The sequence below is a fragment of the Adiantum capillus-veneris genome, chromosome 12 (assembly GCF_014529385.1).
Source record: "Adiantum capillus-veneris isolate H3 chromosome 12, ASM1452938v2, whole genome shotgun sequence".
Lineage (NCBI taxonomy): Eukaryota > Viridiplantae > Streptophyta > Polypodiopsida > Polypodiales > Pteridaceae > Adiantum > Adiantum capillus-veneris.
This window is the reverse complement of record NC_140942.1, coordinates 72491579-72563667: the sequence shown is the minus strand read 5'-3', so window position 1 is coordinate 72563667 and position 72089 is coordinate 72491579. Positions and strand designations below refer to the sequence as shown.

The 72089-nt window shown below is 40.8% G+C and overlaps 3 protein-coding genes and 1 pseudogene across 3 annotated transcripts; 2 read left to right on the top strand and 2 right to left on the bottom strand.

Moving 5' to 3' along the window:
• Positions 1-18514: 18514 nt before the first annotated feature.
• LOC147445937 (uncharacterized) lies at positions 18515-38196 on the bottom strand. The gene is made up of 8 exons (XM_086525257.1): positions 38065-38196; positions 37925-37954; positions 22507-22661; positions 19468-19732; positions 19262-19401; positions 19113-19190; positions 18957-19028; positions 18515-18886 (listed from the first exon to the last, which is right to left on the bottom strand). The coding sequence occupies exons 1-8, from the start codon at positions 38108-38110 to the stop codon at positions 18515-18517; spliced, it is 1158 nt and encodes a 385-aa protein (XP_086381383.1). The 5' UTR covers positions 38111-38196.
• Positions 32199-34885, top strand: LOC147445938 (uncharacterized; annotated as a pseudogene).
• Positions 38197-42730: 4534 nt separating the features above from the next.
• Positions 42731-48164, bottom strand: LOC147445936 (pentatricopeptide repeat-containing protein At3g09040, mitochondrial-like). The gene has a single exon (XM_086525256.1). It carries the CDS (start codon positions 47932-47934, stop codon positions 43444-43446), a length of 4491 nt encoding a protein of 1496 aa, XP_086381382.1. The 5' UTR covers positions 47935-48164; the 3' UTR covers positions 42731-43443.
• A 5978-nt stretch (positions 48165-54142) lies between these two features.
• Positions 54143-56811, top strand: LOC147445935 (uncharacterized). The gene is made up of 10 exons (XM_086526133.1): positions 54143-54268; positions 54385-54557; positions 54637-54900; positions 54976-55027; positions 55312-55390; positions 55472-55546; positions 56012-56041; positions 56152-56273; positions 56354-56405; positions 56666-56811. Exons 1-10 carry the CDS (start codon positions 54143-54145, stop codon positions 56809-56811), a joined length of 1119 nt encoding a protein of 372 aa, XP_086382259.1.
• The last annotated feature ends 15278 nt before the right edge of the window (positions 56812-72089 follow it).

Below are 72089 nucleotides of genomic sequence, written 5' to 3'. Positions count from 1 at the left end.
TTGGGATTTGAGAGATACCTGGGATTATCTTGTGTACAGGCTATCCCTCTGTATGATCCCTTCCCAGTTTTGATGTGTTTTGGTCTACTGAAAGTCAATTTCTAAGCCAGTTTAGCAATTTTTGACTTGGATCTGTATTCAGATGGTTTGACAGGTATTTTGAGGTTTCTGGCTCTAGATCCTTTAGACTTTTATGTTTTTATACACCTGAGGATCCCACATATGAAATCTGGTCAAAATCTGGCACTTAGGTACACCGATCGCGATCGTACTTCTGAGCCCAAATCAGACCAAATTTGGCATGCTTGTAGACACTGATGCTTTAAGGCTATCCCCAAAGTCTTTTTGCATTTGGATCACCAAAAGCCAAGATTTTGCACTTTCTGGGTCTGTCAGGCTAGTTTTACCCAAGTGGCCTGCTTTCCTTGATTTTTGATGTTCTTGGGTGTGGTTGCTTTAGACAAAGTTGTTTAGAATCTTATCTGGAAGGCACATGTCAAATCTTGTACAAATCTGACACTAAGGTACACCGATCGCGATCGTAGTACCTGGGCCAAATCTGATGAAATTTTGTCTACTCCCTCTGACAAGTGTTCCTAGTGTTTTGTGCTACCGCTTTGTGATTTGAATCAATATCGATCTTGTTTGGTAAGATTTTCAGAATTTCAGAGTCTTATGGCTTTTTTGGTCAAAGTTATGGTTTTCTGGTTTCTCGGCTCTGACTTTTGCCCCCAGTCTGACTGGAATGTGATTTACTTATCCTATTCCTAAGTACAGAAATGAAAAAACATAAGAAAATGAATCAAACAAAACAAACACGACAGATTTCAGGTGAGATTTTAGTACTCAATCGAATTAGAGAAATTGAAGAGCAAAAATGCTTTAACACACTCACTCACAGCTCCCTAAATCTCCTAAGAGAGGATCTAGCCTGTCCACTGGCTGTAGACTCCACTAAGCTCTAAACCCTTGTCTAGCAGCCTAACTGAGGTGTAAAATGGATTTTTGGATTGATCTTTTTTAAGGAGTCTAATTGCACACTCGGTCACTCATCACCTAAGGTGCATTCCCCGGTAGCGGCGCCAATGTTTGCGGGTCCCCGCGACGGATGTCCATAGCATATCTCTCAAGCATCAACATATTTATCAATATAGGGGAAGCGACTCGGATGAGGCATGGAAACTCACTAGGGTGTCATTCCTAATGAAGTGAACTCGCAGAGATGCAACTACTAACTCTACAAGCGAATCAAACGCATTACCGCCAAGTAATCTGCCTACGTCCTCCTACACAGCTCTCCAGCCATCACGCTCGTTTACCATGCGAATCATATCTGAATCGCACGAAACTTGAAGGGAAGCTACAGGGGATTATCAGGAACATGTCCTATCATTGTCATAGTATTCTGAAGAGGTACAACGATCGCGATCGTTCGTCCCAAAGTCAGCAAAAACAACGAACAGGTGATCCTAATGGATCGTTTTAGGGTCCCTAAAGCCCCTCCGAGGGTCAAAACAACATAAAACACGCATATAGACACTCAAAACAGCGATTTAAGGCCTCAAACTCGTAGTTGAAAACCTACACCGAATCTTGAATGATTACACTGGAATGAAAGAGCAAGATGAGAGGAACACAATGCAATAATCAAATCTGAATTTGGATTACCGTAGCCGCAATGGCGAAGATTACAAGTTTGAACAAGAAGGAGCTCTCAAACGTACGTTGTCTTCTCAGTTCTCCATTAAATATCATCCCCAAACTTACAAAAAATGACCTTTATAGATTAGGTCTTTACAAAATGGCTTGTCCGCCCATAAGCTCCCAAACTTCTAACTGGCTCTCTAATATACAATTGCTCCCATAAGAATAATCATACATCCTTTGACAAATTCCCGGCTTAGAGATGCTTCTTTACAAAATAATTTTACAATGGTTTCTCAGAAAGATATGATCCTTCTCTGGAAATGGCCGCTTGTTGCTTCGTCAGTCAAACATTGGTGTCTTTAAGCGAGTTGATAAAAGGATATGACCATTGGTTTGTGGCTTTGTGCACCAACATTTTGTGTAAGGCTTGTGTCTTTGTGCATTGAAATTTTATTTAATTTTGGAGCATGTTACTAGCAAGATGTTGTGAGCATGTATATGGCAAGGAAAGGTTTGGGTTTCTTGTACCACATGTGATCATGTAACGTGAAGTTTGCATCGTGCAAGACACTAGTGTGGGTGTGAGAATTCTTAATGAGATTATTTTTCTCATCAATTGCTGGAAAAACATGATGTGATGTTTATGCCAAACCTGTCACCCTCAACAAACCACAAAAAGCCCTTAATTAACTTTTGACTATACATGTAATCTATTTGAGCAAAAGAAAAATATTGCTCAAGAGTGTTCAACTTTACATGTGGTTTCTTTTGACTGTGAAAAAAATAAAAATTATTGTTAAAATTGTTGTTTTTTGAAGCACACCAATTGCAAGCTATGGACATGCTTTATGTTTAAATTTGTTAGTGAAAACATTGGGATGGTACTCAAGACCTATTGAAGAAACATGTGCTTTGTGGTAAATTGGTTGATGTGTATGGCCAGTTGTGGCTCACTCTTATATGGAAAACTGATGTGGTTTACTGAAGTGTGTTGATTGCAAGATATGCCCACAACATGGTTGTGATAATGTGGTTTCTTAGAGTGTGTTTATGGCATACGTGGGGAGGTGCAAACACCTCACATGCTAATTGTGCACCTAGATCGATTTTAAATTTGAGACAATTTTTGGCTAGAAAGTTATGCACAACATTCAATCACATATAGATAGGAAAAGTTTGAAGGTGGTCTCTCTTAGTGGGTTGATGCATAGAAAAATCAAGATTGCACACTCGTGGGATGAAAGGCAAAAGAAATTTATAAGTTGTGGGTAGATTGTTACATTGTTAGGTGTTCATGTTCATGCTTCAAACCTTGCTGTTTGCATACGAGAATCTGTGGAAAAACAAACTCGGTTTGATTACTTGTAATGATTGGTCATTGGTGTGCAATAGAACTTGGATGAATTTTGGGAAAGTTTTTTATCAGGTCACACATCAAATTTTGCATCAAGCCGGTCATAAATAAGGGTTGATTTTGAGCAGGTCAAGGGTTGATTTACACTAGCTTTGGATGGGTCGGAATTGGACAAGTATCCATAGTGCACGTTGATTAGGAACATAGTTTGAAATTCAAACTAAGACACATTGAGGATACACCCTAGTCGGTTCCTTAGTATGTTGTCAGTCACTATGCTACACACTCTTTGACTAGTTTTACTCAGCTAGATCATGTGAGACCTAAATTTTATATGTAAGAAAGGGGTATCATAGTTTTCTTTATTGGTTGTCGTATAAGCGTAGAAAGGGGGGGCATATTTCCTAATATGAGTCGTATATAGGGGTTTTATCAAAGTTGTCCGCTCGCAGGTGGCGTCCCATTTTGTATATAGAGCGAATCCCCCAGGGCAACTGGATTGTAAAAGAGATATCAAAAATCAAAAGTTGAATACCTGTCAGCTGACAGCATCTCTTCGGTCTTTATTATATGTTTCTCACCGCATTATCAAGTAATAATGTTCTAAATTGCAATCCTTTCTCTTAAAATATCTCTAATCACCAATGATGCTTGTATTAAACCTTAATTAACTCTATCTGCACTCATTTATCCTAGTTTGAATGTCTCCTAAGCTCCTATCTACGACCAGAAGCTGGGTGCTTTCTCAACCAACCTAGAGAACCGCGCTCTCCGACAACGTTGCTCAATAGCATATCACAGTGCTTTAATATTATTATGAACCTACTTTTAATCATTCCAAAATCTCGTTCCACAGGCATCCAAGAGCTTGATTGAATGAAGTCCAATGCGCTTGCTCTCAAGTAAACCCCCTCTTTATTGCCTTTAAAAGGAGGAAGCATCCAAAACCTTGCCAAGTGAGTGTAATCCCTAAGCAAGCAATCATTCCCAAGGTCCCCATTTTTGTATGGTTGTCCCAAGTATGACATTCCAACCATGCATTGACCCTGTCCAACCAATGTAATAGTCCCAAACTATGCATTTTGTTGTGACAACCATTTGCAAGATTATAATGTGAAAACCTTTGTGGTTGAAGTAATCTTTGTGATGGCGTTGTGGAGAAATAAGAGGGATGTGTTTTCCACCAACAATTCCAATAACATTTGGAATGTCATCTAAACTTCGAAACTCATCTATGGCCATTTGACATAAAGATCATGCAATCTAGACTTGTAGATGGCATAGCAAAAGTCGAGAATTAATTTTTGTGTTGCCCCTACTAAGATGCTATATCATGCAATCTAGACTTGTGGATGGCATTGCAAAAGTCGAGAATTAATTTTTGTGTTCGCTCCAAGTCTGCAACAACTTGCAGCCACTGCAACTTGTTGTTCCACTAGTATAGACTTTCTAAAGCTCGTGTCCTTCCTTTGCAAATGGGGTCCCAACTTGGCTACAAGCTTGAAGCAGCTTGTAGGTGCTTTTACTAATGCATAATCTTCTCTCTTGAACATACGGCTAAAAGCACACTTTGGTGGTGCAAAAAGGATTGTCCTTGACAACACCTTTGACAATTCTTTGAGTTGCAATTTCTACAAGTCACATGAAAAATTACCTATCATAATATATATCAGTGGATTGATCTTCAAAAGAAGAATTCAAAAATACAAGGTCCAAAAGGTTTTGACCTAAACTATAATATTTTACCACTCCCCACTTTTTCATTGGTAGAAGTAAAAAAGATACTTTTTTTGTACCACCAAACCATGCTTTTACCCATACGGTCTGAGTAGGATGACATGAGCGATCCTTCCAAGGACTTCTGTAGCTTGGGGTATGCCAACATGATCTACGCTCATATCATAGCCGACCAATATGCTCCCATCAAGCTAGGATGTCTCGCGTAGCTCCCTCATGGATGGCTGATTCAACTTGCACCACACTATGATTGCACCAATGATCTGCATCATCAACCATAAAGGTCTCCAACACTATGATCGAGGCAAGGGTAGCTGAGACAACACCAATAACACAAAATGACAGCATCATGAAATGATCCTTATCTGCATGGCGAAGAGAAAGGAAACATTCATAAACTGAGGCACACAATGAAGAAAGGAAACGGATACACTAACAAACATGAAACGTAGTTCAATTGAAGCTGCAAGAGTCCAAGAATACTTTGAGGGTGATGAATCCAATGCGACCATACCAATCACTACTAAGAGATTAAGTGTGAAGGGAATCCTTGATGGTGGCGCTGGGGTTAGCATTGTGACTAAAAATTGCTGAGAAACTATGGGAAGACCTCACCTTGCGACCACAACCATAGTAGTGAAGATGGACAATGGGTCTATTGTTAAACCTATTGGGATGCTAGAAGATCTTAAGATCAAGGTCTTTGGACATAAAATAAGTATTACCTTCATTGTTATGGATTTCTCCAAACACACTATGGCATCGGAGATGATCTTAGGATGTCCTTTCATGAGGGAAGCAAAAATGGTACATGATTGGTCTAAAAACCATGTCTACTTGCAGTTCCAAGATTCTGTCATTCGAGTGGATCTTGTGATGGGTCGAGCACATCCTCTAGGAAACAGGTTTATAATTGATCATAGATCTGACACCACAGTTCACTCGGCCCGGTTGCAATATTGTTACACGTGTAAAGCGGACACTGATGTTGGGGAAGATTCTCCTTATATGGATGTACTACCTGGGATGACTGAGTCTGACAATATGGATTGGGTCCACCTAGCAGCAACCATAGACACTTGGGGAAATAGGGGGACGACCTGGGTAACACATGAGGGGGATGAAATGCCCGTACCCTTAAATATGCTACAAGCAATGCATATAGCTTCTGACAAGACTCATCCTAATATAACAAAGAAAACATACAAGTGGGTCCCTAAAGCTTCTTTAGCGACCATAGCTAGTGCTAAAAAACAGAAGCCTTGTAAAAAACGTCCCACTCGCCCCAAAATATGTAAGAAAACGTGGTGATATATTCCTAAACGACTATTGGAAGCCCAAGGCTACTATCAAGGAAATGATCAAATCTGGGTGCCAAAACGTAGATTGTGTTCTTACCTATCACCTAACCCATGTCCGCCAATCCTGTAGCCCCAAAACAAATTGACGATCATGGAAAGAAATAAATCACAGAATGTACACCCGCTCTAGAGCTAGTTTGGGTATCGAAGAAAGAACGATTTGCTCCACCTAGCTCAGGAAGGGGGGAGTCCCATGAAGCTTCTAGCTCCTCATGTAATGGATCCATAGAGGTAAAAGCTTCTCCACAGACTCCACCTACAATAGTGGACCTCCATAAAGCTCCAAAGGAATCCACACCTCCCAGTGTTCAAAAATCACCTGTTGAACCACTTCAAGTTCGATCTTGGGAGAGTACCTTGCAACTCGATCAGGCACCTAAGGTAATAGAAAACTACTAGAAAAAATCCTCACCTATTACCAACTGGAACAATTGGTTTCAAAGGGTGACGAGCACATTTCAAACGGTATGATCTACCCAAGGAAGGGAGGAGTGTTTGCTGACATTCATCATTCACTTGCTCCCCTCTCAACCTTCCTCCCTGACCTCTCAATCTCCCAATCTTAGGGAATGTATATATATATATAGCCTTATACTCACAAAAAAAAAAAAGAGCAAGAGCAATTAGCAAATGAGTATGCACAATAAAAGTCAAAACATTGACCCAGACCTACACATTCACATCCGGTACACTGAAACAGAAACCTATGTCATCAAACACCTTTGATCCTCAGCACTCAAGTGATGGAGGGTAGGTAAGATTATTACGATAGGAGTGTTTCTTCTTTAGAGAAGAGTGATTACCAAAGTTCTTTTTCCCACTGATGTGCCTCCTGGAGGTATTCTTTGTGTTTCTTAGTGTGTACAAGAACGTGTTGCTGTTGTTAGGATTTGGACCTTCATGGGATCTTTCTCTCATCCACTTTTCAAATCAAGCGCGACCATCAACACAAACATGTGTTTCTTGTCCATTAACATTGCCCCTTATCTTTTTGCATCCTAATTGTCTGCTTTAATTGTGATTGGTAGCATAATATTCAGTGCAGTTGCTTAGTACCAAACATTAAATTCAATGTAATTTTTTGTCATAATCACTTGTCGAGATTTCAAAATCAAGCAGTCCGACTAAGCTAGTTTGACCAAGCTAGGTGTTAGAGATCTTCTCTTAATACCATGGGGAATGCCTTCCTAATAATTAATGGTTACTTCGGTTCTTAATCCGATTTAGGCAGCATTGTGTGAAATGTACTAGGGCTTTCTAGTGCACTTAGTCTCTATTGACCTTTAGCTTAAGTATTATAAAGGGAGTTTACTAGTGTGATGAGCTTGGGGAGGGTAACAGTGTCATATGACCCCCCATAGTTACAAAATTAAAATGTTGAAAACGAACAAACAAAAAATTCAAAGTGCCACAATGTAAAATCTTAAGCTGGAAGAGAAATCTCAGCTTGATTTGGTACTTCACTCACATGTATCGCCTATGGTACTTGAGCCTTAGAGGTTCCTAGTGTGGGCGCTTTTCCTTGAAAAACAAAAAACCCAAGGCATACAAAATAAGCACACACTTCAAAATTGAATCACTGTGAAAAGACTTTGGGGGGTCAAAGAAAAGGTAATCAGTCAGGCGATGATTTCATGAGAAATTCCTTTTATCGTAGCTTAACTACAAGGTCTTCTAGGTATAGCCTCTAGTCAGCCCTCGAACATGAAATACTTGGCTCTCGCGATTAAACAACTTAATTGACCAGAGAAAATTAAGAAGCTTACCCATGGTATTAATAGTCGATCTTTAGTACCTTTCGACTGTTAAATTAGCAACCTCAGACTTGTTTAATTTTTTACCTTTACAATTGTTTATGCGTTTGATTATATTGCAATTTAATGTTTATTGTTGACAAATGGTTTAAAATTCTGTTACCAATCAAATTGTCTGCCTACAACTGCATATGCTTTTTAATTGCTTATGAGAATACAATTACTGTGCCAATGTTGTTTGATTTTGCAGTGACTGAAGGAGGCTAAGGACATCCATCTCCAAAGCTCTTCCACATCGACGAACGAGCTTCAACTCAATAGCTTCCAAGGACGGAATCTACATCAGGAAGGGGGGTATGTTAACCCTCACGGCTCACGGAAACCCTATCACCTACAATGGACGTTGTATTATTTACTTGGTAGAGTCAGGTACCGGGCTTGTCAGTCCAATAGGAAAAGGGTAAGAGTGATCGTCAATGAGCGGCGCACTCTAACTCGAACATTCAAGGGATTAGTCGAAAAGCTTGTATGTACCATAATTGTTTAGCACATAACCCTCGATTGCAAATCTAGGAGTGATGCCAGATCGGTTTGTTATATGAAAAAAAGGCACATTATGTTCTTCATCAGGTGGTTTTTGTTGCGAAAAAGGGTTAACTTTCACTTCATCGTCTTCAGTGTCAATTACAGCATCTACAAAATAGTATATAAGAACACGGCAGCTCATTCACATCAAAAGATAGAGGTAGACAGTCAATGTTTTTGGTTTTATATATACCATGCCTCTCGATCTTAACGATAGCCATCTTTGCTTTTTTCACTTTCGAGCATTTAACTTGTACACCTATTAAAAAAGATGGGACATTTCAAAGCACAAAAGATGAACCGGTTTGTAGAAGCTTTCTTTAGAAGGTAGAAATCAACGTACTACAAGCTTTCCCTTTGCATTTTGAGAGAGATGGTTGGATATTGAAGTTCGGTTCACTGTATACACTACACTTGCGAGAAGTTGTGGGAGTGCTTGTAGATGAGTCATTCTAGATCTATCAAGCACCAATTAAACCTACATGCACACACAAGCAAAAGAGGGCAATCACACAAGATTAGAGAGGGATTAACCACTAATTAGTTACGATCTAGCTAATCAAAGCATTACTAGAAATCACAAGAAGCATAAGAGAGGCAAAGTGAAAGAGAATTAAGCATTGATTAGTGTTAATCAAGTCACATGAGCAAGGAGAAGCTCAAGGACTCCATAGCCACACACCCCAAGAGCTCTCACCAAAGAGTGCTCTCAACAAATGAGATTGAAAACCCTAATTTACACACTGCCTTATATACTTAAGGTAAAAATATGCAATGTCCGGATGCCCAAAGCCTTTAGGGCTCCACCACTTACTGAATTTGCAACTTAGGCACACTAACTGACCTGTTCTTTACAACTTGGAACTCCCATTGAGCCCGTAACACATTAAAATATTACAATGGCTTGAAATAAATGGGAAATTTACAATATGTGACCATTTTGAAAAAATGTAAAAAATGTGTAACTCCAATCTTCACCGCTTCTTTGTATTCATCATCAATGTGCATCCGTACGTCTTCGGTCTTCAACAACTTCTGTTGACTGACGTTGACTCAGTTAACACCAGTAGACATGGAACAATGGGAGGAGAGGCAGTTTCATCTAACACCATTCATCACGTTCCACATCGCAAGCCAAAAACCTGAGATCATGCTCGCACAGGGAAAAGTGCCTGTATGCGTCCAAAAAAACCATCTCTGTTAAAAAGCAAGCCTGCTCCCAGCATGCCCACCACCATTAGGTTCCTCTCAAACAATGTCCTACAACATGCACATACACACGCATGGAAGAAGCGCACACGATCTCTCCCAAACAATACTTCCAAGTTCGGAGACTTCTTGTGGGTCGGGGCTCCCAGGGCCCATCATCATCGTCAACAACATTCTCATGCGGGCAGTGTGCGTGTTTGTGCGTGTCTATGTGAGCGAGCTCAAAAAAGTGCTTCTAAACTCGAGAGAGATGGAGTAGCACACAATAAACACAGGAAATCAAAGATTAAACAACACGAGACCTGCTACACCCACCCTTAAAACACAATCAAAGAAGGGATATTGTAAATATGTCTAATCGTGAAGCGCATGTGAATGTTTTCATTCCTTGCATACAAGATGGACGACCTTACCACCTCAAATTCAAATGCAGACAACCTACTATCGAGTCTACGTGGCAATTATCGTGTACATGCATGCAATCCATTTAACAGGGGGCTTAGGTGCTCCGTATTCGCCTCCTTGACTAAATTAATAGGAAGAAATAATTTTTTTCACCATATGGGGGGGCCAAACAAGGATAACAAAAAACCTGTGGGGCAGAGGATCTTGTACAAGTGATGCCTTATAAAGCCACAAGTTTGGTGTGGTCTACATTACTCAGTGGATGAAAACTGCATAAGGATCTTGAGTGGGTGAAGCGTGTGGCAGAGAAGTTGTCTGAAGTTGAACAAATGGCAGAGGCTTGCGTGCTACTCTAGTTTGCTCATGATTCTAGTGAAGATGTGGTAGGGAAGAACGAAATAATTTTTGCAGTAGCTAAATTTTGAGTTCATACATTTGATCACTCTAGTTTTCTCATGAGTGATCCAACGCCTACACACATCTCTCCTCCATCACCACAACCGGCAGGATCTCCCAAACCTCCGCAGGAAGGATGCTCTCTGTGCAGATCGAGCGGCACCGTAAATATTCACACATTATAGTCTGAGAGAGAGATTAGAAGAGACAATAGAACGGTGTGAAGAACGAAACACAACTGCCATTTGCAGGTCATATACATCCCATAAGACAACAACACATTTCATACATAAACATACCCAAACACATGCTCAAGAAGAAGAGAAGTACCTGATACACAAGCCTCAAAGGCACCCCACAGTCCCGACCTCAAAACCCACCTATTTAAGCCCGCCACAGACCATAGCCGAAAATGGGAACTCCATACGGAACCATCCCGCAATGATGAGCGAGATCCAAAGTTGATCAAGGAGCATGGGCACAGCATGGCACGCCTGGCAAAGATTGGAGCCTTTGTCGAAGGTGGACATCAACGCAGACGCAAGCAAATGCAGAGCCGTCCTCCAATCCGGACATGCACACGCGTGGAGCAAAGAAAGCGAGGGCATAGGGGCTGCTAGCGCGTGACTTGCGCACATCAGGAAGGGACTCACCACGTAGATTCCAAAAGGGGGGAGGTAAGGTGTCTCCTCCTGACCAATGGGGGGGGACACATAGATGCCCCCGACTTTGAGCCAAACACTAAGGCTGCCAGTATGGCAGGCTAAAAAGCACCCCTTGACGAGATGTAGGCGCCTACAATACTCCAGCACAGAGAGAGAGAGAGAGAGAGAGAGAGAGAGAGAGAGCTCATGCACTTGTCTACCCTATGCGCGCCCCCCACGTGCAAGAGAGAGAGAAACGACCAGTGGCCACCTCGGAAGCGGTTCGACTGCAAAGGGTGCATCAACCACGTGTTTCTCCTCCCACCAACCTCTACTCGAAATGGAGCACCACAAGATTCCCCTTTTTAAACTGTTTTTGTGAACCATCCAGACATAAAATAAATTCCTCTGCTAATTTAAAGAAAATCCAACACTTTCTAAGATTCTTTCCCAAGATTCTCTCATATCCATCCCGTCTGCCCTCTTCTACTGGCTTCCCTCGACCACCTCCTACGTGTCTGCAGCTTTGCCCTCACGCAACCAAGAGATCTCTCTTGAGGACACCATCACCCTCACCAATGCAGCCTACACCGCCCTGCATCTCCGACTCATAGGCCGCAGCCATTCCGGCCTGAGGCTCTACCTCAGCGGCTAAGAGGGAGGGAGGGAGGGAGGGAGGGCCAAAAAGCGACCGAAGCGATCAATCGCGCCCCCTTCTGCATCCTCACGCTTTCCCCTGCAGCTCAGTACCGCCCCATCTTCCAACTCCATCTGCCCTGTCTCCTTCCCCTGAATGCTCTGCAGGCAACATTGCACCTACGTGGAGCAGAGGCATCGCAGACACCTGTAAGACTGCACGAGACACTGGAGCCTACAGGACTGCACCACACACACACACACACACACACACACACAGAGAGAAGAATACTTTAACATGGTAGGAAATTATCCGAAGAGACCTGAAAGATCTATCCGACGAGGACAGTTGAACTCAAGACATGTTATTCAAGAGGGCTCTCCTGCAGCCACCGCTCGACCAAGCTCTGTGTTTCCATGCACACACCCAGAGAGAGAGAGAGAGAGAGAGAGAGAGAGAGACATCAAACCGCCCAACTGCCATTCTACAGGTCGGCAAGCTTCGACACCCGTCAGCCCACCTTCATCTGCATCGGCAACTTTCTAGACAGAAAGATCGAGAATGACCCCTTTCCTTTCTCCTCTCGGCGGCGTATCTTCGCTTATTCCCTTCAATTGGGAATAAATCAAATTGAGCACGCATACATTCTTGTACAACACAAGAATGCTTGATTGTTTGGGATGATTTGCATTGCATTTAGAACAAACCGAGAAGTGAAGGCACGCTTCACCGAGGCCTGCCATAAATCAGGTGAAGATAGCAAAAATTCTTTTTATGATAGTGTTGATTCGTAACATAAATTTGAAGTTGTTATGGAGCTTCATCAATTTATCTTTTTAATCTTCTCTTCAAGATAGATATCTGAAATTTCATTTCTTTAATAAGCTCTTTTTATGGACATGGATTTTCATCATTTCAGTTTCTTTTTTATGTTTTCGGTAGAGTTATGTAAGTTATGGAATGATCTGACCAATAACAATAGTTTGTTCCATATGTAAATCTTGTAATATTTCTTGTAATCCAAATATGGTCTAATATTGAATGGTGTATCGTTGTTTGTTGTGTGATTATTTGTGTTAAGTTGTTAGTATTCATGAAATTGGTGAGATATGCGTAATGAGTATTTTCTAGATTGGCGTTCACGTTGAAGTCTCCTGCAAAAACAGTCGGTATATTTTTTTCAAAGTCATTAAAAATTGTATCCAATTTTTGCTTTAGTGATGATAAGGGCGAGGAAGGATACCGATATAAAGAAATTATATTCATTGTGTGATGAGGAAAAAGTGTTAAGGTCATTACAATAAGCTCAATACCGTCTGCCACTATTATTTTTTTATTGTTCAAGTGGTGATTTTTCTTGTACATCATCATGATCCCAGAATTACCTTGTGATGAAATACAAAAAAAACTGGAAGCATGCATGTATTATTTTCGAAATGTGTTTCTTGGATACATAAAATATCTGATGATATAAAATTTGAATCTTTTTTTATGTTCAAGTAATGTGCATTAAGCGACACTCTGTTAAATGATTGTATAATAATGCTATCATTGTTCAAGTCACGTAGGTTGTGGTTTATTGTTATCCACTTTGCTTCTTTTTTAAGGCGTTGGATTTCTGTCAGTACTATCGTGTCTGTTTTAATTTGTTTGTGTTTAATATTTTGGAGGAGATATAAATTATTTGGGTTTTTTATTCTTGAAAGTGCAGTGTATATTAATCCATGGCTTCTAATATTCGAGGGATCAAAAGCCAATGCGTGAAGCGTTAATCCTTGTGATCTATGACTTGTACGTGCCGATGCATGTTGAATAGGAAATTGTGTTCTAGATATCGTATTAAGCACATTTTTACCAACTTGAAACTCTCCTGTAATTTTATGGATGGGTGTCCAATCTTTTGAGACAGAATTTGTAAGTAAATGTTTGTTTTCATATCTTGTTCGTTTTCCTATTTCTTTATTGTAAAATCGTATCCAAAGAATGATATCTTCAAAATAATGTGAGAAATATTTATAGATTCCGTCTGCCCCATTGACAAGGCTGTCTATTATGTTCAAATTGCCCGCGCAAAGTTCTATGACAAGGTTTGGTTTCAAGCATAAAATTTTGTGTAAGCCTCCACATTGTTTTGGGTTTTCAGGAATTCTTATGATCTTACTACAATTTTTTGATTTCTTGTCGGTGGCTATAAAAGTTTCTAGTTTTCCGTCCATGGAGTCGTACATATGCTTGTTATATTTATCTTTGGTTTTATTGTCATAAAACAAATAAGAAATTTTCATTTCTTTTGGCACAGAACGACAGTAGTTTTGATTTAAGAAAGCTATATCTTCATCTGTATGTTTGCTCTCTCGAATTCGTTCAGAATATCGATATATGTTTTGTTATATTGGCGCATTGCTTGTCGTAATTCATAGCATTTTATACTTTCATGCCAAAACGAAGGATTTATGGTTTCTAATATATTTGTTTTTTTAGAAAAAATCCATTTATCTCGAACAGGACTTGCTTGACAGAGATCACCGCAAACTATAATGTCTAATCCACCAAACGGTTTATCATGTATATGTTTTATGGCACGTAATCGTGCGTCAATTTGTTCAAAAACACTTCGGCCGACAAGAGATATTTCGTCAATGACAATCAATTGTAGATCTCTGTAATGTAATGATAACTCGTCAAGTTTTTTAGCACTCAAAGAAGTCATATTAGTGGTAATTAAAGGAAGATGTAATGCAGAGTGTAAAGTTATTCCACCGATATTAAATGCTGCTTTTCCTATATATGCCGTCAATAAGATTTTTAATATTTCCCGAGAATTGGAAGCTGTAAAAGCATAATAGAGCTTGAACCAACAACATCAATAAAAACGTCTTTCCTGTTCCAGCACCTCCTGTTAAGAACAAGTGCAATGGTTCGTGTGGAGAAATATGTTTTCTGAGCATGATGTCATCAAGTAAGCATTTTTGTTCATCATTAAGCATATGTAATCGTTGATAATATTCATTATTTGGAATTGCAATAGTTTGTGTATTAGTTGTAGCTTGTCTGGTGGTTTTTATGAATGAGAGATTAGAGGTTATATTCTCATGATCATTTTTTAGTGATGACAACGTAGATCTCGATGTTTCTGTGACTGTAATTAAATTGTCCGTTTTATCGATAATATTCTTATTGAATTTTTGTTCATTGTATGTTATCAAGTCTTTAAAATGTGAATGCACATTCTCCCAAGTTTCAAAATTTTGTATATGCTGATTTTCAATATTGCACCATGGAAAAAATAAGAGACATTGTTCACGATAAAAGTTATCAGGATCTTTATGCTTATTATATCGTGCATAACGTATGATTCTTGGAGTTGGTATTGTAGAAAATTTATTTCCACATTGTTTGTAATGAGAAGCAAATTCTGCCAAGCATATATTATAGAATTCGGGAGGTCTTTTTCTGTATTTATCGATAATATTATCAAAAAATATGTATGTGCTATATGGTTCTAGATGTTCAAGTGTTTCTTTTCTTTTAAGCAGGAGAGCTCGAGTTTTTGGAGGGCTTGTATTGATAAATATAAAATTTCTCGTTGCACTGTGTAATGGTAAAGAGAGTGCGATGTAGATAGCTTGTTGAGCACTCAGTTGTTGCATATTTAAAATTGTGTTCCCGATACGTTGCAATCTTTCGACGGTGCTTCCATTAGTTGCAATGCAGCAATCTGTTTCTGCGTTTACTGCTGAGATGAGTGTATTGTCCATTTTTTTTATATACGATATACAATATGAAGCTGCACCATATGCATTTATTATGTATTGAATATCTGTATTTGCATTCCATAGATTTGTTATATGTGTGTTAAAGTTATTCATGTAAATATCACATGGTTTTCTTTGAATCATCACTGTTGGTGATGTAATTTTTAATCTGATAGCATCGATATATTGTGTAAGCAAAATATCAAGAGTCATTAACCATTTAGTAAAATTTTTAGGTAAGTCAGCCACGTCTATTGATTCGAGTGAAAGTTTGATTTTTTTTAGATTTCTTTTTTTTCTTCGGAACGACGCTCATTATCATGAATTGGTTGGAGTATCAAAGTATGTGGCATTGGATATCGAGGGAAACCAAAGCGACATTCTTTATTTTTCTTGAAACAAGTTTTTTGGTGTGCGTGTCGTTGGAGTTCTTGTAAGCTTTCATTCAACAAAGCGCTATTTGTAGTGATGCATTTATCGATAAAATTTATTATCCTTTCATTATTTGTATCATTTGTTTGTAAAGAGTTTTCAATCCAAATAAGACCATGATCATGTTGACTACCACGGCTTTGAAATTCCGTGACAAAAAAATAGTCTATTACTCTATCTCCCAAGATATCATGGTCTTTACGCAATAAATTTTTAAAAGCTTGAAATCGATGAAGATAATACCTAGAGCATGTAATTGGATCAGAACGAATAAATCGTTGAAGGTAAACACTCTCTGTTTCATTATATTCTCTTTGTATGTTGGAAAGTTGGATCAGACTTCGATTAATTCTTTCCATCGCTTTTCGGCTGCAGAGAGCGTGACAAAAAAAGTAGGAGGGCCTAATTGTCTGATCATACCAAATACATTTTTCTTTAATTTTTCTTTGTAATCTGGAGATGTACGCAAAGATTCATAATCTCTATAACCTATTCTCGAATTAAGTATTTTCTCGATATTGGTCTCTTTGATTATATCTCTAGCGTAAAGTGAGCGATTCTCTAATTTTCCTTTTCTCAAACGAACCCAATGGAGGAAACAATCTTTTGTGTCATTAGTTTGACAGTTTTGAAAAAAAAGTTCTCGATATTAAGAGAAAAACGTCTATCATTATGTAGCAACTCCCATTTTGCAATTTTTTGATATTTTTTTAATGCTAAATTATGATATTTGCGTGGTTCTCCGTAGAAAAGAGTAGGAAAACTTAGCTCGTCACAATGTTCATCTTTTAATAATCCTAAGGGATGATTTCCTTCACACGGTGCAATATAAGTAATTATGTCGTTGTAATCAATAACTTGTTCTGCAGTCGTGAACTGATGTAACAAGATATCAGTATATTTTTCTTCGTCATCATTTTCTTCTATACAGTATTGTATTTCTTGAGAATGATGTTTTTGATTGAGCAGTTTTATATGGGTAATTGTGACAAGATATGTAGACCTATATTATTGAGAAGTTCTGTCGGAGAGCGCGAGGAATCTAGTAAGAATTGTAGAGCGATGAAAATATTGTCATTTGTTGGATATCTTTCAAGAAATTTCTCGTCGATGTTATATTTATGTTCTATGAATGCCATATATTTGAAGCAGTAGATTTCAAACAGCTTTATCTTAGTAGATTCGATGAACTTTTGTGACCAATTTGTGAATAGTGCAATTTATGATGTCAGAAAACCACTGCAGTAGTGAGAAACAACCAAGTTTATTTTATCTGCAGATGAAGGAAAGGAAGGTTAGCGATATCATTTGGAAACTAAAAGGTAAGAGTTTGACACAAGGATAGAAATAAAAATATATAGAAAGAAGGGAAGAGAGGGAGGGAGGGAGAGAGTGGTCGCATGTAGTTGTCAGAATGTAGATTTTGCTTTAAAGAACATGGAAGACACGTCATTGTTTATAACGTCAAAGATTCAAGTGTTACTTACATGGTCGGGTATAATATAGAGATTATTTAAAATATCATACAATTCACAAAATCTAAAAATCACACATAACGATGACCATGTTAACTACTTTTTAAGTTAGCATTGTCGTCTTCGGTGTCATTCTCATATGAATCCTCATCCCAACTTTCAAAAAGTTGCATATAGATATATGCAAGCTCATCTGCAATGACTGTTGCTTTTGGTTCTATTCCCTCAAGCCTTCTCCAATCTAATTCATAAGATAACAGTAAGTCAAGGCCCATTTCATAATCCATTCCATTTTCTATTCCATAATTCTTGAAATCCAAAAGATCTTTTATATCAAGTTCTGGGAGTCTATCTATGTAGTATTCAACGTTGAAATGCGGCTTGTATTCACTTTCAGCTTCTTCTGACACGTTGTTTTTGTTGCTGTTTTCTACTTCGGTTTTTTGCCTCTATATCTCTGTCTTTGCTGTTACTGTTTTGACGATATTCTCTAAAGAGTCTTCTTTCATGTTGTTGTTTGTCTTGTTCTTGGCCATTCTCAGTTTTTTGTTTCAAATCAATCTCTCTCTCTCTCTCTCTCTGTCTCTCTCTCTCTCTCAAAGTTAGAACAAACCGAGGAAATAACATTCGGAAATAAACGGTGAACTCAATAGTAATGATCATATATGTTGTCTTTTTTTGCTTGTGTTATCTTAATGACAAGAATTTTCTTTCATGTTGTTGTTTGTCTTGTCTTTGTTTATTCTCTCTCTCTCTCTCTCTCTCTCTCTCTCTCTCTCTCTCTCTCTCTCTCGTGAGCAGTCAGAACATGTTAAAGAAATAGCAGTTGAAAATATATAGTAAACTCGACAATATCGGACGCATATTTTTTTTTTAAGACTAACTTTTCTACGAAACAACAAAGTGATCAGAGAAAAGCAGTAACATCGTAGCATGTGGTTGTTTTGAGCGTTCTATGTACACACATAGTTGTTCTGAGTGTTCTATGTACATTCTTTTATTATAGAAGACAGTCTTTGTCATCTTTATTTATTTACAATGTATATCTTTTTCTTGTCATAAACATTCTGTCCGCTTTTATCAATGTGGCAAGTGAAGGCACTCTGTCTCTCTCTCCCTTCTTCTAGTTCTTCAATTGTTCAGTGAAAGCCACTATCACGCCTGCAAGGTTGACCTTAAATTTTTTAGTTCGAGAGGCTAAAGAAAGTATCTCTCTCGCAGTGATGACACTTTTAGAGGAGACACTGCAAAAAGACTTTCTTAAGTGCAACACATCATCAACTAAACTGCTGGTAAGCTGCGCATGCACAGTTTTCTTTTCTGACATTCTGATCTTCACCTGGAGCTTTGGAATTTGAACTATTTCTATAAATCTTTCGCATGTGACACAGTACAAACTCTCTGCAGTCTTTTGTATTTTATTGGAATGGAAATTTTTACAAGCAGGCTCGACGAGAACACTGTTTATGTTCGTAAATTGCAAGACGTCAAAAATCTGCAAGTAGTGCGTCATGTCAAAGCAATTGTATTATTTTCCTTATATATTATTGTAAGCTTGCACTCACCTCTTGACCGTATCCAAGGTCTTCTGTTTGCTTATTGTAAGTCTGAAGCAATTCACGACGAAGCCGGTTGCTCTAAACTGGCAGCAGTAAGATAGTCAGATCTAGAATAGATAGAGCATCTCCTTTTCCATAGAAAAATCCAATATTTCTTGCGACACGCATAACTGTTGTTCCATTCTCAATCTCTCTCACAATGTTTCTGCAGACTTCTTTTCGGTCATTTACAAAAGACAACTGCAAAAATCAGAGTCTGTGAGTTACAATATAGAAGATTGATTTCAATTTAACGTTTCAATGAGGCTTACGTTCGCACGATCGTTGTCATCGGATCCATCTGCAACTAAAAGCTCTCCACGAATGGACGAAGTTCCAACTTCAATGTTGTCACACTTGATGATGACAAATGCGATAGTTCCCAGATAGTTCTTTAGGCCAGAACTTGTTGCTTCATTCAGAAAATCTCTGATTTTAATCTCAGGGTAGAAGCTCAAGTTGAGGGAAAAAGGTGTACCAGTAGTAATAACTGATGAGCCATCTAAATACAAAGAAAGTGATGAGCTACCTCCATCTTTACTATTCTTTTGTCTCACAGAAGCACCCTCTATGTGTACAAATTTACCAACTTTCATCTTGTTGAGAAAAAGATTTATGAGCGAAGCTCCTATAACAATTGTGATGGTGTTTGAGTTGTGTGAATCTACAATATCCACTTTGAAATATTTATTGTTGAATGCTTCATTGATCATGTGTGTACCATAGTTATTTAACACATCCTTCTATAGCAAATCGAGATGTCACGTCACAAAGATCGACAATGTGAAGCAACGGAAGTGAGGTTCTTGCTTGCGGGCCTGCTTGATACGCGATCACTTCATCATCGTCATTGTCATTATCTTCAAGGTTGATCACATTAATGTTTTGAGGCATGCGGATCAAATTTTTAGGTAGATATTGTGCGTCGTGTGCATGCTTGACATCTTGATTTGTTGCATTGTTATACGGAGCTTTTGAACCACTAGATTGATGAACGCTTCATGCACCTGTTAAGAAATATGTATTTTATGTTACATTTCAATAAAGTTTAATTGGGCAAATGGAATGCACAGAAAATGATTCTCACTACGAGACTGTTCTTTGTTCTCTGGAAAGCATGATTCAACAATGAAAGCACGTTCATTTTCTACAGCTCTTTTTCGGCCCTTGGCAAGGGAGCTCACAGATGTTTCGCTAAGCTCGATTGGAGAGCTGCTTCGCTTTGAATATGCGCTTTTTCCTTTGATTGGAACATCACTACATTGTGCTTGATTTTTTTTGCTTGGTTCTACGAAATAATCAAGGACTCAAATCTCACCACATATAGTATTATAATAGTAAGAATTTATTTGTTGTCAAGCTAGAGCAACAAAAGACGATACCATCAATGTCCATTTTTTATGCACTGTAAGAACGGAAAGCCATACTGAAATTTATATGTTGGTGCTCTTTCAAGGTGTGCCGAATCGCAACAATTGCTTCAAGTTGCTTTGAAGGTGCATTGAAATAAGTCTTTGATGTTATGATCTCTTCTAATTACTTTTCACAAGCTTCAATGGAATCTAGAATCTATAAAGGTTGTTTAAAGATCACAGTGTTCTTCTATTAAGCATATTGTTAGATATATTATGCTTTGTATTCCATAAATGTAAATATATTGCTCTCAACAAGCTATTAGATATATATGGAGAAGGTCTGTGCTTGTTTTTGATGAATGAAGATGATAAAATTACATCTCTAAGCAATGATGTCGTCTTGTGAATCTTATTTCCAAACATAAGAAAACCCTAACTGTGAGACTAACAATCTTTTTTATAATGTGTCGGATTTTTAAAAAACACATCTTACTTATCAAGTAGAGCAAACTGTGTAAATCTCAAATGATTGAATACTAAATAAAATACTTCTTGAATCCTATTAAAATGTGTCAAACGAGCTTTTGTTCCCTGTATATAAAAAGAGTAAGACATAGTTATGTTGTTTCTACATTAATGTCATGACACACTTAATATCGAAGAAGAAAGAAGCTGCATGATTTAGGAATCCAGAAAGAAAAAAAAAAGGAGAAAGCAATATCATTGAAAAAAATTTAAACAACGAGGAAACCATGTATATATATATACAAAAGGTTATCTAATGCTTGAGAAGATATTGGCTAAACGAGATGTGGTGACATCTGTAGATAGGTCGTAAGCACTTCTCATATTTCAATTCAAGCTTCTGTAATCTCTCTAAAAGATCCACTGCTGTTTTTCTATCTTCTGACATAATACACTTATATTATGTCATCCACTCTTTAATGACTCGAGTGTCGATTTCTGAACGTCCATTCCATTTCATTACGTAGAAGGTCTAAACTCATCGCAGACGATTGTGAATTTCTATCAACCAAGCCAAAGCGTACATATCAGTTGCTTTAGTCCAAGGACAGGGAGAAGCAATATTCAGTAGCTCTAGAGCTCTCCATGGTCTCGCATCGTGCTCTTCTTTTATTGCAATATTTGTAGGCCTCTGTTCGATCCCATCTCTCAAAGCTAAACCCCAATCAATCAATCCTATTCGAGGCATTCCTTCCTTGGTGAAATCAAACATAACATCCACCCATCAAACATAACATTCCATGTGGATGAAGGTCGTTATGGATAACTCCTTCATTGTGTGCTGCACATACTGTAGCTACCAATGTCGTGATCATAGATGGTGCATTGTTAATGAGGCTAGTGATTCTTGCAATTTCTTCGTCTTGTGGTAGTTGCTTTGGTTTCTTTTTCTTTCCTTTTTGTTGTCCTCTCTCTCATCCGACGAATCAGGTTTCAGCATGCCTGCAAAAGTTCCATAAGATCTTGGCAAACTTTGAATGATGGTCCCAAGATTTCCTCCATTAAAGAAGGGGAATAGCAACCACCATGGCTCTTTGCGAGTATGACCAAGAGCTCGAACTATTCCTGGATGCGCCAAATCGATCGCTGCTTCATGCGCAAAAGATCTGTGTATTCTTGCACGACTTCCAGTAAATTGTTTAGCACAATATGTGATGGACGTTAGAAAGTACAAGACACCTTGAACATTACATTCAAAAACCTCTCCGTACGATCCCTTTTCGAGCCTCTTGCCTAGCACCAAAGCCTCAACAGGCACTCCAATCGTCACGCTACATGATGTATTATACATAGTACGCAATAAATGAATACCCTTGGCAGCTTCTCTAGTAGCAACGTCTTCTAATCTGTGTACATCTGTAGATGTTCCTTCATCGCTTTTTTCTATTGCAGTGAGCATCGTCTTCCGCATTCTCTTGCTAAGTAGAATTGGCTATCTATTGCTTTTGCTCGCTTGGACTTTTCTTTCTCTACTCTCCATCTGTCGTAGAAGTGATTAATTTTCATTGTATCCACTTCTGTCGGAAGTTCTTCGCCGAGGTCATGAGCACACTTGAGTAGATTGTCAATTGTACTAAGCAAAAAATGATGTATGCTTCTCCGTCAGTGCCCTCGAATTTTTTTTCTGTTGATCTGACAATCTCTTTCACAAGGTTGTGAAGCTTTACTTCACTCGCAACAATCGCATCTATATGTCCTGTAGATAGTGACGATATCACCATCAGAATTTGACATCGAACTCTTTTCTTTACATCTGAATCGAGAATCTTGGTTGACATCTTTTGTCGCAAACCTGTATGACAATGCGCACATAAGTTTATATCTGTGTTTTTTAAAAATACGTTCGTTACAACAAATCAAATCCTCACGCCGACTAGTAATCGTGAAACATACAAATAACAGCACATGTAATCATGATTTAGTGTGAGTCTGTATTTTGTGAGCTCGATAGTGACGAACACAAGCTAGAGGAACGATCTTTCATCGAAATCTTGTTTATTTATAAAAGCACACATTCAACGATGGTAGATGTTATCTAAGTGGCGTCTGTTCATCAAAGTTTCTTCAGAAGATACTTAGCATCGGAAGATGGTCAATGTAGTAAAGTAAACTCGCTGTACAAATTTAGTGATGACAAATAGAGCAAAAATGACGTCAGACCAACGAATTTTCTTCAAGCGGTGGTCAATACAAAAAAAGTAGTCTCTTATGTGGATGAAGCTACTGTGGTTCTAACTGAAGCAAACACCTTTATTCTTGGATTTGAAAAACGGCAGATAAAACCGAGGCAGCGGTCATCTGTCGCAGTCTTCCAAAGAATTATCAAGGTAGAATAATAGACTCACCATACAAATTCAAGGACGACAAATATAATCGAAGTAAACTGTTTGTTGAATGTCTTTAGATGATGAGTCAATGAATGCAATCACTCATTGGTTTGAACAATGACAGACCCAATCGAATCAACGATTATCTGGCGAAGACTCCCAAAAGATTGATCAACAAAACGGAAGAAAACGGATACTTCTGAATTCAGGGGACGATAGACTGAATCGAGGTGATGATTCTCTGTTGAAGCGTTCTCACAAGATAATCAATATAACAAAGTAAACTAACAATGTAGATTTAATGATGGCAGATATAGCCGAAATAATGACTGTCTGTCAAACTTTCTGTAGAGGATGTATGAACGTAGAAGAGAAGAGACTGACTACGGAGATGAAACCACGAGATTTAAACCAACATCAGATTCATTTTTTAAACTCTTCAAAAAGCAAGGGAGAAAAGCAAAAGAAAGTGTCTTCAGATGATGAGTCAACGAATGCAATCGGTCATTGGTTCGAACAACGACAGACCCAATCAAATCAACGATTGTCTGGCGAAGGCTTCCAAAAGATCGATCAACAAAGTGGAAGAAAACGGGTACTTCTAAATTCAGCGGACGACAGATTGAATCGAAGAGGCAATCCTCTGTCGAAGCCTTCTCACAAGATAATCAATATAACAAAATAAACTCACAATGTAGATTTACGGATGGCAGATATAGCCGAAATAGCGACTGTCTGTCAAACTTAATGTAGAAGACGCATGAACGTAGAAGAGAAGAGACTGATTACGGAAATGAAACCATGACGATTCAAGGCAAAAGTAGATTCATTTTTTAAAGACTCTTCAAAAGGCAAGGGAGAAAAGCAAAAGAAAGTATCTTCAGATAATGAGTCAATGAATGCAATCGCTCGTTCGTTCGAACAACGACAGACCCAATCGAATCAACGATTGTCTGGCGAAGACTCCCAAAAGATCGATCAACAAAGTGGAAGAAAACGGATACTTCTGAATTCAGGGGACGAACGATTGAACAGAAGTGACAATCCTCTGTCGAAATCTTGCCAAAGAACTATCAAGATAGCAAAATAGACTCATCATACAAATTCAAGGACGATAGATATAGTCGAAATAACGACTGTTTGTCGAAGTGTCTTCAGATGATGAGTCAATGGATGCAATCGCTCATTGGTTTGAACAACGACAGACCCAATCGAATCAACGATTATCTGGCGAAGACTCCCCAAAAGATCGATCAACAAAGTGACAGGAAATGGGTACTTTTGGATTCAAGGAACCGTAGACTGAATCAAAGTAACAATGCTTTGTCGAAGCCTTCCCACAGGGTAATCAATGTAATAAAATAATATCACAATATAGATTTATTGATGGTAGATATAGCCAAAATAACGGCTGTCATTTATAATTTCTGTAGAGAATGAATGAACGCAGAAGAGGAAAGACTGACTATGCAGATGAAATCATGACGATTTAAATCAAAACGAGATTCATTTTTTAAAGATTGTTCAAAAAACAAGGGAGAAAAAACAAAAGTTAATCCTAGATGAATCAGTAGAGTCTATAAAGGTGAGCGTTTCTTGGGTTTGACGATGTTAAACTTAAGTGGATTAGTGATTATCTGTTGAAGTTTTCCTGAAAGTTAGGCCAATGAAGTGGAAGACTTAATCACTTTCGGTATATATATCTTCTTCTTCCTTATGCTGGGAGACAACTTCCATAAAACTCTATTTTTTAATTAATGCCTACATTATTCAGATTAAGGAATACTCATACCATAACTCAATTATATATCACATCAATATTTTCATACACCAGAAAGACATCTTTGAAATGAAAAGCTAAAACTCATTTAAAGTCGGAAGCACAAGAATATTTTGCATGTAGCAATGTTGACATATCTAGTTTGTTTTGTACAACAGTAATACATTTGAACACCGCATATCATATTTAACTTGAAAGTCAAGTGAGCAATTTTGTCACCCTGTAAATGTACACAGTGTTCTTTTTTTTCCCCCTATCTTAAAGCTATCACAGAAGACAATCATCATGTAAGTCCAATCAATCTGTAACTCACGGATTTTAGTTTCTCACAAACATTTTGAAGAAAGCAAGTGTTCATGCAAATTGCAAACGGCGAATTCTATGGGGAAAAAAAAAGATCTATTCATAATGAGCATGGCACAAATGCACCAGCAAGTGAGCCCAAAATAATAGAACTAGTCAAATCACACAACAATGTGTCAAGCAGGACAACAATTCACAACAAATTCTCTAACGATTTCATAACAATACACAGAGTCAATCAAACATTTGTGAAGAGTTGACATATGTCACAACCCAAAGAACAGTCCAGAAAGTCATATCTGTTTTGTGTTGATTAATTACATATACACTTTTCACCCTCTCTCTCTCTCTCTCTCTCTCTCTCTCTCTCTCTCTCTCTATTTGTGTTGCACATTCAAAAAAGACTACTCTTTGTACCATATGTATTCTCATAATTACAAGTTTCTCTTAGCTAATAGCAATATTGCAGCATAAAGGCAGTCCAACATCCCTCAGTGCAACAATAGCTTGTTGGGTTATTCTCACATGTCGATTTTGAGCTTACCAAGAGATTGTAAGACATTACATCTCTTAAGAATGCCAGCAAATTCTCTTTTCTATGCACTTGTGGTCCTCAGCACTTTGTTTGGACATGTTTGAGTGTTCTTTTCGAGGATATGGTCTTTGTCTTCATGAGACAATCAATTCCAATGCACATTGTTTTCTACTTTGCTTGGATGACCCTAAAGGAAGTCGTTGATTTGATCTCGAGAAGCTTATCACATCTGAAGAGTCAACTATGGAGCCGGATCCAAGAGAGACTCGAAGTTTCTAATTGCACGAGCGTTCACAAAAGAAAGACAAAAGTAGAAGAATATTACTTCTTCGCTTCGTTTTGATACAGTATCACGCTAAACTTTCGACCCTTTCTACCTATCAATGTGGAAGGTGTCTAAAGATATCCGAAGAGTCAACTATGGAGGCAGATCCAAGAGAGACTCGAAGATTATAATTGCACAAGCGTTCACAAAAGAAAGACGAAAGTAGAAGAATATTACTTCTTCACTGTGTTTTGATACAGTATCACTTTGAATTTTTGACCCTTTCTACCTATCAATGTGCAAGGTCTCTAAAGATATCTAATTGTAGGCCTTTCCTTTCAATCTACCACTTTCTTCTACGTCCTTTAAACATCAGAGCCAATGAAATCAAGTTGATGTTCGCCTTAGCAGAATCAGGAAGAAAAGTAGCCTTGTCAAGGCCATTTTCTCACTCTTGCTAAGAGATGACGCCAAGCAAAACTTGCTACTCGCCGTTGTCCGTAGCAATATTGCAGCATGAAGGTAATCCAACATTCCTCAGTGTGACAGCAGCTTGTTGGGTTCTTCTCACATGTCGATTTTGAGGTCACCAAGAGATTGTAAGACATTAGATCTTTTAAGAATGTCAGCAAATTCTCTTTTCTATGCACTTGTGGTCCTCAATGCTGTGTTTGGACATGTTATGAGTGTCCTTTTCGAGGATATGGCCTTTGTCTTTATGAGACACTCAATTTCAATGCACATTGTTTTCTAATTTGCTTGGATGACCCTAAAGAAAGTCGTTGGCTTGATCTCGAGAAGCTTATCACATCCGAAGAGTCAATCATGGAGCCGAATCCAAGAGACTCGAAGTTTCTAAGCAAGCATTCACAAAAGAAAGACAAAAGTAGAAGAGTATTACTTCTTCGCTACGTTTTGATACAATATCACGTTGAACTTTCGACCCTTTCTACCTATCAATGTGCAAGGTGTCTAAAGATATCTAACTGTAGACCTTTCCTTTCAATCTACCACTTTCTTCTACGTCCTTTAAACATCAGCGCTAATGAAATCAAGTTGATGTTCGCCTTAGAAGAGTTGGGAAGAAAAGTAGCATTGTCAAGGCCATTTTCTCACTCTTGCTAAGAGATGACGCCAAGCAAAACTTGCTACTCGCCGCCGTCCATGAAACCAAAAGTGTGCAGCTTGGGAAGGACTTATTTATCTCATTATAGGCAAGCTGATTGGTCAGGAAGACTGCTCATGGAAACTTATTTTCTTTCAAACCATATCCAATTACATGATGCCGCCAAAACGTTTTCAATTGCACCTAGTTATTTGGATTCAGCCTTCGTGATGGTAGGTTTATGCACCTATACCTAATCCTAGGCTGATCACACTAGGTTCGATGAGTATTGTAGCTCTTTTATATTAAGCTCTGAATTGGACACATGCGCATGTTTTACGGAAGGCATCTCAATAGCAGCTACTTTCTCGAACATGCACCCAGAGTTGGGAGAAAGCAAGTTGTTGAAATACGTTTGCCTGTGCTGCTTACAAAAAGGCAGTCACCTAGGACTGCAATAAGACAAGGCATCACGGTCCTAAAAAAAAGAGTGTTTTTCCTTGGAACTTGAACATGGCTGAAATAATGCATTCGTAGCACGCCTCCCAAAGCCAGATTGAGAAAATAACATGTCCATGTAGATGGTTTAGGAGCACTAGTAGCAAGTCTTCTGCAACGTTTTTAACAAAACTTGCACTCTGCTAATGGTTTCTGCTCCTAAATCAGTTCTAGAATCTTTTACGCAAGAGTAGCTCTAACTTTTCTATTCCATGCTGATAAGACAGTCATGATGTTAGTCTGTACATCGTGTGAGCCTCACTGTTTTCCACCTTCGATCCTTGTTGTCACTGAAGACTGGATTAGGTCTGCCTTTCCGATCTCTTTTTTGTAATCTCATGCTTCGGCAAACAATTAAGGATCTGTTCGATCACTTCCTCTCTGAAACCAAGTGCCTTCATCATTGTACATCATCGATATCATCGAGATTTGCAATTTCAGCCCTTCATTTCTCTAACAATGGGAATGCAGATTAACCCCATATTTGTCTCCCGGCGTTCAAAAGAGTCGCAAAGAACACCGAAACAACCCCGCAACTTCCTTGTCTTTAGAAATCACTGCAACGACATTCATCCTTCAAGTTAGTAGAGTCTCGACTCAAGGTATTACATTCACAGGTCAAGTCTGCCTGAGATATTGTGTCTATGCACATTCTATTTACAGAGAGCTTTTTCCTTGAAACTCGACACGATTGGAACAACGTATTTGTAGCACGCCTCCGAAAGCCAGCACATGGACCGTTTAGGAGCACTAGTAGAGCAAGTCTTCTGTAGCGTTTTTACAGAACTTACAGTCTGCTAATAGTTTCTGCTCTTGAATCGAATTCAGGTTTTTTAATGCAAGAGCAGCCCTAGCTTTTCTGTTCCATGCCGATGAGGCAGTCCTAATGCTAGTCTATACACCGCGTCAGTCTCATCGCTTTCCAGTTTCAACCCTTTCTGACACAGAAGACTGGATAGTTCTGCCTTTACGATCTACTCTGGTGCTTCAGCAAACAACAGAGGCTCTGTTCGGTCGCTTCCTCTCTGAAACCAAGTGCTTTCATCACTATCCATCGTCGACATCATCAAGATTTGCAATTTCAGCCCTTCGTTTATCTAACAATGGGAATGCAGATCAACACCATATCTGTCTCCTCAACACCATATCTGTCTCCTGGTGTTGAAAAGAGTCGCAAAGAAGTCTGTCTCCTTGTGTTCAAAAGAGTCGCAAAGAACACCGAAACAGGCCCGCAGCTTCCTTGTCGTCAGAAATCACCACAACGATATTCATCCTTCAAGTCAGTAAAGTCTTGACTCAAGGTATTACGTTCACTGATCGAGTCTATCTGAGATATTGCGTCTATGTACATTCCATTTACAGAGAGCTTTTTCTTTGAAGCTTGAACACGATTGAAACAACACATTTGTAGCACGCCATCAAAAAAGCCCCAAGGTTGTCTTGTCTTCAGAAATCATTGTGGCTACATTCACGGATTGAATCTGTTTGAGATATTCCGTCCATGCACATTCCATTCACCCCCATAAAACACTCATACAGGCGACAACACAGTTGCGAGGGAAGCCCTTTTCAAAGCTGACCCTTGGATAGGGGAAAGCAGATTCATGAAGAGATGGTGAGACATGGGTTGTAGAAAAATCACATTGCTTTGGGCAATGCTGTTGTTGACATGTATGCAAAGGGCAGAGCTCTCTCAAAGATAGAGGTCGTACTTGAAGAGCTTCCCCGTCAGGATCTCATCTCTTGAAATGCGTTGATCACGGACCTTGCAACCCATGGCCAAGGCCAGCTAACACTTAAAGTCTTTTAACCGAATGGTGCTTCAGCAAACAACTGCAGCTCTGTTCGGTCACTCCCTCTCTGAAACCAAGTACTTTCATCATTGTCCATCGTCGACATCATCAAGATTTGTAATTTCAGTCCTTCGTTTATCTAACAATGGGAATGTAGATCAGCCCCATGTCTATCTCCTAGTGTTCAAAAGAATCGCAAAGAACACCGAAACAGCCCCGTAACTTCCTTGTCATCAGAAATCACTACAACGACGTTCATCCTTCAAGTCAACAGAGTCTCGACTCAAGGTATTGCATTCACTGAATGAGCCTGCCTGAGATATTGTGTCTATGCACATTCCATTTACAGAGAGCTTTTTCCTTGAAACTCGAACACGATTGAAACGACACATTTGTAGCATGCCTCCGAAAGCTAGATTGAGAAAGCAATATTTCCACGTCGATGGTTTAGGAGCACTAGTAACAAGTCTTCTTCAGCATTTTTACAGAACTTACAGTCTACTAATGGGTTCTGCTTCTGAACCAAATCTAGGTTTTTTTACGCAAGAGCGGCCCTAGCTTTTCTGTTTCATGCCGATGAGGCAGTCCTAATGCTAATTTGTACACCACCTCAGCCTCATCGTTTTCCAGTTTCAACCCTTTCTGTCACAGAAGACTGGAGTAGTTCTGCCTTTACGATCTAATCCGGTGCTTCAGCAAACAATTGAGGCATTGTTCGATCGCTCCCTCTCTGGAGCCAAGTTCTTTCATCACTATCCATCGTCGACATCATCGACATTTTCAATTTCAGCCCTTCGTTTCTCTAACAATGGGAATGCAGGTCAGCCTCATGTCTATCTCCTGGTATTCAAAAGAATCCCAAATAAGACGGAAACAGCCCCGCAACTTCCTTGTTGTCGGAAATCTCCGCAGCGACGTTCATCCTTCAAGTCAGCAGAGTTTGAAGTCAATCCTTTCTGCCACTGAAGACTGGATAGTTTTGCCTTTATGATCTAATCTGGTGCTTCAGCAAACAACAGAGGCTCTGTTCGGTCGCTTCCTCTCTGAAACCAAGTGCTTTCATCACTATCCATCGTCGACATCATCGCGATTTGCAATTTCAGCCCTTCGTTTCTCTAACAATGGGAATGCAGATCGATCCCATGTCTGTCTCCTAGTGTTCAAAAGAGTCGCAAAGAACATCGACACAGCCCCGCAACTTCCTTGTCGTCAGAAATCACCGCAACGACATTCATCCTTCAAGTCAATAGGGTCTTGACTCAAGGTATTACATTCACTAATGAGTCTACCTGAGATATTGTGTCTATGTACATTCCATTTACAAAGAGTTTTCCTTGAAACTCGAATATGATTGAAACAACACATTTGTAGCACGCCATCAAAACAACCCCAAGGTTGTCTCGTCTTCACAAATCAGTGGCGACATTCACAAATTGAATCTGCTTGAGATATTCCATCTATGCACATTCGATTCACACCATAAAACACTCATACGGGCGACAACACAGTTGCGAGGGAAGCCCTTTTCAAAGCTGACCCTTGGATAGGGGAAAGCAGATTTATGAAGAGACAGTGAGACATGAACTGTTGAAAAATCACATTGCTCTGGGCAATGCTCTCGTTGACATGTATGCGAAGGGCAGAGCTCTCTCAAAGATAGAGGTCGTACTTGAAGGGCTTCCCCGTCGGGATCTCGTCTCTTGAATGCGCTAACCATGGACCTTGCAGCCCATGGCCAAGGCCAGCTAGCACTTAAGTCTTTTAACTGAATGGTGCATCAGCAAACAATTGAGGCTCTGTTCGATCACTCCCTCTCTGAAACCAAGTACTTTTATCACTATCCATCATCGACATCATTAAGATTTGCAATTTCAGCCCTGCGTTTATCTAACAATGGGAATGCAGATCAGCCCCATGTCTATCTCCTGGCATTCAAAAGAGTCACAAAGAACACAAAAATAGCCCCGCAACTTCCTTGTCGTCAGAAATCACTGCAACGTTATTCATCCTTCAAGTCAGTAGAATCTCGACTCAAGGTATTACATTCACTGATCGAGTCTGCCTGAGGTACTACGTCTATGCACATTCCATTTACAGAGAGTTTTTTCCTTGAAACTCGAACATGATTGAAACAACACATTTATAGCACGCCTCTGAAAGCTAGATTGAGAAAGCAGCATTTCCACGTACATGGTTTAGGAGCACTAGCAGCAAGCCTTTTTTGGCGTTTTTACAAAACTTACAGTCTACTAGTGGTTTCTGCTCGTGAATCGAATCTAGGTTTTTTTACGCAATAGCAGGCCTAGCTTTTCTGTTCCATGCTGATGAGGCAGTCCTAATGCTAATTTGTACACCGCGTTAGCCTCATCATTTTCCAGTTTCAACCCTTTCTGTCACAGAAGACTGGACTAGTTCTTCCTTTACGATCTAATCCGGTGCTTCAGCAAACAGTTGAGACTCTGTTTGATCGCTCCCTCGCTGAAGCCAAGTGCTTTCATCACTATCCATCGTCAACATCATCGACATTTGCAATTTCAGCCCTTCGTTTCTCTAACAATGGGAATGAAGGTTAGCCTCATGTCTATCTCCTGGTGTTCAAAAGAATCCCAAAGAAGACCGAAATAGTCTCGCAACTTCCTTGTCGTCAGAAATCACCGCAACGACGTTCATCCTTCAAGCCAGCAGAGTTTCAAGTCAAGGTATTACATACCTATCCTTGTGCCATGAAAGCATGCGGCTGTAGTGGAGCTTTTGACAAAGGAAAACAGATTCACAGTAGAATTGCAAGGGAAGAAATGCTGCAGAAACATACCGATCTTGGCAATGTTCTTGTAGAAATGTATACCAAGCGGGATGCGGTTTTAAAGGCAGAATGTATGGTTGAAGCACTCCCTTTTCAAGACATTATAACTTGGAAAACACTTATGGCTGGTTATGTAGAAGATGATCAACATGAGCAAGCATTGCTTTGTTTCGATTGCACGCATCGTGAGAGCATTCCTCCAGATGCACCGACTTTCACTTGCATTTTGAAAGCATGCGGACTTCTGAGTGCCCATGATAAGGAAGACAAAATTCATGAAAAGATTCCAGGGGAGGAGCTCTGTCAAAGGCAGAGACCGTACTTAAAGAGCTTCCCCGTCGGGATGTCGTCTCTTGAAATGCACTGATCACAGACCTTGCACCTCACGGCCAAGACCAGATAAGTCTTTGAGCCAAATGAAGCATGAGGACATCATGCCAGATAACGTTACTTATCTTAGTGCCCTCAAAGCATGTGGAACAATAAGAGCTATTGCATATGTATGTACTCAGCAATGCTCTGATGGACATGTATACCAAATGTGGTGCCTTTGCAAAAGCAAGAGCTGTTCTTGAGGAACTCAGGTCTCGGGATGTTTCTTGGAATGTATTGATCACAGAATATGCACTACATGGTTAAGATGAGCAAGCACTCCAGTGTTTTGAGCTTGTGCAGGTTGAGGGCATCTCTCCAAACTCGGTGCATCTAGATGCACTCCAAAGCAAGATTCATTTCCCAAATATGAGCCTGCTTCACCTGGCTATGACCTAGAGCAAGAAAGCTCTTTTCTAAGAGAAGAGCTCGCAAGGAGCGAATTAAGAATCTCCGACAACAGACGTAGTCCTCAGTCCTATGGCCCCGGATTTGGCCCGCTTCTCGGAGACAAGGCTACAAGGACCAATAGAAAAGGAGCTAATGAGTCTTACAAACCAGGTTCAGTCATGATGCATGATACAAGGCACAATGATGAAGTCGTCTCAGAAGACAACAAGGAACAGATATACAAAGCATCAAGATACAGCCCGCTTCGCAAGCAACTACATGAGCCTGATAAAACTAAGGAAGTATCATTAGCTCCTCGTAAAGTGTCAGATTACCAGGAAGAAAACAATCACGACAGAACTGAAATCCTCATGCAACATCCAGATGAAATAAGTGACAGTGGCAGAGACTTTTTTTTTTTGTCTATGTTGAAGATGATGATGCAGTCCTCTCTCAAAAAGAAGGCACATTAACAGCCTCAAGTGTGTCAAGAAACTCATCAAAAGCAGGCAAGTCTAGCAACACAAACTTGAGAGCGCCTGCAAGTAGAGAGTCAGGCTACCCTAGGAGAAACTCTCAAAGAGGCAATATGGAAAATGAGAATGTGAGTGTCCAACATGCTTGGGTAGAAAAAGTTGTTCAAGAGTCTGTTGCTTCATCTCCCAACATTGCTGATGTCTTCAATGAGCATGGGTTTACTTCCACAGCCAAGGCAATTGCCGGAGAACCTGGCCGGCTTGCATTCTAAACTATGCACAACAGTACTCTGGATCACGCTCTTCTTCAAAGAATGATGGCAATGTCACCCTGGATAATACAAACGACGGTTCGTGTCATCCAAGATACGAAGGGCGAGATGCTGCTGATGATGAAAATGGGGGTTTAAAGAAAAAATATACTGGCTACTTGTCTAACATGCCATCAAAGATGACACATTGGGAATTCCCATGCAAGCTCTAAACTGCTTGCTCCAATTGCGAGCAGTGATGACAGGATCAATGCAGAAATACCAACTTTAGGCAGGGCACATGCACAAATTGATAGAGAAAGTTCAGGGTCATGTAATGCAGATGTTTCCAAGAGACCAGTTTTTGACGAAGGACGGGACTTCACTTACGAAAGTTCGCATAGAAGCAAGTATATTGAAGACACATCTGGAAGACATGAATTCTCATCAAATACCAAAACTCAGTAAGAGGCACAGCTCAAGTGGACCTCATGATGAGTATCACAGTAATAAGTGAGCACCATCTACAGGTGTTGGAGGCTGTGACAAAAAGGGAGCAGCAGGAGCACCCCAAATCGTAAATTATAATGATCGCAAACGTGATAGGATCAATGTAGGCACCAAAAGCCATTCCTCATGTAACAGAAATTCAGACCTCATTTAATCATGAGGAGGGTCTGGATTACACTGGAGAAAGGAAGGCAGGAACCTCAAGCTTACATAAAGGTGCCTCTAATCAAGTCGAGAAAAACGATCACAAAAGAATATTTTCAGCTGCAACTGTGAAGAACAATGACTATGCCACGGACAAGCAAATGGATCCAGCACTTCAAAATCAAGATACGTTGCACCAGAAGAATCTCTCAGGAGCACAAAAAAAGGCAGAAAGAAGAACACCTTCAGCAGCCATTGATGGTTAGAAGAACCCTGCATCGAGTTCAGGCAAGACGGCATATCAAAACCAAGGAAAAAGTGTTGTTAACAAACTACCAGGTGCAAGATGGCATAAAGAGGAGCCCTCTGAAAAGATCACACTACAGGACAAAGTATCGTGAGAGTGATGGCATGTCTTCTGCGATGAGAATGCTGTGGTTCGATGTGTGTGCCTTTCAGGATGAGATTTACATTTTCTTGCATGTGTACTCCTGTGGATGAATGGATGAGATGTGTATTCTCTTGAATGTATGCCCATGGGTGTTAGGGCATCTTTGCTCTCAAGCTTACCCAAAGCCAGTGTTTGCTCTGTCCTAGTATTGCACGTATCCCTATTATCAGCAAAATTTGCATGTCATGCTTTGGCTCTTCTCAACTAGATTGTTGAAATGAGAATTAATTATCACTTTCATTATGCGCATCTATAGCAGCCTATTACTTGGCTCTCCTGATGCAGGTGAAGGTTACTGCATCTATAGAGCAACTATCACTTTGCCTCCTGTGAAAACAATCATATAAGTCCGTGGCAATGAGGCTCTCTCTGGATGGCACCGACCAGTGCTCATACAGCCAATTGCCAGCAGCAGCAGCTCTGTTGGAGCAATTCTCACAGCTTCAAGTCCTCTCTATTGTGGGCGCGGCGCAATTGTTTCTGTCTAGGATCGTACCATGAAGCTGTGGTCATCAACCACCTCACAAGGTCACGACACACGATGCACTCCTTTCAACCACCCTCCAATGTTGCCACCCAGAGAGGTCAGAGAGTCATAGCCTGTGTCTGTGTGTGTATGATGATTGCAGGTCGCAACATTAGAAGAGGTCTACCTGTGGGTGTTTGGACACCAAACCAGTATCAATGTCAACATTGTTTTCCAAGACCCCATAGCATTCGAGAACCCCTCTGGATAGGAAGGTTTTGAATGACATCTTGTCGGAGCAAACATCATTTTGCCTACTGTGAAAATAGTCCGATAGCTTTCTCAAATGCCCTAGCCTACTCGAACATATATTTCAACCAATTTTCTGTATCAAACAGAAGGGTCGTCGAGCAGTTTTTGGGCTTTTGATATATATATAGACTTGTGTGAATGCATGTCTTGTGTACAACTGCCACAGACATTCATGATGGAGGTGAAGGCAACTGCATCTATAGAGCAATCGTCACATTGCCTCCTCTGAAATCAATCAAATAGCTTTGTGGCCCTATCTCTTTTGAGTCGAGCATGAAGTCTTTGCATGTATATGGGATTAGACTAAACTTCTTGCGTCTCCCATCGCTACCTCAACGGCTGTAAACTGATTGGCAGCAGGTTTCAACATTGGCATTGTAGGTGTTTACGCAGATTATGATGCCAACAAGCATTTGTTAATTATTGACATCAGAGTCTTTCCTCAATCTAGGCATTGCTGCAAGGTCAATGCTGCTAATAAGGTATTCCAGATGTTACAAGGCCATGTGAGTCTCCTTGGTCATGAAAGGAAAGTGAAGGTACTTGGTATGCCCTTCATAAAGCAAAGCTGAAGTCATTACTAAAGTTTGGGCTCCAAGATTTAACCCAACCATTGCATCGATCTCATAGGGACACTTTCTAGAGGCCAGCAAGTGCCAAGTATACAATGCACTATGACAGGAAATGAATGCAAGATAATACTTCATTCGAAGTACTAAGAAGCTGCTGCATTCGAACGATGCGTAAACAAGATAATCTTGATGAGATGATTGATTCCATCGGCCCCAATAGATCCAAAATGTCCTCCACCTGGCTAGTAGAAACTCAAGACGATCGACAGTCCATTGCCATCAACGATGCATGACACAAAAATACAAATGATTCATAAGGTTTAGGCATAACTGCTCAAATTGCAAATGGTCCGGTCTCATAATCCGCTGAACAAAATGCTGCAACAACTGTTAAAGGCCTTCTCCTTCATGCGAATGATTTTAAGTCCTTCGCAGACCCCTGGGCTGAATACATCATTGATTGAATTGCAAGCTAGCAACAACAAGAACCTCCAAAATGGAGAGAACTGCCCACAAAGATCAGTCATAAAGACAATAGAAACCCTTTACAGCCTGTAAAGGACCCTGACTTGGTGAAACGCCCAATGTCTTTGGGCAAGAAGCCACAAGGCCTTCAGGAAGAGGGCGACCTACTGCTTCAGGCTACAAGCCTTATGTGCGAAAACAAGAAGTTTGCAGTGAAGAACGCATGTTCCCATAAAAACTGTATGATCATGATAAATGTCAGCATGTAATGCATCACAACAGGCAGAATACATGGCCAGCAAGAAGACAACAGCCACAAAACAAAAGTATACGTCCAAAAGCCAGCCCATTTGCAGTTGATCCTCCTAGACATGTAAAAGAGAATGCGTTTGCTAGTAGCACAAATCGTCGGGATAAGGCACATCCAGAATGGCAGGAGAAAGACAGACTCCATGCAACAGACCTAGTCGAACGACACGACCATCTGTTGAATAGCATATCACTTCGCATCAACATGAACCCCTATGACTTCCATGACGGCAAATACAGTCGATTCGACGGCCGTTTGCCAATAGAAAACGCCAAGGTTTCAGACGGCATTACACAATCTTGCCAATAAGAGTAAAACTTTTCATCAAGCTAGCAATCACAAGGCACGAAGTCTAGCATAACTCACTTATCTTGAAATTACCAAGGAAGCATCAAAGCAACAGAGATTGCAATTGCCCAAGCTTGACCCCAAGCTTAACATACTATTAAACACCATCAGATTCCACGAGGGTACAAGCCAACAAAGAAAACGAATAATGATCAATTTTATAAAAAAAACAAGCCACACTGCATCAAGAAATGCACAAATGCCTCTTCCCATATCTGCTTGCTTGAAGGCTTCACATCTTCTCTCTCTCTCTCTCTCTCTCTCTCTCTCTAAAGAGGGAAATATACACTCCAATATCCCATCTCTAGTTATTAACAATACACCAAACAAGTAGCAATGGAGAAGAATCACATCATTCCAGAGGTCTTCACGAATGGCTGAGAGAGTGTAGTGAGAACAAAGGTGAAGCTACAACAGTAAACTGTAATTCAGTTCGTTCATTAATAGACTATTACAAAGAATACAGTCAACAATCAAATGCAAAAAACAGTAACAACGATATACCCTGTTCTTTTTGCAGAGCCTACAGGATGGACGGACATGGGGAGAGAGAAAGGGAGAGAGAGAGCAGGAACTAACCTGCAAGAGATTTTCCGCTAAGGCTCACCACTGCAAAACAAAGAGGCACACAACACGTAAAACTACTTCCTCCAAACATTCTAAAGAGATACACAAATAGGCAGCACGCCAAAAGCACGTGGAAAAGGCTGCGCACCCACCAGTTTGAGAAAGGAGAAAACCAGAGCTTTCTAAACAGAGCCTCATCCACGCACTGCATAGCACACGTACACCATAACTTATCTCGAGGTCCAAGAAAAAGGCTGCGCTTAAGAAAGCAAGGTGCCAACAGCCTACCAGTTTGCCCAATTAAATCAGTTAACTTCAATAACTAATGAATAAATGCCACGTGCTTGGTCCCAAAATTGGGCCAAACGCTAAGGCTGCTGCATGGCAGGCCAAAAAGACCTTTTATATAGGTCATGAGCTTGGATGCTCTATACGCACCATAAATTCCCCTTCCTCTAGAGGCTTTTTCCTTTTAGGCATCATTTGCTTCAGCAATCTACGTGTGTGTGTGTGTGTGTGTGTGTGTGTGTGTGAGAGAGAGAGAGAGAGAGAGAGAGAGAGAGAAATGAAATGAAATGAAATGTTATATTAACGTCTTCAAAAGGCCAAAGTGACCTATGAAACCAGAAAGTTGCAATGTGGTGGATCTGATACAAAGTCAGAGTAACAAACTAACTAACAACATAACAAAACAAAACAAAAAATACTATGGAATCCTAGACTGGTCGATGTGAACTAAGCAAAAGGGGCAGCTTGCCGGGATAGCTAAATCACAAGAGATCTAGCATCGGGCGCTGGTGGATCTCATCAATCTCCTCCATGGTCAGTAGTCTACCGGGCGTTGTGCATGCCTGGCCACAGTGCTCCAAATCTTCTGGTGAAGCCTCCGTCGATGCTGTGTAGTCCTCCGCAGTCGTGGGCGCCTGGATTTTCCCAGCTCACTCGCTCGGTCGATCAGTGTGCCTCTGGTGTGAGACGAAAGTGAGCTCTGCTGTGGTAGTAGCTCATACGGCTGTCCAGTGTCTGCTCTAAAGAAATCTGTGATCCGTCTCTGAGACTGGCTAGCCTCTCCACTTATCAGGGTCTCTGTGTCTGCGCAGCTCGAGCAAGGACAAACCCAAGCATCTCTGAGCCTCATATCCCATGACTCTGGAGAGTGGTCCAAAACCCTCTCTGAACAGGCAATGGAAGCGGCCTCATATCTCGTAGTAGACGGGGCACAGGCATGTGTAGTGCAACTCTGTCTTAGGCTCCATGTCACACAAGGGGCAAGTCATGGCCTCTGCTGGTACTCCGTTGTATCCCCTAGTCTCAATCCGCAGTTGGTGAGAAGATGTGTGTAACTGGCCAATAGCACATCTTATCCCATGAGACAAGTGGGTGTCCATGTATCTCGTCACAAAACCATCTTCCGTAAGCTGGAGAAGATGCTCTCTATAGAAAGCCATCTTCGTGCCCAGCTCCTGTGCCGGCTATATCCATGTCCTCCTGGTGTCTAGCTGGGTCAGGTCTTGACGGATGAGCCTGGTGATCTCGGACTGTGTAAGAGTGAGAGATGGTGCATCCAATGAGTACTGGAAGGGTGGCAACCTGTCTATGCTGAACCCATGCGCCTGAAACCATGATGTCATCTCCCCATACCAACATGTTGTATCTCCCTGCATGGCTAACTGTCGAGAGGACTCAAGTGTAATGCGAGCATATCTGTCTCTAGGAAGTTCCCACATGGGGTGTATGAAGGAGACTGATCTGGTGAGCGCCTCAACCACTAATGGGGGCCGCTAGCTCTGCTCGAATAATGGCATGTGGTACTAATGCCTTGGCTCTAATGAGCCGCGAGATTATAGAGATCAGAGGTTTCTCCATGGTCCCCCATCCATCAGTGTGACCCGACCCCCCGTGATGATCCAATGAAAGTCCCCATATCTCAGCTCCATAGAGCAATGCAGAAAGCCACCAAGGTGTCAAAGAGCCAGAGCTTCGTCCTAGGCTCCTGAACTGAACCTATGAACACACCCTCTCCAATCTACCCAATGTTGCACCGGCTCTAGTCAATATGGTCTCTGCTGCTCTCCTGAGTGAGAATGCCGGTCCGCTAAAAACCACTCCAGGGTAAGTGTAAGCATCTGTGTACTCCACAGTCTCCTGGCCATATGTGAATGTAGGTGTTGACCTCCTGATCCACTGTGGGGTGGTATTAAACACCATAACCTTGGTTTTACTAAGGTTGACAGACAAACCACTTATATGGGCAAACCTATGCAAAGCATCCAAGTGACGTTGCATCCCCTCCAGGGATTTGGAGATCAACACAATATCATCAACATATAACAAAAGTGGAATCCATGTCCCTGCCAGCTGTGCACCTCTATCACCATCGCTCTCAATGTAGTCAGAAGGCAGATGAGGCCGAGAAATGGATCGAGGTTGCCAAGAAAGAAAAAGGCAAGGAGATAACGCCCACGTCCACACCCACTATCATTAATCTGACACTAGAGGAGGAGCAAAGAAGACGTGTGCGCGCTTTACATGTGAGAATTTGCGGTCTTAAAGACAAAGACAATGTGGATGAGGAGGTAAAAGAACTCATGGCCTTGATGGGGGTTCATGATTTGACACACATAAGAGCCTAGAGAGTGGGCAACATAAAGAAAAATGAAAGCAATGGGGAAACCTCAAAAGAAAGGGCACTCATCCTCCGTTTTTCCTCCATGAAATCGAAGAAGTACTTCTTGAAGAAAAGGCCAACTCTTAAAGAGACGGGAATCTTTCTCGGGGATGATCTTACCCTCTTGCAGATCGCTCATATGCAGGAGGTAATGTCGGAGATTAGATCGGCAAGGGGAAAAGGCAAGATTGTCTTTTACCGAGATGGAAGAGTGGTAATACTAGAGCAACGCTCCACATGACGGTGCGAGACTTATGGGACCACACTCAAAATGGCTTCCTGGAATTGTAATGGATCTATGCATCTTGGTGTGGGTGCTTTTGAGGATAGTTTTACTGGAAGAGACATCATCTTCTACTCTGAGACACATCAAGCCCCAGGGCAATCCCTACCTCACATCAATGGATACAGATGGGAGACAGCTTACAGACAGGAGACGCGATCAGAGCAAGAGGACGAGGCTCAGGGGGAGTGGCAGTGTTATTTAGAGAGGATCTGCAACCAATGATACATATAGCCCGCGGGGATGAGCAGGCTAGGTACATGTGGGTGAGATTGAAAGCAGAGACAGGCAGATATCTTTACATTGCTATTTGCTACTTTCACTCGAGTACATCAGTCTACGCATCACCCAGAGGACAGTCCCCCTTTTCTATTTGACATATGAGAGTTCTCTAGAGATGATGACATTATCATTCAAGGGGACTTCAATGCTAGGACTGCCCATCACCAGACAGTGTTCTATGATACTTCAGAGGAGATGCTGAGGGAGCTAGATGTTGCTGAGACAGGCTTGTCCAGACTATCGCAGGATGTGGAACATACTGAGTATGGACGGCACCTGATAGATATGGGCACTGCACATGGACTCGCCATCTTGAATGGCCTACAGAGGTTTCCTGCTACGGGAGGTTTCACATGCTTCCCACACAGACATGGAGCCAGCACAGTGGATTATGTCATGGCACAACCGAATCTCATCTCTAGTATCCAGGATCTCACAGTTGGGGGAGAGAGAGAGAGAGAGAGAGAGATGTTATATTAACGTCTTCAAAAGGCCAAATAACCTATGAGACCAAAAAAGTTACAATTGGTGAACCTGATATCATGTTTGAGTACAGAAATTGCAAAGTTGCAAAGAACTAACACTAAAACTAAAACACTACGGAGGAAGGAAATAAATTTGAAGTTGATTCGGGTTTGAGACGAGACGGGGGGGGGGGTGGGGGGTGGGATGAAATCTCTCGTCGGTCGCTATAGGATCTCATCAAACTCCTCCATTGTCAGTACTGTGGTTGGGCGTCTTGCATGTCGACCTAGAGTGATCTGAGAGAGCATGTTATAATGTAAAGCTATTTGTGTTATCAAACATCATAGCACAAAAATCGGCATATGATAAAAAAATTAATGTCCTTTTGAAAATTGGCGGAAATTTTTATTTAGATTGTACTCTCAAAGAGCTATACAACGATATAAAATATGTGAATATAATGGGGTTGAATATCGGCCTATATAGAAAATTTAGCATCGTGGTTTGATAATAGGTGTCCATGGGCACAAACTATTTAGACACTGTTCTAATGCTTGTCCCCACATACATATGTGTGTGTGTGTGTGTGTATGTGTGTGTCTGTTTTCTCATCCTATGGATGTGAGTAGGGGGTGGCAAGGTGGAAGACACAAACAAGTTACTCTTGGAGTTCTGCAAGCACAACTTTCTCACACCATGTTTGTAGTACCTCAATTAAGCCTGACAGGTTCCATCATATGCAAACAGGGCGTCATTGTTGGGCTGCACAGGGTTAACACAATGTAAGCAAAGGAGCCTGGCATTGAGCACCTTCCTTTCCGGAGGTCTATGAGGTTCATGACCGAAACAAGGCCATCTGTCTCATCCGTTTCTCGACTATCAAAACAGAGAGCAATCTCTCCACACCACCAAAGCATACATCGTAAGCACTTTGCACAATCACAAGCCATAGGAGAGACAACGATTAGGCCTGCATTGTGCATAGATCATCGGAGACGTGACAGAGCTTGGACAAGGGGCCTCTTGGAGACATTTCGCCAAACAAAATTTTCAAGAGACACTCTTATATCAGTTTATGTATAGATAAAGAATGAATTTAATGAAAAAGATGAGCAGCCTCAGGAAAAGATCACCCTGACCGCAAGGATGATGAGATAGTTACTGTCATTCTTGCAATCTGCTAGATTTTATCACCACGAGGATCTCACTCAAGTGCCTCATGTTTGAACTCTTTGCCTACAATACATTGTCCTGAATAAGAAGACCTACTTGTCAGCTGACCTGCAACTCAATTCCTGCATGAAAAAGCTCTTGGTTTCCATGCTTCTTGTTGGAGTGCGCAGAATGCTCATTGACAATTCTTTGTCAAATAGCACCCTGCTCACACCCTTTGTTTCAGGTATTTACCTTTCCCTGTCAGATCTCTGGTTATGGCTTTTGTCCTTAAAATAACCATAATATCGTTCTCGGGACGTGAATCTATCGGTACAGTCTTTGCAGACTCTCAAGACATTCATGGCGTCCTTGTTAATGTACAAAATCACACCTTCAATGATTCAGTACTACTTACAATTGGCAAAAGCACAAAATTGCCAACGAAACACTCAAACAATTGATCGCTTCCCTCAAAATGGATATTTCTTTCCGTTTGCTTCTCAATGTTGGACCTTCCTGTCGTACTTTCTGCTGAGTTTTGCAAACTTTACATTTCCAACTATGTCAACAGAATGTCTACAACAAACAGTATTGTACATGATGCAGGTTCCATGCAATGTGCAAGGCCCCTCATGCGTAAATGTCTTTATCTTATATCACTATATACAAACTGACATCCTACGTCTTCGACATAATGCCATCATCCTCATCAAACAGTAGGGCATTCACAGAAAGATTAGACATCAATATAAAGAGTGCATTGTGATCTTCCTCTAGTCTCATGGCATGGCTGAAGGCTCGTCTACCTAGTAACAAATCTCCATATTTTTTACAAGCACCCATGACAGTACTCCAAACCACAAAATCGACTTCAAAAGGGATGATACTTAATGTCAACAATGCCTCGTCTACCTGGCCAGCACGCCCGAGTAAATCAAGGAGACAGTTGTAGTGCTTCATAGTGGGCTCAATACCATACTCTCTGTTCATGCATTGAAAGTAATATTGACCCAACTCCACCAATCCTACATGGCTGCATGCTGTGATAGCAGTAACAAAAGTGACTTCATTAGGTGGTATGCTCTTTAGCATTTTCTGCAAACTACAAAGAGAAAGTTCATCGTGCCCTTGGCCTGTGTAACCAGCAACCAAGGCATTCCACGTATCTACATCTCCTATTGTGCTTGCATCAAAGAGTTTCTGAGCCTCAGACATATCACCACACTTTCCATACATGTCAATCAGTGCAGTGGTCAACATACTTTCGTTTGATTCCTGTCTGATGCTGTTTGTTTGGGCATGACATTTCCGTCCAGCATCCAATGATGCTGTAGTGCCATACGCTTTCATCATGGTGAGATATATCATGCTAGATGGTAAGAGGCCTTGCTCTTGCATTTGCCTGAAATACAAATGAGCCTGATCACTTTGACCTCGTTCCACAAACCCCGAAATAACAGCATTCCACGATACCGCATCGGGGAGTACACCTTGTGATTGCATCATATAGAAACACTCCAAAGCTTGTTCTGCAGCCCCCTGTTCACTTACTCCTCCCATTAGGGCAGTCCATGATACAACATCCTGAACAGAAAGCCTGTCAAATACATACTGTGATTCCGCAAGTGAATTGCACTTGGCATACATTCCAACCAAAGTGTTGCCAATGTGAGGATCACCATCAAACCCTTTTTTGCTTATAAGCATATGTACAGTTCGTCCCGTGCAAACATCTCCAATAGTCCCTAAAGCTCTTAAGCTGCAAACAAATGTAACAGCATCTGCAGAAACTCCACCCGATTCCATCTTCTCCAACATATCAAGAACTTCGAAATAAATCCCTTTGCCACTATAGGCTGTAATAAGTGCAGTCCAGGATACTATACTCTGACTTGATAACCCTTCAAACACTTCCTGTGCCTCAGAAATTGAGCTACACTTTGCATATGTTTGCACCAGGTGATTGCCAACAGACGACTGTTTCTCAAACCCCTTTTTAGTGAGTTCCAAATGTGTAGCCTGGACTTTGTCCACAGCTCGTAAATTGCCGCAAGCTTGTAAGCTGCAAACCATCGTCACAACATCTGGTGCAATACCATCCCTTTGCATTTGCTCATAGCAGTTCAATGCTTTTTGATCAAAACCTTGCTCAATATATCCTGTAATTAATGCAGTCCATGCAAAAGCATCATGGACTGGAAGGTCCTCAAAAACCTCCTCCGCATCTTGCATTGAGCTACAACTCATGTACATATCAACCAAAGAGCTGCCAATCAGAGCATCATCTTCATAACCCTCTTGTGTAATCAGTGCATGTACTTCATGCCCACTTCCTAATGAACCTGTGGCTTTGCAAGCCTTTAAACTGCTGATATATATAGCAGCATTTGCCGGCCCATCCATCTTCTTTAAACAGTCAAGCAGTTCTTTCAATAATCCATGCTCACCGTAGCCTGCAATCAGAGCATTCCAACAAACAGGTTCTGATGCTGTAAGCCTGTCAAACAATTCTCGCGCTTCCGACAGCAAGCCAAGTTTTGCATACATGCCAAGCAGAGCACTTGCAGCAACTTGTTCATTTTCAACACCTTTCATTACCATTTCCTGGTGCAGTGCTTGACCTGTCTGGATAGATCCTAAGTTCATACAAAGCCCAAGAATGCAGGCATATGTTGAGGCATTTGCAAGGATGCCCTCCTTTTGCATGCTGTTTAGACATCGAAGCGTTTCTGCCTCAAGGTTGGACTCAGCATAACCTGCTGCCATGGTATTCCACAAAACAACATCTCGAACTGGTAACATGTCAAAAACTTTCTGCGCGTTCAGAATTGAATTACATTTCATATAAAAATCTACCAATGCATTACCTATGAAAAGATCTCGATCAAGACCACGCTTCATGATTTCTATGTGGAATGCATGACCATCTGCTAAAGACTTTACAGAACCACAAGCTTTCAGACATGTGATAAAGGTAGTAGAGTTTAATTCTACTGCTTTGTGTTTGACGAAAGCAAATGCTTTTTCATCGAGCCCCTCTTCAATGTACCCTACAACAAGTGCATTGAAAATAGATGGATCTTCAGATGGGAATTCAGAATATATATTTTCCGCCTCCTCTAAAAGTCCAGTTCTGGCATACATGCCCACCAAAGTGCTGCACACAAGTGGATCCGTTTCAAAGCCATTCAAGATTACCTCATAGTGGATTTCAAGGCCATGGTCGAGGTCTTCCAGGCTACCACAAGCTCTTACAGTGGAAGCAAGTGTGGCAGAATTAGGAGAAACCCCCTTTGACTTCATGTCTTTGTAATAAATCAATGCCTTTTCCGGAAACCCATTGTCTACATAACCACTTATGAGCACAGTCCATGAGACCATATCCTGACTTGACAACTCATCAAAAACATCAGAAGCTTCCAAAACATGGCCACATTTGACGTATAGATCCATCAGACTGTTGGCAACGAAAGAAACTCCTTCAAATCCCTCTTTGACAATGTCCCTATGAATAGCTTGACCGTGACTTAAGGACGCAATGCTGCAACATGCTTTCAGGCTGGAAACAAGAGTGACAGCATCGGGGCGTAGCCCCTTGGCTTGCATTTGCTCAAGAAGATCTAGAGCAGCTTCTCCATGCCCAAGATCTGCGTACCCTGAAATCAATGCCGTCCAAGAAACTAGATCCGGATCTTCAACCTCAGTGAAGACATCCTGAGCTTCGGCAATTAGACCACATTTCACATACATAGTGACCAATGAACTACCTAGCCTTTGATCTTCATTATAACCCTCCTCAATGATGCGGGCATGCAACTCTTGGCCAATGTCTGCTACACCTAAATTCCCAACAGACCGTAAACAGCACATAAATGTAACCGCGTCTGGTTCCATGCCCTCTTCTTGCATCATTTTGAAGCATGAAATGGCTTGTTCATGAAATCCATGCTCGGAGTACCCTGAAATAAGAGCTGTCCATGAGACTACCTCCTTGACAGACAGACTGTCAAAAGTTTCTTTGGCCTTTTCAAATAATCCAAATTTAGAATACATATCTACCAAAGTACTTCCTACGAAAGGGTCACGACTGAATTTTTGACTGTCTATTTGTTTATGCAACTCCAGCCCCATATCAACATTCTGGGAGCTTGCACAAGCCCTCAAGCTGCAAACAATGGTGGTAGCATCTGGAGACACTCTCTCCTTTTGCATTCTTTTATACAAGTCCAGCGCCTCTTCATTCAAGCCTCGATCGACATATCCTGCCATCAGAATGTTCCACATTGCTACATCTTGGCTTGAAACATCATGCAGCACCTCCTTCGCTAATGTAAATGCACCACAACCTACATACATGTCAAGCAAAGCGCTCGTGATAGAAGGATCTCTTCTGAACCCTTGCTTGCGAATCTCATCATGTACATTTCTCCCCCTTCTCAAATCTTTGGACATCCCACATGCTTTCAAGATATTGATAAATGTTACACGATCCGGAATCAACCCTTGCTGAAGCATCTTCTCAGAGCACTCTAAGGCATTTGCAGCAAGGCCCTGATCAACATAGCCTGTGATCAAGGCCGTCCAGGAAACCACATCTTGAACAGAAAGTTCCTCGAAGACATCGCGGGCTTCTATAATTGAACCACATTTAGCATACATGCCGATTAGAGAGCTACCGATAAAATGATCACTTTCATACTCCTCTTGTACAATTGCAATATGCATTTCCCTGCCTTTTGCAAGACATTTCAGCTTAGAGCAAGCCTTTATCAAAGCCATAAATGTAAATTTACTGGGGGAGACATGATTTTCCTTCATACGCTCATACAAACTGAGTGCATGCTGCACATTACCGCTGTCAATATACCCTTCAATGAGAGATGTCCACGAGAACTCGTTCAGATAAGTTAACCTGTTAAAGACCTGCTGTGCATTGATCGCGCTTCCACACTCCACAAACATGGGGACAAGGTGGTTTCCAATGGTTTTGTGAGCTTCCAGACCATTACCACAGAGGTGGGTATGAAGATGGTTGGCAAATGCCAAGTTTCTATCTTTTCTACACCTGTGCAAGATGGAGGTGTATTTCTCCAAAGATGGCAAATCACCGAACTGTTCCAAGAGTATGGGCTGCATGAGGCACGGATTTTCACATAACAATTGAGCCATTGTCTTTCCTGCATTTGCAAGAAAACGGTTTCGGTCCGAGCTATTTCAAGCAGCTCCATGTGTGAGGGCGGCCATCCCCCATGTCTCCCACCCCCTGTAGCTCATTACACGTCTGAGCTCCCACTCGGAGAGCGCCATAAATACTGTGTGTGTGTGTGTGTGTGTGTGTGTGTGAGAGAGAGAGAGAGAGAGAGAGAGAGACGTGGGAACAATCCCACAGATAAGAGGAAGGCTTGTCCAAAGGAGAAAAGCCTTAGTGTTAGCTACCTTTTTTTATTATTTCATTTTTTCCATCATTAAAAATGCGTTTTGCAAAAATTTATGATTGGTTGGACGTCACTAATTATAAAAATCAGGTGTATGGTTAATTGTGATTGTGTCTAAAATATAAAGATTTTTAGATCTCATCTATATTTATCCTATCTATATACTATCTTCAAGGCAAAGAGTATTCCGAGGTGCCAGCTTGATTCAATCTTATTCCCCGAAGGAATGGTTCGACCATAATCACAGAGGCCTCTGCGCTCCAAGGATGGGCCCTATAGCACGTGAAGTCATTCTGATTAGTCTCTCATGAGCTCTGTGGAAGTGGACTGTGGTCATCGCCAGAGCTCTGGCAGATACTCGCCTCTTGGACTACATCCTCATTGACCCGGGCCTCTCAAGTTCAAGGAACGAGTTTTTCTGTATTGGCTGAAAGTGAGTACCAGGAGTGAGAAAACAAAATAAATACAAAAAAAAAATTAAAAATTGAAATTCATGAAGACGATGATCAGATGAGGGTGCTCATCAATAAGACCAAGAGTACATATATCGAGTGGGATACATCAAATGTGCTCTTTAATACCCCAATCAAAATAATAAGCGGAGAAAATGTGCTCTTTAATACCCCAATCAAAATAATAAGTGGAGAGAATGTCGCTGAGGTGTTAAATAATGAAGTGAAGGGTATGTCAACCCACTTGTTTCTGGATTCAAAAAGTCCCTACTTGCCACCTTTTACTTTACTTCATTTTAGTTTGTACCCAAACATTGTATCACATCCAACAAGATTGTTTCATTTTGATCTCTGATGTAACTTTAGCCTTTTAAGGTGTTTGATATAATATTTCATTTCATTTCTCCCTCCCTCTATCCAGCTCACTACTCTCGGCTAACTGTGTTCCAACCGGCCTATCGACCTACACATTGATGCCCTGGTTGCATCCATCAAAGCCTCTCTTGCAGGCGCTACATATCATAATGCGAGACATGCTTCAATAGTGTTGTCTCTCGCTGCTACCGTGCCTGAGGCCATAAATTTATTCATGATGGCACCCATTTTATTGTTTGATTCAATAATCAATATGTACAATAACGTCACAGTGAAAATCTAGTTAGCCTATGACCTAAAACTTATACTCTGGGCACCTCGTTATAGACCAATCAATGTCTTAACTTATATGAATAGAAATCTTCAGCAAGACTTGAAAATTAAACACTATAAATGTATATTGAGAATGGAAAAAATATTTTTGATGGTTCTCAACACGTATAGAATGCGTTATTACAAAAATCTTTTACTTCTTTTTGCAACTTTGCCAAATTGATGTTGATCTTCATTACATAAGTTTTGCATGATTTCCTCACAAGTGGATCTTATAACATGCTGTAGGATGTAAAATGCACACTATCATGTCGTGAAATTTCTCTTCTCATCCTGATGATATATGATACATTGTACCCGTCTATTTTTATTTTAATTATTTACAAGTCATGCATGCCCTCAACAGACATGTTTTTATGTATCTTTACTCCCTTTTTAGATTGCACTGTGTACAACTTTAAGAAAGGCAAGTCCTCCATGCTCAATCAAATTCAATGTTTATATTGAATCTCTTATGGAATGCTATCATTCTAGAGACTAAGTGACAATCCAAGTTGTGATTTCTTTCAACAATAGTTGAGCATTGCAATGTTAATTTGATTTGTGAAAATACCATTACTTCTCGAGTGATGTGCTAGCAAACACTAAGGTGCTTTGGAATGACGACAATAATTTGTAAGTACTTTTGAATTCGAATGTACTCCAGTATTGTATCAAATAGGTGGAACATGTTTTCCTTTTATGCCTAGTCTAGTCCATTGGTCACGGACACACAGATTCGCTGATTTAGGCAGTGTGTAGATACTCATCTTGGTGCAAATCCGCCGATTTAGGCAGCACAACCACAAATTGCAAACTCATGATTTTAAACACTATCAAATACAGATTCACTGGTTTATGCAGCATTAGTGCAGATTCGCCGATTTAGGGTGTAGACTCGCCGGATGAGGCAACACCGATCACAAAATCATGCTGCAGTGGCTGGCCACCACTATAACTGGTATGATTTTGTTACCCGGGTACATAATGAAAGTGATTTGGATTTGGACTTATATTGTGGAATTGATATTGGATTGGGATTTGGTATCTGATGATTATTTTAGCACAACAGTGTGTATGTGATGAGACTTGACATTATGAGATTGATGATGAGTGTGACCAATGATATCCTGATTCACCAGAGTATGACATATACTGCTTATTCTAGTGGTATGGGACACTAGAATAGGTAGTATGTGGATGACGGCAGGCATAAGCTAATGTTGTTTAGTTGCATATATTATGTGATGTTTTTGACACAACATACTAATCACTATTCTTGACAAGTATTGTTTGCAGATTTTATCTTCGCAACTGAGGACAGTTTCTTTCCAACGGAGAGGTATGTTATAGTATTGATATTTTATTATTTATGCAGCTGACAGGTGGAAAAGACTAGACCAAGCTAGGCCTATTCGAATGGAAATACATATATTGTACATTTTATTATTCAAGTGCTCTTTTATGAGCTTTGGCCATTTATGACCGGCCGGCCAATTTGTACTCACATTGACCATTCAAGAATCTATCAATAAAATACGTGCAAGTGGGAAATCACTCTTGCACGGGGGGAGATTGCACCCAACGTCGTCTTATTCTTCTCTTCTCTCCTCTCTTCTCTCTTGTCGTGCTGGTGTAGCACTCCGCATCTAGGAGGTGCGCCTGCACGTGCTCTCTCGCTCTATCTCCCTCTCCGTCTCTCTCTGCTCGTGTGCAGCCTGGCATGCTTCATTGCATCCCTCACAAAAAGCTTGGTTGCTCATACATAGAGACACACATATGTAGAGACACAACCACTCATTTTAATAGTGTGTTCAGGTACATTTTAATTATTTGCACATGCACAGTGTGGGTGGCGGACACTTAAGCAATTACTAATGACTTACAACATCTCACTTCAAGACTAATTTCAGTTCGAGAGAGAGATATGCACGTGCCAAAGTGCGACTAAAGAATACACGTGCGTTATTTTTTCTGGTTGACCGAAGATGACCATGCGGTCACCATGCATAATTAGTAGAGATACAAAGTCGATGTAGAGGCTATCGAGGGTCCATAAGATTGTTGATGATATAAGTAGCAAGAGTGCTATCATCTCGTGTCTAGCATAGCATTGATGATAATCTAGTATTGCATCATGCTTGTTGTCATTCTTCGATTAGCTTCGACTGTTGGAAGTAGACCTTGAAGACTTGCAGCATAGGTATTCAATTCTTGACATTGCTTATCACCACTTGCAATATAGTTGCTGCAAAGCCTCGGCATGACGGGGCTCTTAAACTTCAAGTGAGATCAGGCCAAAAAGAGGATCTTTGCCTAAAGGTAAAACCACAGAGAGAGAGAGAGAGAGAGAGAGAGAGAGAGAGAGAGAGAGAGAGAGAGAGAGAGAGAGAGAGAGAGCTTTCTATCATCCAAGTGTGGTAGATTGGTTATCTCACTTCCCTCTAGAGTGTGAGGTTGCACTTATAATCTATCGTTTTAGAACTCGAACTTTATGTCTAGCACTATAGTTTAGCAGCTATTGTTGGCCACTCAAAAAGTAAAGGGAGTAAATACATTGATTCAAAATACTATTTTTGATCTTAGGCCATCACATATCAAACTCAATGTCTAGCACTATAGTTTAGCAGCTATTGTTGGCCATTCAAAAAGTGAAGGGAGTAAATACATCGACTCAAAATACTATTTTGATCTTAGGCAATCACAAATCAAACTCCACCAAAAAATTGAGAAGATGTAGTTATTGGCAGCTTCTTCATGACTGCTCCCCAGTGTTGAATGTTCCGTGCCTCCCTCCCAACGCTTGAAAGAGCTCCACCTTTGTCAAGGCAGCTTGGTGTATGAACTCATGTGCATGGGAGTCTAATCCAAGGAGCCGAATGAAGACAAAATACATGTGTTTTCAAGGCATAAATGTAAGCTTCTTTGATTCTCTTTTCTGAAAATCTTCACATGTGCATCGAGGAAAGTCAAATATTGTAACAGAGTAAGTGACCCCTTTTTCCCTTGACCCCCCCTCTGTACTCACATAAAATACATGTGTTTCATTTGCAACAATAATAACCTCTTTCACTAAATTTGCAAGAAGTGTTCTCGCAATGCCAATTCTTGTTTGAAATTCATTTGTCAATTTAGATCTCCACTTCCAAGCTTCCCATCTCTGTACCTAGGACGTAAGGCGCTTGGGACTGCATTGCCTCCTCTAACACCAGTGTGCACATTTGATGAGCGTGCCTGTGTTTGAAGCACAAATCCACTTGCTTGAAGTTTAAATGCCTCAACCTGCAACAAGTTTGTTCCTTGAGAAACAACCCAAACTCCAGGTGCAGGACCGGGTTCGCCCACCACCATATCATGAACTTTCCATGTGTGCAAGTTACTTGAGGTGCAAAACCAGATATCGCTCCACCACTCCCCCTGGAGTTGAACCCGATCCGGGATACTTTCGGCATCCCCAAAAGCATGGTGTCGCAACCCCACTACCACATACCTTAGCGAGATCATTTATATATCGTCTGCATCTAGCACCTTGCTCATCAACCACACCAAAACAAGTCATCTTGCGACCATGTTCTGCCCTTCGAATGGCCCATACCGACTTCACAACATTCACTTCTGGCCAATAATCCTTCATGGTAGTGGCTAGTGAAGCTTGGTTGCTTTGAGCATGCACAGGTTCTGTGACAGTAACATACTAAGGTCTATGGCTATCCTCTTCAAGTGGCTCATCTGCATCAAAAAATATTGGTCTCTTTTTTCTCACACTCTTTTCTCTAGGAAGACCTCTATTCATTTCAGGCGTGTTAAAACCCATATCAAGCATTGAAGAATTTTCCACATCAACCAACTTCTTTGCAGCACATGAAGTAGATTGTTGATTGTATTCCTGGACCGGTTGAAGTCCTTACTCCCTTCAAGTAAGCATTGTACTTCTTCAAACTATGCAACACTGCCATTGACATGTCTGCCCCTACTGCTTCAAACAAACTAATTTTATCTTTATAGCCAACAGATGCTCGCATGCTAGCATGTTTGGTTTTGGCCAAATTAGTCAAGGGCACAAAGACACCAGATGCATTTTGAGTCAAAAACCTTCCACCCCAATGTGATACCCTTACATCCCACCAAGCCATCCAGGTTTCTAAGCTAGCCACCTCAGAATCAACAGCATGTCCTGCCTTCCAGAAATGATAGAGTGCATCCTTGAAAATGTTGGCTTGTTTTTCTGATGGTGAATTACGCCACTTTCTGCAAAGGATTTTGTGCTCTTCTTGAGAAGATGAACGAATACACTTCACAGTGTGTCGAATCATAGATTGCTCCCAGTGAAACCCACAAGATCGTTCTTTAGACAGGACACTCCTTTTTGCACCCCCAAAGTACACTGTCCTTATTACAATCCAGTTAGCATTAGCTTCATCTGCCATGAACCCTCGAAATTCAGGCTTTTCAAAGCCTTGGTCTTGGATAACCTTATTCAACATTCTCCAAAACTCTATCTACGCATGCTTATTCTCCACAGTAAACTCACATGTTTCTAGTGTCAATAATTCACGCACAAAAGGATCATATACATGAGCTGACATTGTAGGCCACCCTTGAACACGATGCACATGGTCAAAATGCACCCACATTTGTTCTAGATTTCCTCCCGGTCGCATTCTATTAACCAAGTCAACCCCACTCCCGGGACCTTTTGTCGACATCTTGAACACGTGCATCATAAAACTCTTCATATTCTTGGGGTCATTCATAAAACTCTTGTTGTTGAACTAAATAAACGACAATGTTTTGAAGGTACAAATGTCAAAAGAGAAAGATAAGAGATTGGATCAATTGAGGCACAGTTTGTCAGAGAAAGAATTGAAGAAACGTGAGAAACAAATCCAGCAAGATCTCACTACAAAGTTCTCCGATAAAATTGGCAAGGTATGCCATTGCTTACTTCTTCTAGATTATGTATATATTTTTATTGATGTATTATTTTGTTTGTTAAGCTGCTCGATATTGTGGATCCAAACTTGGGAACCGATTGGTTAGCAAAGGTTTTGGGCTTGAAGTGGGGAACTAACAGCTGGGCTACATTGGAAAAGCTTAATTTGATAGCTTTGGCAGATGCTCCAATTCCAAGTAAAATAACTTGGCTAGGATTGCTAGAGGCTGACAAGGTAAATAGAGCAGCCTATGGTTTGAAAAAAGGGGATCATGCCTTTCGCACGTAAGTATGCTCTAACTATTTTGGCCAAAGCTTCTTTAGTGTATGTAGTGTCTTGTACTAATCTTTTATGTACTTATAGTTGGCTTCGCAGAGAGGGTTTCTTGTCACGTGCCTATGAGAGGGCATTGCAGCTTTCATCACACTTCTTTGAGCTGCCTGGTGTAGCACCATTGCCACATGATTGTATGCTAGCTGCCTATTTTGAGGAGGTGAAGTTTGAAGCTAGGCCATACCTTTTTCCACAAGAGGTCTCTCTTGAGGCAAAGACAAAAGATGCACAAAAGAAAGCACTAAAAAAGGAAATCGACTACTTGCGTATGGCAGCTCAATGGTTAGCATACAGGTAGAGGTTTTTTAGAATGTGTGTGCCCATGAGTGTATGCTTTGCAATGTTATTAATCTGTCCTTTTTTGCATAGGTTTCTATCCTTCTTGGTCTCCAAGAAATTATTACCTGCTCTTCCTTTCTCGGTAAGGCAGTGGACTCAACTGTCTCCGAAGGATTCCTCCATGTATACTTTGGCACTTCATACGCTCTCTCCGTTCGAGATAGAGACATGTCCTTGGTGGGTTGACATGGAGCGAGGACACTTGTTGATGCGAGAGAGAGAGAGAGAGAGAGAGAGAGAGAGAGAGAGAGAGAGAGAGAGAGAGAGAGAGAGAGAGAGAGAGAGAGAGAGAGAGAGATCCATGATGCTACTCGGGTAGATTCAAGGGAATTTCATATTCCCGAGGTCACAAGGATACCTTCCCAGATTCCGGCTCAAGTGGTGCCTCCCCGTGGTTTTGCTACGGTGATTTTACCGCAGCAAGATGGAAAATTGGGCGTAACAGGTATTAATTATGCTATATATTTACCTTTTGCTTTCTCTATGCTTTTGCATACATTCATATGCGTCATTTACCTTCTTGTAGCTTCACGTGCTTCACAAAAGGGAAAGGAGCATGTTGATGATACTACTACCACAGAGGAGATTGTTTGTGATGAGAGTGAGCCATTGTGTTCTAGATGCATTCTTGGCTTGATTCTTTAGTACTTGCAATTTATTTGTTTTTACTTTTATTTCTCAGCTACTCCTGGCTTTGATATTGTGCGTCGCACCTTGAGCTTCATATATCCTTTGCATTCTCCTAGTCTTGCTTCTTTTGTTGCTTCGGAGACACGTTGTATGGCCATCCATGGTGACTATATTGAGATTGCAGCAGCTTTCAGAGCTCAAGTGCGTCATCCACGTTGGATACCAGTCCATGATTTTATGTCTCGTGCGACCAATCCTCCTTTGTCATACACTCGAGGAGGTAAGAGTGTACCTTGGGCAGCTGATTTGATCTTTTTGGACCTCCCATTCGGAGGCTCCCATTATGGATTGTCCTCTGGTCCATCTTGGGACTTGCTTACGGAGAAGCATGTGCGTGCTAGGATTCACCTGTCATTTTTTACATTGGCGAATGCAGCCTGGTTGCTAATCATTGTGTCCATGGCAGGTGTGTTTCTTCACATGTTACCTTAAAATCGGTCCGCGTTTCATTTTCACATGGTATTTGAGAAAATGTCTTAAAGATTGTTGTGTATTACCTTTTTGTTTGACATACAGGTGATGCTATTGGTTGGGTTGAGAGATTTTGTCGAGCTTCACAGATGGTGGTCCATCGACGCATTGTAGTGATGCATCACGACGTGTACGGTTACATGGAGAGCTTTGGTGGTCGCGTTGAGGTACGTGATTGTGTTTGCATTCCTTATCCACTCACTCTTATTTTTGTCCATCTATCACAAAGGGGTGTCTTCTATTGCAGTGCCATTGCTCTATGCTCTTTATGGTGCACAGAGTAGCTACTCATCCGACATGTTTTTTATTAGAGAGCCAAGTTCTTTTCTTCAGTCTCGGCATTCAGCTGTTGGACTCTTTTATGGCGCATCATCTACCGGTGTTTCTCAGGCATGATCACCTTCAGGAGAGCCCTTGCGAGGTGGGCAACAACGGAGCTCAGCTTTCATGGCTTGTTTTGTGGAGTTGCTTTGTCCACGTAGTGGGATTTGCTTGGATCTTGGGTGTGGTACTGCTCCAGTGTTGAGGGCTTGCTTGGCTACTGGATGGGCATGTGTAGCAATTGATGTTGATGAGCCGCGTATTACTGGATATGTTTTTCCTTTACTCCAAGCAAAAAGGCGGAACAGAGAGGAGGCCTCTACATCTCTCGACTTTGATGACGAGGGTGGCGTGCCCTCATGTGTTAACATCTTTGACAACTAGTGAGGCTTCCGTATCTTCTTTTAGAACATTGCTTTTATGTTGTTGGTAGTGTTGTAAACTTTTATATCACATATTTTTGTGAGGTGTATGGTTCTTTTTGTGATGATGCCATATGATGTTGTTTATGTTTGGGTGTTTATGGTTATCTTTCTTGACATTGTTTTGTTTTTTGGAAGTGCATTACCGGTCTATGCAGAGGCAGTGGCTCAGCGCATGGCGACGGATACACGTTATGATCTTAGGGTGCATGAGAGCGCTCCACGACGCAATATCTTCATCGATGATGAATGTGAATTTTTGTAGCGTGCTTGGTCAATGTAGTTATAAATGATCTGACAATTCTTGTGGTTAGATAGATTGGTTGTGGTCTTATTGTCAAGAGATATATGGAACTATAAAAATCTTAAGCTTAATGTAAGCATTCAGTCTTTCAATCATCTATGACATAGTGAAAGCATTACTTCTAAAATTCATTTTGCAATTCTCTTTAAAATATGTGATTGTTCTTGATTCTCCACTCCTTAAGCTTGGATGCTCATGTTGAATGTTTTCTTTAATGCGGTTTGGATATGCACGTGAATACTCCAATCTTGCATAGGTTATAGTTTTGCAAAGATATTTAGTCCGGTTTAGAGCTTGCTTGAAAGTAAGACTCTCTGAGGTGGCACCCCTTTATGGGCTGAAATGGTTGTTGATTTTTGGGCTGAAATCAATGGTTTATCGGGCTCATACACTAGTTGAAATCAGCTAATTAATGTATTGTCTCAAGGCTGAAAATTTTACTTGTTTTAGGCTATTTGCAGTTGCCTTTTGGCCGCTCAAATCTATCATACAAAAATCATGCTATAGCAAATCCGTCATGCCAAGAAAAAGAGGATATTGAGACAATGAAGAAACTTGCAGTCTTCTCTATTATCTAGAGTCTGGTAGAAGTAATAGATATTGTATTCAAAACTTGTTAATAGATCTTTTCTAGCTTCTAGATATTGCTCGCATTGTAGCTTTCTCAAAAAATCTCGCTCGGACTATGGTAAGACTCGTGAGAAGGCAGGGTTACACCAACAACTCTTGGCTTTGTGATGCAAATCCAACCAAGAGCCAAGCTTCAATGCATGCTCATATCCTCTATCATGCTAATTACTAAGCTAAGCTATGCTAATATGAGTGATTATGTGAGGAGATGTACATCTTTCTCGTAAGACTACTCCTTCTTCCTATCAATCTACTCTAATACCCTGCTAGCTCTCACCATCTTCGAAGGTGTGTGAGGTCTTGGGTGTGAGACTGTGAGGGAATTGATGTTGTGTTTGATAAGTGTTTTGCTTAGTGCTTGAAGTTTCCATCTTCATTGCACTAGCTAGTATTGAAGGAACACAAAGAATTGTATTGTAAAATGTCTCTCTTGATGGGAGAAACCATAATACAAAGCCTTTTAGAGGGGGGACCGGCTCCATGCAAATCCGGTCCTCAACTGTTGTCAATTTCTTAATTTCTCTCTCTTTTGAAGTATTGTTCATGCTATCTAACTAGGTGTTATACTTTTTGTTGCTCTCTCCCCCCAAGCACTCTTGTTATTCTCATCAGAATCTATTTCAATGAAATGCTTACTATTGATAGCCGTTTTTCGGCTCTTTGTAATTACCACAGTGAGTTACCTCACCCTACCAAAATCACCCAAACATTGTGGCTATCCCTACCATTTCACTGTACATAGGCGTGCGTGAGTCACAGGACTTTTCCCATATCTTCTTAAAAAACCCTCAATTAGCTAGTCATTGGGCTAGTTGAGCCAAAAATTAAAAAATAAATAAAAATAATAAAAAAATAAAGTATATTATGGCCTCTTTGTGTGTAAATATTTCTTTGTATATAGGGCCTAAATAAAAGATTTTTTCATAATTATTTTGGTATTTATTTAAATATTTCTACCTAGGTGTGTGTTATTTATACTTTGTACATTGCCTCACCATTACCACAATTTTTTCTTACCATTTTTCATACTCTTTATTCCATATAGAAATATTTTCATGTAAGCTTCTCTTATATTTGGTGTAACTCCACCCCAACAAAAATCCAAAAAAACTAGTTTTATTTATGTGTATATTTTTTCACTATTTTGATTTTTCCCTTCCTACATCTATTTTGTTTTTTTTCTAAAAAATTAGAACACCAAAAATATTTATCTTTTTATGGTAGCTTCATAATGAGAGAGATTTCTTTTGACCCCTTTATATTTTTTCCACTTATATTATTTATATTTGACATGTACATATTTTTTAGACCCCTCAATATTTGATTTTCTTAGTTGTACTATTCACTTATATCCTAATCTCAACAATATCTTCAATTATAGACCTACCAAATAAGGTCAAGGGTAGGTGGCATGCATACATGCACTGTGGAGGCCTCACCCTTGGAGGTATTCAAAAGAATCATCCAAAGAAGGACCCCACAAGGACCTTTGCAGTGGAAAAAAATGGTCGGTTTTGCTGAATTTTTAAAGTTCACTTGCTCTTCGAATTTGAAAAGGTGATACAAACAAAAGTTGTAGCTCGTGGGCTGAAATTTTGCCTCAAATGTTTTCATATTTTTTTGAGCTACGAGCTGTGAGCTATGATTTTTTTAGTGGACCCCAGTTTTCCCATGCTATGCAGCCACACTCTCTCTTCCACTTTATCATTTTCCTCTTTCACACACACTTCTCCACTCATCATCCCCATCTCTCTCACCACTCCTCTCTGCACACTACTCACCTTCTCCTCAACCTTGAAGAATAAGAGAAACCATGGTGAACTCATACCTCCCACACACAATTCCATTCCAAAATTGACCACCTAGTCTCATTTTTCCTCTTCCAAATTACCCATATCTATAAAAAAACCACAAAATTCAGCCTCTTCTCTTAAAAGACAGCATCATGGGGGTTGATTACTCAGCTTCAATTACCTTGTCTCTCAAGGAAGGTCAAGAGTGGAGAAAAAATGTACCGTCAAAGCTAGTGGACCGTCAACAAGCGTCAAAATTGGCCCTACTCAAGACACTTGGAGCATCAACCTTGTAAGAAATCCACCTTTTCTTACCTCTTAAGAGTTTTTCTTCCTTATTTGTATCCTACATGGATACTCCCATTGTAAATATCCAATTCCATTTGTAAATTAATATTAACTCTACTAACACTAATCCACTATGAAAAGTCCTATCACCTCCATTTCTCTCCTCTCTCTTTCCCCACCAACTTCTTGATAATTCCAAGCAAAAGAAAATAGATAAATTGCTGAAAATCTAACCCAACCATGGTTAGAGGAGTAACCCTAGCCTTCAAAATTGCTATAAAAGAAGGATGTAGCTAGCACAAAAGGGGGAGCCATAAGCAAGAGCACTATGCTATAGCTTGAGAAGCCAAGCTCAACCTCTCTAGAAGGAGCTCTTGAGTGGAAGCTCATTGTCTTATGCATGTGCATGTGTTGTAATAGGGGATTAGCAAGGGAACTCTATGCCATTGTAAGAGAGAGAGTGATCATTCAATTGAGAGTAGGAAATCTATCATTTCTCCTACTAGTGTAAGCCCAACATTTGCTGAATCAAGGAGGGTGGATTTGGACTAAGCTTGGATACTTTGTCTCCCTTCCAACGTGAAGTAATGGACAACAATGATGCGTAAGTGTCTTGGTGTTTTTTGTTAAGTTCTTGATAGCTTGTCTCTGGTGTTGTCATCAATCTAGCCATAAATCCCACATACTGTAAGAGGGCGACAGGGTGGAGAGGACTCCCCTGGCTTTAAGACAGTGATTGGGGTGGCTTTTTTTTGTGATGTGTTATGGTGAAATTTACGCAAGCTATGTTGAACAAATACTAATCTCACTTTGATTTGTCATGACAGATTTGTAAGAAGGTATTAATGCAACAAGCACCCCCTCCCCCTTTCTCTCTTTTTCTTAAATATATAGTTGTGTTTGCTTGATCATTGCCGATACGTTTCAAAGCAGTCCGAGCACTATCTCTCTCTCTCTCTCTCTCTCTCTCTCTCTCTCTCTCTCTCTCTCTCTCTATCGTGTTTTAGTGTGTAAGAGTGTTCCATTGGTGTTAGGGTTAGTGTAAATTCCTTGCTTGTTTGTGGGTTGCTCTAACGATTCTCCTCTTTTGCGTCCTAGTTCGCTCTTAAACTAGGTGGTGCCCCTTGTGTAGTTGGGATTTGGCTGTGGGTTTGTTGTTTTGGTTTGTGTTGTGTTGTGCCCCAGCCCCATTGAGCAGCACGGGAGCCTTGAAGGGTGTCTAGAGGCCACTCTTCTTGTTGCCCGCCCCGGACCGCCTCAAATTGGTGCCCCCACGGAGGACGGCTTGTGTATTTTTGTGTAGAATCAACCTTTAGCATAGTCAAGTAGTTTGCATGAATCACGAAGATTTGTATGATCCCTTCATTCCCATTGCAAGGCAAAAGGTACACATAATTGTTAGTACTAAGTTGCAATTTCAACGTGTCATTCGTAGAATTTTAGGTCCTCTTAGGTTGGCCGCGATAAACGCTTCAGTAAATCCTTTTATTTTGCCTCTCATTAGGTATGACCTTAGTTTGGACGTCTGTATTTTTGTTTTGTTTTAAGCATTAGGACATGCATAGGCCATGGATAATGGCCCAAGAATAGAGGTTTTTCCCTTTCGTTTTACTCCACACATTAGAATAAACGTTGCAATTAGTAGAAAGATCCATTTTCAACAACGAATGGTGTTCATGTTTGGTGCCCAAAGAGCAGGAGAAATTCTTGCATCACCAAACCCTCTCATTCTACCTCTCATCAACTACCACACTTCTTTTGATGTACATGTGTTCATTTAATTTTAAAATGAAGTACAGCCTCCTTAGAGATCTAGCTCTATTACCAATTGAGTTGCAGGAGCAAGCAGTAAGGCGTCTCCCTCATAACAAGAGGGTGGTGAAGTTAAGACGGAAGGTCCTACGCGTGGATTCCATTTTCCTCTTGTTGTTGGGCACTAAGGAAGACCGCGCATTCATCCAACTAGTGTGTGCCCTAAGATTGGTAAATAGAGTGAAATTTGGCGTTTGCCGAGTGCATTTCACCATTGAGGAAGACTCTTCAGGAAACTTGCGGCCAGAGTTCATGCTTCATAGACTCACATTTGGTGAATTTTTCCCTCATTTGCGTCTTATTAATAGTCTTCCTTTCGCTTTCAACAAAGGAGATAGGGAGCTATTCAGAGCTTGTCTTAATAAAGAGAGCATAGAGAAGATTGCAAATTTGTATAAATTCTCATCCTTCTCTACTTTCTATGACACTTTGTTCATAGAGACATTGTAAATCTCTTTATGCTTTTGAATGATTTAACCATAATCCTAAGGAGTTTTTGTCCAGGAATTTTGTAGCACAAGTGGAGTCTTTAAATCTTGCAAACTTGATTGGACTTGATGAGGATGTTCTTTATGAAATTGTGAGAAGGTTGCCTCACTCCGACTGTGTGGAACTCGAAGGAAAGGAGCTCCTAGTCAATTGCTACTTTCTCACGGCCTTCGACGAGCATGAAGATCTAGTTTTTATACAAACCGCTTGTGCATTGGGAATTGTAGAGCAAGTACAATTTATCACTTGGGACGTGGTTGCTCTTTTGGATCCAGAAAATGAAGTTCTAGAGATTTCTGTTTATCGCCTTAGCTTTGAAGAATTTCAACCCTTCTTAGAGCTCATCAATAGTCTACCCTTTTGTTTTGATCAAACAAATTGAGACCTTATTGAAGCTTGGATAGCTGAAGAAGAAAACCTAGAGTGGTATTTTCTCACTTCTTCATTTGCAGGCGAGTGGTTCTAAATCTCTATTGTATCCCTTATTGTAACTCGTGTTGTAATCTTTCATAATAATGGAGAACCAACGCCAAATGTCTGGATATCCTCTTTTCTTTGGAGAGCCTGGAGAGGATGCAGAATTATTTTTAGCAAATTTCAAGATGTCTTGCCGTATCAAGAGGATAGTAACCGATCAAGAACCTGTAGAAATGTTTGAGGTGGTCCTTAGGAAAGATGCTAGTACTTGGTTTGACTCTTTGCCTGAGGAAGTTAAGGGGAATTACACAGAAGTTTTGAATCGTTTTAAGAGATACTTCTTTGATCCCCAAAACACTCAAAAACTATGGCAAGACATTGTTTCTCATAAGCAAAAAGACTTAGATGACTACTACTTGTACAAGCAAGATTTTCTACGTCTTTGGGCTCTATGGATACGAAATGTTGCTAACCCTGGTGATGGTGCAGAATTTTTAAAGAAGGAGAGGTTCATAGCCGGACTCTTTCCTGACCTTAAGGTAAAAGTTGAGGCAGGTGCACCTGCTACTTTTGATGCAGTTGAAACTAGGGCTGCTGAGAAGTATAGGAAACTCAAGTGCTTAAGGGGAGAGGTTCCAATAGAAGGTCTTAGACCCAAAGGTAAGTCACAAGCATCAACATCGAGGGAGCTTCTTGAGGTAACGGCGGAAGTAATTGAGAAGTTAAACGAATCTTTAAGCAGCCTGTCAATTCACCTTGCACAAGCTGTAGGTCCAAAGGGACAAGCAAAGAAGTCTGAAGAGCGAGATCCACGACCTAGGAGAGTCTTGCAATGTTGGAATTGCGGAGAGTCTGGACATGGGATGTATAATTGTCCTTGGCCCCGTGGGGAGCCAGGGAGACCTAACTTGAATTACCCAGTGATGAATGCAGGTGAAGGAACTGGTCAACAACCAAGGCTTCTACAAAGGCCAAATGGACCAAGACCACCTCCACAAGGGGTAGAGGTTCCACCTTTGCCAGATCCAAATGTGCATGTGGTAGAGGTGACAAATTCAAACGAGGTTGACATGGAAGCCAATGGAATTAAGCGTGGCCGAGGAAAAGGTAAAGAGAAAGAAGGAGTCACATCACAGAGTGACCATGGACAAGGCAAGAAGGCAAAGGAAACCAAGGAAACCAAGAGGACTCGACGTCGTATCAACCTCCAAGACTTCCCTCTTGGACATGGTATGGCTCCGTACAACTTGTTGGAAGACATGAGAGGCAAGGGTCCTGATATTTCATGGCCTCAATTTCTTGCATTATGTCCACAAGTTAGGAGGGATTTAACAAGGGCAGTTAGCACTAGGAGAAAGGTAAAAGAGAGTGTGCCTGTTGTAAAAATTGCACAAGCTGAAATGAATGAGGACATTACACCGGTGCTAGACTGTTATATCAAAGGAAGATTGGTTAGGAAAGGTCTAGTGGATGGGGGTGCACAAATTTGCATCATGACAGAGGGACTCATGCAAAGACTAGGCATGCACATCCAGGAGACACCTGAAATCAAAGTCAAGATGGCAAACAATAGCAAGGCTAGGTGTGTAGGCATTTGTAATAATGTCTTTGTAGAGGCCTTTGGCATTAAGAAAGCGGTGGATTTTTATGTTATGTCGACCAAGGGAAGTGGTTATCCATTTATCCTAGAAAGACCATGGCTAATGAAAATGCGAGCTTTGCAGGATTGGGAGAGTGGGAAATTAATTTGCAGGAATGACAATCATAAGAAGGTTGTCTTTGACATGAAGGAGCAACGCCAAGAGGAGCTCCATGAAGAATCATCTCAAAGTGAGACGGAAGAAGGTTGGACCGATAGCACTTCAGAAGAAGAAAGTAGCGGCAGCATTACTGAAGAGGAGTCTTCCATCGAAGTCATGGGGGTAAGGTTTAAGCCAAGAAACCAAGAGACCTCTTGTCAAGGCTTGGAGGAGGTAGGTCCTCAAGAGAACGAAGGTGTTCAAGATGAAGGGATGCTGGAAGGTATGCTATCAACAACACTTACAAAGGATGAAAGAGAGGAGTTCAAATGTGTGCTAAGGAAGTTTCCTAGGCTTTTTGCTAAAGACTACACCGATGTGCGTGGAGTAGATGCTGTTCAACACAAAATTGAGTTGAAGCCAGAGGCCACACCTAAGGCTCAGAAGCTACGAAGGCTAGGAGTCATCAAGGAGCAGGCTTTACTCAAGGAGGTAAGAAAGCTTCTAGCAGCAGGGTTCATTTATCCAGTGGAGAATTCAGAGTGGGTCTCTCCTGTTGTTGTCACTCCTAAGAAGAACGGCAAGTGGAGGGTGTGTGTGGATTACCGTCCCCTCAATGAGGCAACAAAGAGAGATCACTTTCCCCTCCCATTCCAGGATGAGATACTAAATGAGGTAGCTGGTCATGAGAAGTACACTGTGTGCGATGGTTACTCAGGTTACTTTCAAATAGGGATTGCACTGGAGGATCAATTGAAAACAACCTTTATCACTCCTTGGGGTTGTTATGCTTTTAGAGTCATGCCATTTGGTCTGACAAATGCTCCTGCAACATTCCAACGTTTCATGAATATGGTGTTTCAAGCATTCTTTGGAAAGTCCATTAGGGTTTTTATTGATGATTTTTGCATTTATAGCTCAAAATCATTGCATCTACAAAGGGTAGAAGAAGGTTTAAAGAAGCTCTATGACATGGGAGGTCAACTCAACCCCGACAAGTGTCACATAGCTGAGGATGAAGTGATCTTGCTTGGTCACAAGGTTTCCTATAAAGGCATTGAGGTGGATCCTTCAAAGGCAAAGGCTCTTATTGAGCTCCCCTCACCCAAGAATCTCAAAGAGGTCATATCATTCATTCAAAAAGTGAAGTATATGTCACGCTTTATTCACTTAGCTTCGGAGTTGCTTCATCCTTTGCAAAAGTTGACACAACAAGTAGAATTTGCATGGTCTGATGATCTTGAAGAGTATTTTTGTAACATTAAAGTCATTTTGTCAGAGCTACCAACACTCATGCCTCCTTGTTGGGAGTACACATTCTTTGTTAGCTCTAGTGTTGGAAGGGAAACAATTGGTGCTGTGTTGCTACAACAAGATCCCCACAGCACAAGGATGCGACCCATCTACTTTGCTAGTAGGGTCATGAATGCTTTGGAGAGAGACTACACAGAAGCGTAACTCATGATGATTTCTCTCATGTTTGCGGTGAGAAAGTTTAGATCCTACCTGCTACCAAAACCTTTTGTAATTCTCACTGCAGAGAATTTGTTCCCTTGGGTGTCATCTCAAATGAATCTTAGTACTAGGATCTCAAAGTGGATTATGGAGTTGCAAGAGTTTCAATACTCTTTCAAGGTAGAAGATAGTGTGCGTGCACAATTGGCAGGGATTCTCACTTATAGGGTGCATGAAAAGGAGATTAAGGTGCCTGAAGTAAAGACCCTACCATTACCACCACCAAAAAGTATTCCTAATGCTTTTACCTTGTTCTTTGATGGAGCTTTTCGTCGAGCCACAGGAAAAGCAGGGGGAGGGCTAGTGTTGCTCAACCCAAGTGGAGAGGTGGTCATGAAAGAGAAGTTCAATCTACCAAGTTCAGCTAGCAACAATGAAGCAGAATATGACACTCTACTTCATGGTTTGAAGATGTGCATTGGCCAAGGGATACAGCGTCTCATGGTAAAAGGAGATGCACTTCTCATTGTTAAACAGATTTTAGGCATTTGGGCATGCAAGAATGAAAGCTTAAGGACAAAATTTCATGCCATTCGTAGGCTATTTAATCAATTTGAGGAGGTGCAATTATATCATATTCCTAGGAAACAAAATGAGGATGCTGATTTACTTGCACAACAAGCCGTTGCATGTGTAAATAAAGAAGTGCAGGTCATCATGGTGGCGGCTGCTGTGAAGCAACCGAGGTACCAGGGATTGGAGTCATTGGCTCCCATCATTGGCTACATTTTGGAGGGTGAGTTTCCACCAGACTTCACAAAAGCTCAGAAGAGGAGACTCATGAAGAAGGCAAGCGCATATCTCTTCCTAGAAGGCTCCCTCTATCAAAGAGGGAAGGATCAAGTGTGCAGAAGAGTACCAACTATCGAGGAAATTCCATCCATTCTAAAAGGTTTGCATGAAGAGTCATGTGGTGGTCATTTTGCCCAAGAATCAACTGTGAAGAAGATTTTGCTTGCGGGGTATGTTTGGCCAAGTCTGCATGTGGATGTCCAACATTGGTGTAAAAGTTGTCACAATTGTCAGATAAATGGAAATAGAAGGTTGGTGCATGGCCCGAGGCAAATAGTGCTTGCAAATGGACCCTTTGAAAAGTGGGGCATTGATGCTATGGGTCCTCTGCCTAGGACAAAAAATGGTAAACTCTACATCCTAGTGGCTGTAGACTATATGACTAGGTGGGTGGAAGCACAGAGTGTGGCAAAGGTAAATGAGAAAACAGTGAGCAAATTCGTCTACACTCACATTTGTTGTAGATTTGGCACACCTTTGGAGATTGTTTCTGATAATGGTCCAGGGTTTAGAAAGGGATTGCTCACAGAAGTCTGTGAAGAACTTCACATTCTACATCGTCACAGTACACCCTACTATCCCCAATCAAATGGTTTGGTAGAAAAAGCTAATGGTGTCATTGCAGGCATCATTAGAAAGATGGTGAAAAACAAGACAAAGTTGTGGGATGACTTCTTGGATGGTGCCTTGTGGGCGTATCGAACCACACATAGGGAAGCCACGGAGTTCACACCATTTCACTTGGTCTATGGTCAAGAGGCTTTACAACTAATTGAGCTAAACATTCCAACAATGCGACTTCATGGCAAATCAGCACAAGATGATCAAGAAGCATGGATGGATCGACTTCTTACCTTAGCTGAGCTTGAGTGGAAAAGAGAAGCAGCATACGAGTGCTACAAGAAGAAAGCTACGCAGGCGAAGGAGAAGCTTGACAAGAAACTAAAGGACAAAGGCATCAATGAAGGAGATCTGGTGCTAAGGTATGACAATCGACTCGATAATCGTTTTGATGCCAAGTTTGAAACTGAATGGCAAGGGCCATACATAGTCAAGAAGGCTTTCAATTCAAGTTACTATCAGCTTATGGACTTGAATGGTAAAGAGCACTCCAGGAAGGTAAACGGCTATCGCTTGAAACCTTACTTGAGTCGCCTTCTACCAAAGGATCTACCAGAGCAAAAGGCAACTATCTCATGTAAGTATTGTTACATGAAGCATGAGTGTAACTCTAGCCAAAATTCTGAGGGGCCAAACAATGAAGATCTTGTCAAGGACTCTGAAGCACTCTCTTTGGAAAAGATGCTCTATGATGGTACATGAATATACCATCATCCTGGGGGAGGGCTAATGATAGCCGTTTTTCGGCTCTTTGTAATTACCACAGTGAGTTACCTCACCCTACCAAAATCACCCAAACATTGTGGCTATCCCTACCATTTCACTGTACATAGGCGTGCGTGAGTCACAGGACTTTTCCCATATCTTCTTAAAAAACCCTCAATTAGCTAGTCATTGGGCTAGTTGAGCCAAAAATTAAAAAATAAATAAAAATAATAAAAAAATAAAGTATATTATGGCCTCTTTGTGTGTAAATATTTCTTTGTATATAGGGCCTAAATAAAAGATTTTTTCATAATTATTTTGGTATTTATTTAAATATTTCTACCTAGGTGTGTGTTATTTATACTCTGTACATTGCCTCACCATTACCACAATTTTTTCTTACCATTTTTCATACTCTTTATTCCATATAGAAATATTTTCATGTAAGCTTCTCTTATATTTGGTGTAACTCCACCCCAACAAAAATCCAAAAAAACTAGTTTTATTTATGTGTATATTTTTTCACTATTTTGATTTTTCCCTTCCTACGTCTATTTTGTTTTTTTTCTAAAAAATTAGAACACCAAAAATATTTATCTTTTTATGGTAGCCTCATAATGAGAGAGATTTCTTTTGACCCCTTTATATTTTTTCCACTTATATTATTTATATTTGACATGTACATATTTTTTAGACCCCTCAATATTTGATTTTCTTAGTTGTACTATTCACTTATATCCTAATCTCAACAATATCTTCAATTATAGACCTACCAAATAAGGTCAAGGGTAGGTGGCATGCATACATGCACTATGGAGGGCTCACTCTTGGAGGTATTCAAAAGAATCATCCAAAGAAGGACCCCACAAGGACCTTTGCAGTGGAAAAAAACGGTCGGTTTTGCTGAATTTTTAAAGTTCACTTGCTCTTCGAATTTGAAAAGGTGATACAAACAAAAGTTGTAGCTCGTGGGCTGAAATTTTGCCTCAAATGTTTTCATATTTTTTTGAGCTACGAGCTGTGAGCTATGATTTTTTTTAGTGGACCCCAGTTTTCCCATGCTATGCAGCCACACTCTCTCTTCCACTTTATCATTTTCCTCTTTCACACACACTTCTCCACTCATCATCCCCATCTCTCTCACCACTCCTCTCTGCACACTACTCACCTTCTCCTCAACCTTGAAGAATAAGAGAAACCATGGTGAACTCATACCTCCCACACACAATTCCATTCCAAAATTGACCACCTAGTCTCATTTTTCCTCTTCCAAATTACCCATATCTATAAAAAAACCACAAAATTCAGCCTCTTCTCTTAAAAGACAGCATCATGGGGGTTGATTACTCAGCTTCAATTACCTTGTCTCTCAAGGAAGGTCAAGAGTGGAGAAAAAATGTACCGTCAAAGCTAGTGGACCGTCAACAAGCGTCAAAATTGGCCCTACTCAAGACACTTGGAGCATCAACCTTGTAAGAAATCCACCTTTTCTTACCTCTTAAGAGTTTTTCTTCCTTATTTGTATCCTACATGGATACTCCCATTGTAAATATCCAATTCCATTTGTAAATTAATACTAACTCTACTAACACTAACCCACTATGAAAAGTCCTATCACCTCCATTTCTCTCCTCTCTCTTTCCCCACCAACTTCTTGATAATTCCAAGCAAAAGAAAATAGATAAATTTCTGAAAATCTAACCCAACCATGGTTAGAGGAGTAACCCTAGCCTTCAAAATTGCTATAAAAGAAGGATGTAGCTAGCACAAAAGGGGGAGCCATAAGCAAGAGCACTATGCTATAGCTTGAGAAGCCAAGCTCAACCTCTCTAGAAGGAGCTCTTGAGTGGAAGCTCATTGTCTTATGCATGTGCATGTGTTGTAATAGGGGATTAGCAAGGGAACTCTATGCCATTGTAAGAGAGAGAGTGATCATTCAATTGAGAGTAGGAAATCTATCATTTCTCCTACTAGTGTAAGCCCAACATTTGCTGAATCAAGGAGGGTGGATTTGGACTAAGCTTGGATACTTTGTCTCCCTTCCAACGTGAAGTAATGGACAACAATGATGCGTAAGTGTCTTGGTGTTTTTTGTTAAGTTCTTGATAGCTTGTCTCTGGTGTTGTCATCAATCTAGCCATAAATCCCACATACTGTAAGAGGGCGACAGGGTGGAGAGGACTCCCCTCGCTTTAAAACAGTGATTGAGGTGGCTTTTTTTTGTGATGTGTTATGGTGAAATTTACGCAAGCTATGTTGAACAAATATTAATCTCACTTTGATTTGTCATGACAGATTTGTAAGAAGGTATTAATGCAACAAGCACCCCCTCCCCCTTTCTCTCTTTTTCTTAAATATATAGTTGTGTTTGCTTGATCATTGCCGATACGTTTCAAAGCAGCCCGAGCACTCTCTCTCTCTCTCTATCTCTCTCTCTCTCTCTCTCTCTCTCTCTATCGTGTTTTAGTGTGTAAGAGTGTTCCATTGGTGTTAGGGTTAGTGTAAATTCCTTGCTTGTTTGTGGGTTGCTCTAACGATTCTCCTCTTTTGCGTCCTAGTTCGCTCTTAAACTAGGTGGTGCCCCTTGTGTAGTTGGGATTTGGCTGTGGGTTTGTTGTTTTGGTTTGTGTTGTGTTGTGCCCCAGCCCCATTGAGCAGCACGGGAGCCTTGAAGGGTGTCTAGAGGCCACTCTTCTTGTTGCCCGCCCCGGACCGCCTCACTATGTTCAGGCTATTTTCCGCTACACACAAGTTACTAGACCATTAAATGTTACACTGGTATCAGAGCACAAGGTTTCTCTTTTCTTGCTCAAGAAGGGAGGTCCTCAAGCTAGCTGGGTTGGTATTATTAATTGCATGTGAGTAAGTAGAATAGAGATTTTTCAGCCTTGTAGTGCGCCTACCTTCGTGCAGTTAACGTGACATCATCATCGAGAGCTATAGTCTTAATAGTGGAGTCCTATGGGGCTTGCCTACGGCTTAACCACTATTGAGCTATTAGAAGCTTGACAGGAGCCGGTGTTGTTTTGGTGTTGAACGACCCTCTCTTCTATTCCTTGCAATTAATGGTATTCGAGCCACGGGTACAATAGCTTGAGTGCTTTTTCTAAAGGGGCAAAGAGGAGTAGCAACTAGGGCTTGAAGTACCAAAGTACACCTAAAAAGTTTACATCTAAAAGTTGTTAGAATTGTTGACAATAGTAAAGAGAGTGAAATTAATGTTGATAGCTTTGATTTTGCTAATGAGCAGGCTATTAACGATGCCCATATGCTTGTTAACGACCTTGTTTTTAAGCTTCAACAAGCCATGGGCAATCCATCCCTCCAAAGTGAAGTGCAACAGCAGCTTCATGCTCATGGGATTCTCCAAGCTCCCCACCATGACGAGAGAGCACCTAGGAAGCCTCCTTGAGATGAGATTTCCAAAAGAGGCCTCTCTTCAATTCGGGAAGAAGAAGAGGTCCAAACGAAGGGCTCAAAAATTTGCTTCTTGATGATGCATCTCCTTTCCAAAGGAGAATTCAAGAGCCTCCACCGAAGGAACGAGAAAGAAGTGAGTCTCCTGCCACCTCGACGGAGATGACTCCATGAAGACGGCGGGCTAAACCTTCTCCATCACCTCCAAAACGGAGAATTCCATCGCATGCTTCTCCACACCATACTTCAAAGAGGGATGACAAAAAGCAAGAGAAGAAAAAGGCCGGAGAAAGAGGACCCCCTCTTCTCCATCTTCTTCATCCTCTTCCTCTTATGAAAGTGATGGTGAAGACAAAGAAGATCAAGGCAAGAAAAAGGCGAGAAAGAGGTAACCTCTTCTCCATCTCCTCAAATTCTTCATCCTTTGAAGAAAGTGATGGTGCAACCTTTGAACCATCAAAAAGAAGAGGCCATAGGAAATCCTATGCCGCGTGGAAGAGGTCGTCAAAGCTCAAGAAGTTCGAAGAGGGAGGGAAGAGCATCTCTTTCCTTACCTACGATGGCACCTTTGGTGCTACGGACAAAGTCTTGGCCTTTATCCAACAGTTCGATGCGGCGTTTGGAGATGAGGGCTTCACGGATTCCTCTAAGCTACGCCATGTTGCTATGCACTTTCAAAAGTCCGCTAGGCAATGGCGGTCTAGCCTACGGGCCAACG

Excerpts from the sequence above, each read along its gene's own strand:
- LOC147445935 (XM_086526133.1), top strand. The coding sequence starts at position 54,143 with ATGTCAAAAGAGAAAGATAAGAGATTGGATCAATTGAGGCACAGTTTG. Across the intron at positions 54,558-54,636 it reads GGGGATCATGCCTTTCGCAC|TTGGCTTCGCAGAGAGGGTT; the intron begins GTAAGTATGCTC and ends ATGTACTTATAG. Across the intron at positions 56,406-56,665 it reads AGTAGCTACTCATCCGACAT|CAATTGATGTTGATGAGCCG; the intron begins GTTTTTTATTAG and ends GGGCATGTGTAG.
- LOC147445937 (XM_086525257.1), bottom strand. The coding sequence starts at position 38,110 with ATGAGGCTCTGTTTAGAAAGCTCTGGTTTTCTCCTTTCTCAAACTG. Across the intron at positions 19,402-19,467 it reads CTCATCAGTTATTACTACTG|CAACAAGTTCTGGCCTAAAG; the intron begins GTACACCTTTTT and ends TTCTGAATGAAG. Across the intron at positions 19,029-19,112 it reads ATGGAACAACAGTTATGCGT|AGCAACCGGCTTCGTCGTGA; the intron begins GTCGCAAGAAAT and ends CTGCCAGTTTAG.
- LOC147445936 (XM_086525256.1), bottom strand. The coding sequence starts at position 47,934 with ATGGCTCAATTGTTATGTGAAAATCCGTGCCTCATGCAGCCCATACTC.